Consider the following 60,948-nt stretch of genomic DNA (forward strand, 5'->3'; position numbering starts at 1 on the left):
TGCATATATTAACATGCATGCTGCACACAGACACATATACACACATGTTCCTGAAAGCAAATAGAGTGCACTCTTACACACACGTTGCCAAGATGTTATATCTCATTGTATTGATTTCTGCTGGGAATGGAAATCACTCGTCTACATTACAATGCTCTCACTTCCGTCTGTTTTTTTTTTTTTTCATACTGACGGCGCGTGTTGTTTCATTGTTCAAACTAAATGGAAACGAGTAGATGAAAAGCCAGATGAATGATGAAGATCACTGAGAATATCTGAAAAACAAAGGCTTTCATTAACCAGAAACAGAGCAAAAACACACAGAATGGGGAATTAAAGCACTGACAGAGAGGCTGCATTTAAAATACAATGGGTTTTGTGATGCATACAAATGATGGTGTTGATAATAGAAAATATGACCCACAGTAAATGTAATAAAAGAAAAGCATCCAGTAAAAAGATTCTGATAAGTGTAACCGATACACTACACTATTTTTAGGGATGGATGTGGAGTTCAGTTTAAAAACGTGTTTCTTTTGTAAAGCAACAAAGCAGAAAGACAAAGTGACAAAAAAGTGAAATAAAGATCGGAGATAAGGAGATCCATCCGAGTATTTATGGAGGAATTGTGGGATTGCATTGTGGTGAAATGTGTAACATCTCCATATTTTCCATATATCTCGCTGCCAGAGCCGAGAGAGTCTGGCCGAGGACCAACTGTGTCATGTAAATGAAGGCTGGTGGCCTGCTTACTGTAGTGTGTGATGGAGGCAGCAGAGAGAAAAGAGGAAGAGAGACAGAAGGATGAGAGGCAGAAAAAAAGATGGAAAAGAGAGGGAGAGAGAGAGAAAGATGGGAGTAGGGAAAGAGAGAGAAAGACCGAGGGTAGGAAGAGGAAAGGGGAGAGATTCATAGGGCTGATGTTGCTGCCATGGTAACCGGCGTCACCTTGGAGAGGAACTGAACAGAACCGCTCAGGGGAAAGACCCAGTGAACACACACACACATCAACAATCATGTATTCATTTATGTTTAATTGACACAGCCCTATTTTTGGACATTAAGTCTTTGTTGAATTATTTTTCTTGGAATTCATCGACTGTAGGTTCAGCGCAGTCCGAGTGCTGCCCCGCTGGCCATTGATGTCTAATTGATATGTCTGAGGCTGAGCCATGGAAATGCCTTATAGATGCATCTGCCTCCATGTTTCACTTCCACAGACTGTTCTGTTTTGCACTTTACACATTCAGAACGCCTTATATCAACCGCCTTCTGTTTCATTTGGATCACATTCACCATTTTATTAAAAATTCGTACCACCAAATATGAGTTTGTCAATAGATTGTGTGCAGTGCATGCCCTTGAAAAGCCTCTATATGGTACTGTAAGCCATACTGTATGCATTCCTGAATATGCATACTGCATATCCCCTGCTGTAGCTATGAGCAGGAGTTCCCATCCCCCCACATTTTACCCAGAGTGTAATGCGAGTCTGTTCAGCATATGCGTGAAAGATTCCCCCATTCTGTAATGTTATCCTCCATTCTATTCATTTTATGGGCATATAATTAGATGTTTGATTAGCTGTGCCTTCTATTAACTAAGTCTCATATTTCTCTCTTTCCCTTCCTCTTTTTTCCTTCTAATTGTAATGTCTTTGTGTGAGACAAAGATCACTCTCTGTGATGAGAAACCCTCTTTAGTCAATGCTATACGTAGTGCTATCCTATCACGCATCATATACTGCATACATGTAATTTGAAGGAAAATAAATGCATATTTGCTTAACATCTAGGGCTGTGAGTGGAGATTATCTTTATTATCGATTAATGTGTTGACTAGTTTTATGAACTAGCTAATATTTGAACCATTATGGTTCTAAAAATAATAATGTCACAATGATACAAAGAGAGAAAAACAGCAAAATATTACAGTATAGAAATGGAACCTGTGAATATTCTGCATTTTCACCTTGATAAATGACCCATCTGCCTTATCAAAATGTATTCCCTCTCTATCAACTCAACGATCAGCACTAAATCTATTATTCAACATCTCTTGTTCTGGTTGGATAGATAAATTGGGAAGGCCATCTACCTTGACTACAGTGAAGATCATAAAGGTATATCCAAGCCCTCTGTAGTATTTTGCAGTAGTTTCAAAGCACCAAATGCATTGCATATGCCATTTTGCTATTTATAGCACAGAATGTGCCAGAGAAATGTTCCAACAGATGCAATGGGTGTAACAAGGACATATAGCAAGAAGGGAAGGTGAAGACGGTGATGCTCCAGGACAGGCCTGAAATATGAGGCTGCTATATGGCTTTAAAGATATGAGGAGACAGGGCTTTATGGGAAAACAAGACTAAAAGTCTTTGGCTATGCTAGCAGCTCTAGAAGACTGTACATGTTAAAATCATAATGCTTGCATGCTTAAAAGATAATGCTAATATGGTGGTATTTAGCAGCTATAGGTCTAGAAATGGTTACAGATAATCCTGAATGTCTTCCAAATTCAATGGCATTTTATCCAACAGCTGAGGTATTATAGTCAAAAGACAAATAGCCACCTAATTTGGATACAATGGTCAAATTAAGGGGGTCTCCAAAGCCATTGGGATTACATTTCTTGACATCCATCTCATACTGTAGCTGTTTTGATATTTCAGTCTGGACCAAAGTAGTAGACCTACAAACAGATGGACATTGCACTAGAGCCATTCTGCTAGTATGGCTTGAAACTGGCATGGTGCACTGTCAGGGTACAATGTGGGAGCACACAGGTTTACGTCCAAAACACACTTTTTTTTAAATTGTCAGGAAATCTGTGTTGTGATGTTGCCAGCCTGCCAGCGTGATAGCTATGGTGACGGTTACTAACCTGGCTTTGTGCACTGTCAACAGAACTTAAAACAGCAGGAATAAGCTTCAACTGGCAACAGGGGACTCAGGTGATTAACAAAGTATCTATTGTCTTAAGTGTCACATTATTTGTTGTCTTTTTGGGAGTGTGGACAGATCACCTTTGTTCTTTTCCATCAATGGTTGAGATGGCAACAGAGTGGGCTGGTTTTTATCTCAGGCCGAGATGGTTTCATAAGTGGGAGTCACTTCCCCCTTTAATTTGATTCCTGGATTCCTGGCAGTGCCTCTGGTCAGTAATGTGTTGGTCCTACCTACACAGACACATCTATCATCTTAAATGTGATAATACAGGGTCAGCATCTGTTGACCATAATGCTTTGTGGAAAGTATTGTGATCCCTGGATAGGTATCTACACATCTCTGCTGCAATATCGATACCATTAAGGCATTTAAAGGCAGACATAAAGAGTCTAACAGCAGAGGCATCTTTTCTGTTGAATGTAAACCTCATTACTCCTCAAATAATCCTGTAAGGGTTGTGACCTTTATATTATAGATCCTGCAAAGCCAGGACATTTTGGAGATCAGAGTTTTCACCTGGCAGTGATGATATGTCAAATGATACAACTTTCAGCCGGATGTTCTCCTAATGCACAGTTCAAACTGTTCACTGCACAGGCATATCACATAACAGCTTGTACTATCTCCTGTCTGTGCTGAAACTACAGCTCAAGCACAGTTACACTTGAAAAACATGGACTATAGGTCTCAGACTTAAGGCTAAGGTTTGAAAAAATATACTATTTACAAAATGTTGGTATTAGCGATCAAATGTAAGCATTAGGCCTGTCACAGTATAAGATCTTAACTATGCGATTACTGTGTATTGCGTTATCTACACAAAATTAGATTTGTTGTTGTTGATGCTATTGCTATTTCTTTAACTGTGTTTATTTTTTTTGGTAAATGATTGTGTAGGGAGATGGAGAGAAAGACCATAGCTGTACAAAAGCGTACAAAAAAAAAGTTGAACCAATTGAAAGTGAAACGCCACCCAGACGGACTGATAAAAAAACGGAGAGCATAACATCTGCCAAAACAATATTAAAATATATATAATATTAACACAATATCAATATTTCAGCACTCTTTATACGCATATTGCAGATTATCCTTATTCTTTAAGGCATATTTTCTATTTTATTCAAATATGTTCTTTTCTGGTTGTCACCTTTCATATCCACTTTGTTTCATCCCTCCCTCTTTGCACCAGTTCCTCTCACATTTAAATGTATGCAGAATATGTTTGCAATTTGCAAAGACTGTGAAGTGGCTAATGAATGTGAGAGATGCTCTAGTTATCAAATAAATACCCTGAGAATAAAGAGTGGAGTTAGAGGAGAAGGATAAGAGGGTGGTATGAGAAGTGATAGGTGTGTTCGAATGGAGAGGACAGGAGAGGAGGATGGAAAAGTAAAAAAAAATGTGGGGGAGGCTGGGGGAGGTCAACAGAAGGAGAGGCAGATGCTCGTGCCTTGGATGCCTGTGCGCAAATAATTATCCTGATGAGATTCACCGAGAGCGGCACGAAATGCAGAGAAAGAGGAGGATTTGGGGAATACCTCACGACACAAAAGAAAAAAAAAGAGACAAAGGATGTTTCATTTTTTTTACAAAGATATTGCAGTAGAGTGCGTATATGTTGTATGTGGGTTATGCACCTACTGTTTCTCCTTCATCTGTCTTGCGTTGACTCCCTCCTCGTCATACATGGCGTGAGAAAGTGGAGCCTCCCTCTCATCTTTTAAAGATGCATGAAGCAGCAGCTGCAGAGAGTCATGGGGAGACTGTATAGGAGATAGAGAAAGAAGAAGCACTGAGCATCAACTCTATAAAAAACACATACAGCTCTTCATAAACTCTCAACCCTGCAGTTTCTGTCTGCTGAGAGAGATTCAAATGAAAATTAGTGCATAATCAATTTTTCCTGTCTCCCTCCTGCGTGATTAGATTGAGAGGCCAGCCTAGTATGGGTCAGTAATGTCTCTGCTTCAAGTCAAGCTGATATTAGGACCACTGTGTGCATCCTAATATCACGAGCCACCTCCTTTTTGAGATTCTGCCCGGCACAGTTGGATGGCGGCACATCAAAAAACAGAACCAACACCAGTCTCTTTCTTCATGCTCTGGTGAAAGAGCTTGATCTGTTTCTCACTGCAATACACTGCTTTTCTTGAGATTAAAAGAAAACACAGGTGTGAGAGTGCACACGACCACCTGTCTAGTTTTCTTTTTCACACAAACCCTTGAAATGCACACGCATTCAGTCAATCCTTTCATGTGATAGGTCTGTATCACACATGTTGGCATCTTGTACTCGTCTGTGGATGTATCAGAAGTATAGCATCGCATCATTTTTTACGCGAATGTAATCTTTTCAACCTAAAGATGAAGCAGATATAGTGTGAAGAAAAAGAAGACCTTAGTCCCCTTTCAGCCTTAGCAGGCATTTGACATTTAGTAAAGCAGGACAATACATTTTGGATAGGAGATGTCAAGATATGAAAATTAAATAATGTTGAAATGTATTTGGACAAGAGCAATTGTCTACAGGCATGCTAGCAGCTCGTGAGGCTTTGAGCAAATTGCTAACGCCAGCATGCTAACATGTTCACAATTAAAATCTAAGGCTCTTCCCCATCTTAATTTAGCGTGTTAGCATTCTAAACATTTGCTGATGAGTGTACAGTATACCTGAAGTACAGCCAAGGGTGATGGGAGGGTCATTGTGTTTTTAGCTCAGTATTATTCGTTTATTAAAGAAAGTATTAAACATATATCTTGTCCTGATGATGCTGCTATTTTATAAATTATTTTGAAGGATTACCATTTGTAAGGGAAACTTCTGTGTAGCAATGCAGTGGGAGTCACCGACTCAGGAAAGAGACACGGGAAGAGCAGGAGCTTTGATGTCAAACACTGATGGTTTATTTGGAGCTTCGGCCGGAGAATTCACATCACAAGTCACAGCAGCCACGATCTGACTGCACGGTAGAGTTGCCACGTCAATTCTGAAGAACTCTACCCCAGACCCATGTATTTAGCTAGTTCCAAGAGCATCATCATCATGCTGCATAACAAGATAAAATCATAACACCTCTATCAGCTGACGTCAACAGGCAGGAACAGGGAGACAAAACACTGAGAGCACAGCAGCCAAGGTTACGAGGTGCGTGTGCTCAGTCAGGACAGTTTGAAATGATAAACTGGGTCAAAGTTATGGGCCTTGGAAAATATTCCCCCAACACCAATGATTTTTAAATTCACCAGAATACTACTTTGAATATCTGTACAAAATGTAATGTAGTAATGATTTGTATAATCCAACTTTTAGATGTTAAGATCATTTAGATACATTAACCGTGTTTTAAAAGATTATGCATTTCTCTTTTTCAATTGCATAATTTGAGGTCAAATTGTATGCTTTTCAGGGAGAGACATTATTTCTGAATATACATGAATTGGACTTCCGTTGTGGCCAAATTATATGTATCTAAAAATATGTTTGCTACATACAGTACAAATGCTACTGTTACTAAGAGAAGAAGCAGGAGGTGTTGTACAATAGTGTTAGGATAAAATGAACATTTTGGGAATGCTGAATCCCAAGTCCCTCATTCTCTGTTCCCTCCCTTCTGCCTGCTGCTGCTGCTGATTTGTAGGTCATATGTGAGTATCAGGAATAAACCGAGTGAATGAGTGAAGGACTTTTACCCTCTAGTGGTGAGCCTTGGGAAAGGCCTGTCAAAAATGCATTTAGGGAAAGGAATATGAATGTCCAATTATCCCTGTTCAGTTGCGCATGGAGGCAGTGAGTGACCCAGTTGGAAATCAGTTTCAGATTTCCGAATTTCATTTTTATATTCACCAGAAAGTCTGAAACACTTAGAGAAGAATGAAAGGCTTATGTACGTCAACGTTTTCTTTTTTGGAGAGCATAAATCACCAAGTATGGTGTCACTATTCCACTCCGCTACTTGCAGCAGAATAAAAAAAACGAAATGAATCAGATGCAGCAGCTCTAGTTGCATTTTAGAAATGTCAGTGATGTTGAATTTTCAACTTTTTATGAAGCGCAATACATTGAAGGAATATGCTTTTTAAATGTACTTTAAAATGTTTACCACCCATGATTTTCAGAAATGCAGGCCTCTCTGTGCAGTAACTTGCGCTATAAATTATACAAATTTGGATTAAACTGGGAAATAATCCTGAATATTGTCTTTCTTACTGCTCGTTTGTCATGAGTATTTATGCTTCATTATAAATAATTCATCTTCTTAGACACACATAATGCTTGGTAAACAATCATGTCAAAAAGGTCAGTTGGTGAGTTAACCACCTTGAGACACACTTGAGAACCACAGTTCTCACACACACACACACACACACACACACACACACACACACACTCACACACACACACACACACACACACACACAATATGGTACACATTGCACCAGCCACACATTGTGGAAATCAGAGGGAAAATCACTGTTAAGCGCCAAGGGAAAATCCAGTTGGTTGAAATTCAGGTTTTCTTTTCCAGTGCCAATTAGCCTAAATTAATACATCTTCGTGATATCGCTGACAATTGAGCATCAATGATAATGCTCATCAACTGTGCCTAGTTGTGTTTATCACACTAAAACACAAACACATCCAAGCACAATCCCACATCACACTCATGCACACAATGACATATGTTTCGAAAAATTGTCAACGGGCTCAATATTTCACAGTTTTGCCTGTCCCTGTTCCAACAGAATAGCTGTGACAATGTATTTGGTAAACACAGTGCCTGAACAGAAAGAAAACATATTGAATATCTCTACGGTGTTCTGTATGCCATTACGGTTTCATGGTCACCCACTAAATAAAATAAACAGGGAAATCTCCCAGCATGTGAGTGTGTGGGTGTGAAAGCAGAGAGACTATAGATAGCGAGAGAAAGGGGAATATAAAAAGACAAAGAGAGGGGAGTCAGGGAGGGAATAGCTGGTATTTAAAATGAAGATGGCACATGGGATAGTTTTCCATTGCACCTCAGCTGGCTCTCATGAGATGGGAGTGACTTAACATTTCAAAGTCTCATGTGAAACAGACACACACATAGGCTCTGAAGAGATTCTCATTTGGCTGAGGAGAGAATGAAGGCTATCTCTTGAGGTGAAGGGAAGGGAAATAGAGTTCAGTCTCGAGTTTCACAATGATCAGGGAAACATTTATCTGCTGCAAATAATGCCACACAATTATACGTGGCTTAGTGAGGGATTTAATGTTACAACTGCAAACTCATTTCAACGTTAGGGCTTCTTTAGTGATTGCTTTGGTTTATATATTGTTATAAATCACACTGATTTATGCTGCAGAACATATTTAAAATTCATAGAAATCACCAAACCATTCTGTACCTATTTGCTTATTTATTGCTCCATACATAAAATATGACTGACCCGCTCTTTCCTTTCCTTCCATTTCCCCAATTCAATCTAAATTCTACCCAAATGGTGACATCCACATAGACTAGAGCTAACAGTGTGAACAGAGATTGGACACTATATTTAACCATGTAACCAACATGTGTGGACATCCCCCTGGTTATTTCTGATTTCATCATGTTGAGTTGTAGTATTTTTCAAATGTTATATGCCCATCCACTAATTGCCAACCAATTACAACTACTACTGTATAATGGAGAAAGTATGTAAAGTGACTCTACAAATAAATAAAAAAGAAGATTCCACAGGCTACATTTGGTCTGGGGCTGTTTCATGGTTTTGACAAGGCCCATTAGTTCCAGTCGATCGATGACGCCATGGCAAACAGAGATATTTTAGACAATAATCCAACTGTGGCAGCAGTTATATCGTGACAAAGCACCTGTGCACAAAGCATGATCAATACAGAAATTATTTCTAGACTTCAATGTGAAAGAACTTGAATGGCTTGCTCTAGCCCTAACATTAAAACCATTCAAACACAGTGGGGATGAAATGAAAGCTTTAGCGCAAATTCAATAAGGAAGACCTAACATGAGTCACTTACACGTCACTCTATTGCTCCCTTCCTCCCTCATTAAATACGAGGACGTCACCCCTCAGCAGCCAATTGCTGCACAGGCTAAATTCCTTAAATACCTGCTCTTCCTCCCTGTCAGTTGTCATTTCAGGTGACTACACGCAACCCGCCTCCACCCCTCTCGCCTCCCGTCTCCTCCAGGACAAAGCTAAACTTCCTTCTTCAGACCGGTCCCACTTACTTATCACCACCACCAGTGTCTAGACCCCGGGGATTTCATCGGAGCGGTTCTTTCCCTCCTGTTTTTTATCAACTTTGGTACTTAAAACAGATAAAGTAATTATCGTAGGTGACTTTAATATTCATGTTGACGATGATAAAAATAGCCTTACTGTTGCATTTAACTCTATATTAGATTCTGTTGGTTTTTGTCAGAGTGTAAATAAACCAACCCACTGCTATAATCACACTCTCGACCTTGTTCTGACTTATGGTATTGAAATTGAGCAACTATTAGTCGAACCGCATAATCCTGCTTTATCCGACCATTTCTTAGTAACTTTTGAAGTACTTTTACGAGACTACAAAGCATTAGTCAAAAGCTCCTGCAGCAGAAACCTATCTGTTAGTGCTATAGCCAAATTTAAGGAAGAGATTCCACCAATACTTAACTCGATAGCATGTCTGCATGTAAGGGAGGAAACGTATACAAAATGTACACCACCCCAAATTGATCATGTTGTTGATAGTGCTACAGATGCGCTGCGAATAAAATTAGACTCTGTTGCTCCTTTGAAAAAGAAGAAAATAAAACAACATAGATTAGCTCCATGGCATAATTCCGAAACCCGCAAAATAAAGCAAAAGTCGAGACAACTTGAAAGGATATGGCGTTCCACTAAACTTGAAGAATCTCGTTTAATTTGGCATATTACTCTCAATGAATATAAGAAAGCACTGCGTAAAGCGAGAGCAGCCTACTACTCTTCATTAATAGATGAGAATAAGAATAATGCAAGATTTCTTTTCAGCACTGTAGCCAGGCTGACAGAAAGCCACAGCTCGATTGAGCCTTCTATTCCCATAGCACTCAGTAGTAATGATTTTATGTGCTTTTTTAACGATAAAATTGTTACTCTTAGAAACAAAATTAATGACCTCTTGCCTTTGACCAGTATAGTGTTATCAACAGCTCCCGGAAACGTAAGTTCTAATATTACACTAGATAGTAAACTAGAATGCTTTTCAGCCATAAACCTTGAACAATTAAATTCAATGATTCTCTCTTCTAAACCATCAACGTGTATGTTAGACCCAATTCCAACTAAGCTGTTGAAGGAAGTTTTTCCATTAATTAGCACTTCTTTATTAAATATTATGAATATGTCTTTATTATCAGGCTATGTTCCACAATCATTCAAAGTAGCAGTGATAAAACCGCTTCTTAAAAAGCACAACCTCGATCCAGAGGTTTTAGCCAATTATAGACCTATTTCCAATCTTCCGTTCCTCTCAAAAATTCTTGAAAAAGCGGTCGCAAAACAGTTGTGTGATTACTTAAAAAACAATGATTTATTTGAAGATTTTCAGTCTGGCTTTAGAACACATCATAGCACAGAGACAGCTCTGGTTAAAGTCACAAATGACATTCTAATAGCCTCTGACAAGGGACGTGTCTCTATTCTTGTTTTGCTCGATCTCAGTGCTGCATTTGATACTATCGACCATGATATCTTATTGCAAAGACTAGAGCACTTAGTTGGCATACAGCGAACTGCTTTAGACTGGTTTAGGTCCTATCTATCTGAACGCTCTCAGTTTGTAAGTGTCAATGATGAATCTTCCACGCAAACCAAAGTTAGCCATGGAGTGCCACAGGGCTCAGTGCTCGGACCTATTTTGTTCACATTATATATGCTTCCGTTAGGCAATATTATAAGGAATCATTCTGTACATTTTCATTGTTATGCGGATGATACTCAACTATATTTATCAATCAAGCCTGATGAAATTAATCATCTAAATAAAATTCAAGACTGCCTTAAGGACTTAAAAACGTGGATGACCTTAAACTTTTTGATGTTAAACACGACCAAAACTGAAGTTATTGTACTTGGCCCGAAGAATCTTCGAAACAAATTATCTAAGGATATACTAACTATGGATGGCATTAATTTGGCCTCCAGTGAGACTGTATTTGATCAGGATTTATCCTTTAACGCCCACATAAAATCAATTTCAAGGACCGCCTACTTCCATCTACGTAACATTGCAAAAATCAGGCATATCTTGCCTCAAAACGATGCAGAGAAACTAGTCCATGCATTTGTTACTTCAAGGCTGGATTATTGTAACTCTTTATTATCAGGGTGTACCAAGAAGTCAGTCAAGTCACTTCAGCTGATTCAAAATGCTGCAGCTCGTGTACTAACCAGAGTTAGGAAAAGGGACCACATTACTCCTGTTCTGGCTGCCTTACACTGGCTCCCTATAGAACACAGGATAGAATTTAAAATTCTTCTTCTCGCCTACAAAGCCCTTAATGGACAGGCGCCATCTTACCTTAAAGAACTCATTATACCCTACTGTCCTACTAGGGCATTGCGTTCCAAGAATGCAGGGTTGTTGGTTGTTCCTAGAGTCTCTAAAAGTACAATGGGAGCCAGAGCCTTTTCTTATCAAGCTCCACATTTGTGGAATCAGCTTCCAGTTTGTGTTCGGGCGGCAGACACCCTATCTGTTTTTAAGAGTGCGCTTAAGACCTTCCTTTTTGATAAAGCTTATAGTTAGGGCTGATTAGATTCAGCCCCTAGTTTTGCTGATATAGGCTTAGTTTGTCGGGGGACATCTTACTTCTTCCTTCTCTCTGTCTATACCTGTGTACTCTCATGTTCCGATTAACCCAGCTTCCCCAAATGTCTTTCTTTTTGGTGTCTATATACGCCGGGTTCCGGAGTCATGGATGATCCTGCGCTCCTCTGTCCTGGATCACGAGCCCTGGATCTTGAGTCGTGGCTGTGGTCCTGGATCATAGGTCCTGGATGGATATCCTCGTGGATTCATCTTCCTATTATACACACATGCATTTCCAAACATTTGGACTACCTATGTTGCAAATGTATTATCTTTTCAATTTACACACGGCATCTATTGCACGTCTGTCCGTCCTGGGAGAGGGATCCCTCCTCTGTTGCTCTCCCTGAGGTTTCTCCCATTTTTCCCTTTAAACTGTGGGTTTTCTTCGGAAGTTTTTCCTTGTACGATGTGAGGGTCTAAGGACAGAGGGTGTCGTATTGTCATACTGATATTTTGTACAAACTGTAAAGTCCACTGAGACAAATGTAACATTTGTGATATTGGGCTATATAAATAAACATTGATTGATTGATTGATTGATTATCCTGCAAACCGGGGCCTAATCGTCAAACACCATTCCATTCTCCTTTTGTATTATCATGGCAATCATTTCATTCATATGACGTGTAAACAATAAATATGTATTCCTTACATCACGTCTGGTCTCTCCGGTTTGAACTGAAGTAATGGACATATTTTCCTAATCAGGGTTCTAGTCTTCCCAGAAGAGTAGGCTGTTCTGGCAGCTTATTTATGGCCATAGTTTTGGAATTAAATGTTGGGGTGAAAGACATAAAAGAGTAGTGGCATACAAGATACTGTATAAACATTCTAAAACATGTTCTGTTCAGGGACAGTATTTCCCAAATGCATTGTCACAGCTCTTATGTTGCAGGCAAAACTGTACAGTATTGAGCCAGTTGACAAAGCAAAACTACAATTTTAAGGGACTTGTGCGTCACTTAAATATTTTTGATATATTTTTGATATACTCTACCCCACTACAATTTATTTTATACCTTTAGTTACTAGAGTTGGAATAATGATGTGAAATATATTTAACACTTGTATTCACATCCCTGCAGCGTACAATTCAAATCAGCGTTTGAAACTGTAATGCATCAATAATTATAATCAAAACATAAATATAATTCTGAATAGGGCCAATCTGCTAAATTAGTACTTTTAGTACTTTAGTATATTTGTATGCTAATACGTTCGTACTTTTAACTTGTAACAAAGTATTCCTTAACTCTGGTACTTCTACTTTTACAATATCTTAGTTCTTCTTCCACCTAGTCTGACCTTAATGTACCTCCTTGCAGGGTCAAACTCGTGCAGATTTGTTGTGACAAATGGAAATGTTACACTGAAGGTTTTTTGACATCATTTCATGAACACATCCCCCTTTCACTCAATAGTATGAAGCTGCACTCTCAAGACCACTCCCACGACCCTAGTTGTTTTGCGTATTGTGTTGTGTACTTACTTACCATAGACTGTATAAAGTAACATATTATATCTTATATTATTAATATATATATAAATAATTCTGATAAAATGTTATTCCAGCGTCAATAAATTAGTGTTAATCCCAGTGTGTTTAGTGTACAACATCACATGTCATTTCACCTTCAATTCACGGTTTTCAAAACGTTAGCCACATGCTAATGCTAACCGGAAATGAAGAATCTTCAGAATAAAAGTGTTAAATTAATAGTTAGTGTGAACTTCCGGGTTTTTCAGAATAAAACTGCTTTAAATTAAAACCCTGTATTTAATTTAAATTACGTCATATCAACATTGAAACATTGAGGTTTGGGAGGGAGGAAGGAAGATTAGAATTAGGTAAAAAGGTAGGGAGTGGTTAGGGTTAGGATGGGGGGAAGGGAAGGGTTAGATTGCGTACTGCATTGAGGGGCTTCAGGCGTTCATGTGAACGTGCTCCGTCACGTGCCGCCGTGACGTGCTCCGTCGGACCTGTGTGTGCGGTTCTACAAGTGCAGTCCTGTGCTGTCTCCGACGCTGCAGCTTCATGCTACTCCTTTCACTTGCCTCCAAGGTTGCCAGGTTTGCCTCCCCACCACGCTCTCATCTCGGCTTTGGATCCGAACACGTGGAGAACAACCACGACTGCCACGACTCAGGTTAGAGAAACGTCTTAAGACCGAAGGTAAACTTTAACTTAAATGTGGCCACAATATTTTTAAAAGTTAGGATCGTTAAACTTCAAGCTCGACGTGTGTATGTTTTTTCTCAGATTGGAGAGGTTCGAACGCACATTCAAGATAACGCTTGCTACTAGCTAACATGTTAGCAAACATTACTTCACAGTTTCGAGGGGCAACAACTAAATAAACTAGTTGACGTTCAGTGAAACGTTTTATTTCACAGTTTCGTCTCAAAGATGTGCAAACGTTTATGACTGTCGCTTAGGAAGCATTTACTGAAAGTCTCGTGCAGTTGGCAGCTAAGTCACGCTAGCTAACGTTCACGTTCGTCGCTAGCTTGACTCTGCGTCCTTTTCCTTCGTTTGCGGAACTTTAAAATGCACGAATATTTGGCTAGAAACTGGTCCTTTTTTAAAAACTCAACTAATCTTTGCAAGTACGCTGGTTAATCATGTGGTTCAAATCTTTTAAAAAAATACTGTTTTTATTTGAGTGGTATGAGACAGACCAAAGCAACCAATTGTCATGACTAAAAGGCTGGAAACTATAAATCATTGCCCTACAAAAAAAACAAGGTGTAAAAAGTACGCGGATCTTGTACTTAAGTAGAAGTACCAGAGTGTAGGAATACTCTGTTACAAGTAAAAGTCCTGCAATCAAAATGTTACTCATGTGAAAGTCGAAACACTTTGTTATATCCCATGGAATGCTCTTAACACCCCGATAGCAATGAATAAATTAGATGCTTTGACAATAAATACATACAAATATTTTATCTGTGGAAGCCGTGGCGCTGTATAAAGCAAGACCAATTATCTGAGCCGGCCCGGGTCAGATAATTGGATGGCCTACCTGCCTGTCAGCCTTCCATCTCGTGCACAAACTTATCTCGTGCCCTCATTGGTCATGCGTGTGTTGGAGGAGGGGCTCTGTAAGGAAGTCTGAAGGAAGGGGCAGATTTGTTTCGGTTGTGTACTTTCAAATTCAAGCGCACTCGAGCTGGTTTCTCCATTTTCTTACCTACCCTACCTTAAAGTACCAAAAGTAAAAATACTCATTGAGCAGATCGATCCATTTCAGAACATTATATTATATGTTTTTAATATAGTAATTGATGTATTCATGTGTACATTAAACATTAAACAAACAAAAACTAACTAAAGGTATTACATAAATGTAATGGAGTAAAAGTACATTATGTGTCTCTGAATTATAGTGGAGTAGAAGTACAAAGTAGCAAACCATTTAAATGCTCAAGTAAAGTACAAGTACCACAAAATTGTACTTCAGTACAGTACTTGAGTAAATCTACTTAGTTACTTTACACCAGTGACATCCACTATCTATATTCTATAAAAAACTATCTTAACTAATCAATTGACTTCTTTATGATAAACAACCTGCAGGTTTAGTGCAATTGAGTCTTAAAACAACAGGACTCTTAATCTTGGGACATTTGTTAAATAAATAATTTTATTGATTATTGGGGCAAGGCTAAATATGAAACCATCACACTAACTTAATTTAAATGTTTGTACAGGTTGCTTCATAAGCATGGCAGATCAGGACTCACTTAAATACAATCCAAGGAGAGGGACTGCTAGTTTTCTGGCTCTCCAACCCCTTCGCATTCCTCGGGTCCAGCTGACAGACGAAGGACCCTTCTACAGCGATGCTGCTGGGCTGAGGTAATGGAAAATGTGACTGTGTTGTATTGTGTTTACACCAGAAAGGGCAAGCTTTATCTTTACTGTGATCAAACATATTTTTATTTAATTTTGAGTTGCAATGTAAATGTGATTCCATAATACATTCCTTTTGATTTACATACAATTGTTAATCTTTTCTTGTATCCTCCATACTCTTTTGAAGGACTAGCTGCCCCATTTACAATGTCAAATGTTGTTATTTGTTTATGTTACCATCTCAGGAAAGATCTACCTGCTTCCTTTGACCAAGTGAAAGAGGCATTACTTTATGAAGAAGGTGATGGACCAAAAAATAAGAATACTTCTCTTCCAAAACTCAACAATAAACTTCCTTTTGGCAACATCCTATCGGGAGATGAGGTAAATAAATAAAAATACTACTTTCCCATTATTAAAGTGGTGTTTTGTAGTAAAGACCATTTGTCAAACTTGGAGTTATTGTTCAGGCCTTCACCTGAGATATTCAATTCCGAAAGCAGAGATGCAATAAGCATCTGTCACATTCAGCCGGCAGTAGCCAATTTCCTGGATATGAAACACAATATGCAATTTTCTGCTTTCATGTGGAATTTGTCCTGCACATACAACTTGAAATTACAAAGGAATACAAATCCCTATTTTGCTTTATTTGAAAATATGACATCAGTGTAAAATCTCAACATCTGTGATAGTAAACAGCATATTATTTGACTGGCAAGTATCGCAGTTCTTGATATCATTTTCCAGCTAAATGGAGTGGTACAAAGCCATCTGCAGCCACTTTGTCTCTTAAGCCGGAAACAACAAAACATTCTCAACGTTAATCTCACATTTACATGGTCCTTTTTGTCTCATTATCTCTCCCTAACAGTCTGTTTACATGTGCTGACATTGATTTGACTACAGCTTTCTTTCCTAGAGAAACACTAGAGATGTAGGTTGTGGAGAAGAAATAGCAATGCCCTTTTTTTTTACCAGAATGATAATGTTTATTTTTTTCAGGATGAGTACTCGGATGATGACCATGCTGCCCTCTCTCTCCGTGGTTTGTCACCGGTCGGATGCCTGTACTCCGATGAAGAGCTCATCCTGGACCAGATCAAGGATCCTAATCCTGACGAGAGCACACGGACTGAAGGTGGATAGATGTGTCTGGTGCTCTTGTAGTCTTAAGGGCAGGAAATGGACTTTTGGATTTCCGCTCACTTATTTTGGTCAATGCTCTTCTATGTCCAGGTCACACAGTAGTGGAATAACTGCAGCCGTAGTCTGGACAGCAGAAGCAATTCACATCTTCCAACACAAACTGAGAATGATCTTCTCAGACCTCAATACCTCATGCTAGCACTACTGAGTAAAATAAAAATAAAAAGACGATTTGGACTCAATTGTCTGTAAAACATATGCAATAATGCATTCTCCATTTGCTGAACTCAACCTTACAGATGCAACATATTTAATTTGTTTTGCTAAATGGTTAAAAATATGTATTGGGTTGTCCCTTTGACAAGATTTTAAATGTCAGCGACTGAAACTAAGGACTATAGGTCTTACTGTCTGCTTACATTGTTATGCCCTGATTCTTGAAAAAATCAAAAAGGGTTTTAGAAAACTGCACTGAAAGGGTGGAGTCCAAAATATATTTATCTCTAAATACATAGCTGTCTTTTGTTTTTTCACTTTCTCCTAGTTTGGAAAACTGACTTGCACAAGAACCACATGTCAGCTTTAAGTGGTGAGATGTTTGACAACCTGCTGAAGATGTGTCCCGACTTCCATGGCTGTAAGAGCCACATGGCAGCATTTGTCTTGATAAGAGGTAAGCACCTTCAGTATGTTAGTAAAAAACTTTTCAGTCTGATCTTCCTAATACAGAACACTGATGTCACTTCTTTATGAACGGTTTGATTGGCTGCATCAGAATTGAGTCTCCATAGACATAGAAAACCTGACTTTAGGAAACTGTACAGTGTTATAAATGATCGTCAAAAACATTTCTGTTCAGTTCACTTCTTTATGGCAGGTTACTTCATTCTCAGAATAGCAACATCCCTGAATGAATCACCAAGCTTGCCAGTGCCAACCACGATTTTGACATTTTGATGGCAGAGAGCTGCCGTTAGTTATTTTTGCTTTTCTTATTCAAAGTCAGATTTTTATTTTATAACCTATGAATCTTCTGAGTCACCAGCTACGGTTTGAATGGAAACGGATGAGGAGGGTTTATGGATGTCATTTTAGTTTTGATCGCAGCTTTTTTTTATTGTTTAACATGTGTCATCCCTTCCTCACCTCGTAGTTGAATGCCATTTCACACATCATTGTCCATGTCAAAGAAAGAAAGTGTCATTTTTCTACAGAGGTGCTGGACACAGCAGGTCGTCCATGTGAGCATTACACGCTGGTGGCCTTAGGAGCCGGCCGTTCAAGCTGCAGCAAGTGGCTCTGCTACAACGGAACGATGGTCCATGACTGCCACGCCATCATCATCGCCAGAAGGGCTCTCAAAAGGTACGAAACAGCTTCGTTGACCACAGCACAGGCCATCATTTACAAGATCATAACTTAAGTATGTATAAATATTGCCTCTTTTATCTAGAGCAGGCAGCCCTGATCAGCACACTCACTGTTTTAAACCTTTGATGGTGCTTGCGTGGCTCAAAGTGAGAACCGTTTTTTCTGGCTTGTGTTCAGGTTTCTGTTCAAACAGCTTCTGCTGTTCTTTGATGCTGATCCAAAGGCTAAGGAGAACTGTGTTTTGGAGAGGAGTGAAGACAGCTACCAGCTTCAGCTGAAACCCAACACCAGTCTGCATCTCTACACCAATCAGTGTCCTGAAGGAGCGGCTAAGAACCTCTACTTCAAGTACTCTCTTATTCCCAACTTTGGGCTTTGTTGAAAGAAGTCTTTTGCAGTCAGTGTGTAAATTATCTTCGGATGATAGAAATCAAGAATCTCATCCAAGAAAAAAGCAATCTTTATTTTCATAAACCTATCAATACATTCGCTTAAAATTAGAACTAGAAATAATCTCTTTCAAGTTAAGTCATATATAACTTCTTGTTTTTTGTTATGTAATGCAGATGTATTATTTGGGGTGAACTAGTTAATATGGTTTACGTTTGTAAAGTGAATGGTTTCTGAAACACATCCGTCTTTCCTGATTAGGGCCCCTTCAAACGACATCTGGACCAGTAGGAAGCTGCAGTACCATTCCAAGGGCCTGCTGGTCCCGGTTGCCTACCTGGACCCGAGCCACTGGGGGGCCAAAGTGTGCTGCATGTCCGGCAGTGACAAGTTGTGCAGCTGGACCGTCACTGGGGTGCAGGGTTCACTACTGAGCCACTTCCTCCAGCCTGTCTACATCACTAGCACCGTACTAGGTAAAGAGCCTTAAAGGTATTCTATATTTCAGGAAATACGCCTCTTTAATTCTTGGCCTAGAGTTATATGAGAGCTTTCAAAGTCTGGTGTTTTACAGGTAGTTAAATTTCCAAAGCTGTTATAGACACTAAGTGAAATATGTGTGAAGCTGTAATTGTATGACAATTTGGAATGGTGACTTAAATCATGTTACATGGATTACTTTCCCCTGTGTGTTCAAATACAAATACTGAGCTTGTTTTGATTATTTAGGGGGCCAGAAGTTATTTTATGAAGAAGTGTCTAACATCACCAACATGCGACTGGGTGATGGTTGGGAGGACATTCTGCCGTCGTCCTACAAAAAGAAACACAACATCTTCTTCCTGTGTGGCGACTACGTGGGACCGGCTGTGATCTCCCCGAAGCACGACAGCCTCAGCGTCAACTGGTGCCTCGGGGACAAGGATGTTGAAGTTCTGGACAGCAGCGATGGCCGCATCGTTGATGGGTAGGATGCAGATTCAAATGTCACTAATTCTAAGAAGTAATGTGCATCAGGAATGTGAGTGTGAAGTCTTGTACTGTCCCTGCAGTGTGTCCTGACCTGACTAAAGCTTACCTCATTTAAACTGTGCAGCCACATCCAGGGACAGCGTAGAACTGCTGGCAGTGCCCGATGCTTTGTGTTTGTTGGACAGTCTCAGCGATGCCCGGGGCTTCTGCCATGTCTTGCCTTTTTAGAGCTGCAGACAAATGCTGATGTCCAGTAGCTAGAGTGTGACACAGACATGGCTCTCACTGGAGGCTGCGTTGTCCTTGGGCAGAGATTACAGCCCAAAATAGATCTGAGATCCTGCTTTGCGCTCGCAGTGATGCTGCATATTTCTGCTTCGGTGCCGCAGCCTGAACTAATAGTTTAAGGCGACACCATAGTTTAAACTGTCAGGATGAGCTCTGCACAATGTTCCAAACAATAAACTATAAATAGGCAAAGAAAAATAAGCTCCCTGAAAAAGAAGAAATTAAATTCAAGGGCAAGAATAAAGAGTGGAGGGGAAGGTGAAGAGCAATTGAAAGCATGGCAAGAACACATACTGTACTGAAAAATACTAAATATAGTGTGAAAATGAAAGAAGACACTGCTTCAGTCGTATGGGGCTTCTTCAATGTACTAATGTATAAGTAGCTTGCCAATTATTCCTATCATCTTTAGCAATAGATTTTCATCATTGAAGCAATGAATTGTTTCCTCAAAGTCTTTGCTTGCCCTAACATTTCTTGTCTACCTAGAAAGCATTATATAAAATCCTACAATTCAATGTCATCATTATAATTTAACTAAATGCAACATGTCAGCCTCAGCTAACGGCTAATGTTAACTAGCTCTCCTCCTGCATTACAAAGTAGCATCGTCAGGGAAATACCCCTTATCCCAGGTCCATGGCGTACGGTAGAAAAATAAATACTGCCCTTAGAAAACGTTGTTGTTCTTGCATACTTCCACTGTAAATAACATTTGTTAAGGTGAAAATCAAGAAATTGAGAAATACGTATAATAACAGAGCAAGTGAGCATACGACTGGAGCTTTACTTCACCATTTGTGAAAGAGTTTTTTTAAAGACATATTTGTTTATAGTTTTGACAATAAATTCAACCCCTATTTATTTGAATACATGAGAACGATGCATATTTTCATTAAAGATCAAATGCAAAGGTTTTTTTATAATTGCCAGTAAAATTGAAATCATATAGCTACAACACTATCTAAGATATTGCAGTATTAAAATCGGAGATAATATGCGTCTGGCAATGCGCAATATTTATTTTGTTCAACCCCCAACACCAAGTCCGACGATTTATTTTCTCAGCCGCTCCTCCGCAAGATGGCGTCGCGTGACGTCACAGTGGCCAAACAAACAAACCTTGGCTTTTCGCTCACAGCTGCTTCCGCCGATAGTACAACTTAGTTTCGTTATCATGTCTGATTCTGAGTAGACTATAGACTAGAAGCTTTAGGAATCCAAACTATAACATATAATAAGTACCCTGTATCAAGATTGATGCAAAACAAGTGACGTTTGACCTTTTTAGAGAGGTTTAGAAAAATAAAGTCCAGGCGGACTCACCACTGGGTAATTTGGGAACCATCACAACCAAACACAATGCTAACAGTGAGACTCTGAATTAGCCCTGAGCGAAAAATGCTAACCTATTACTGCACCGAAATCACTCCTAGCTCCCTTATTACTTATCCTAGCTCCACATCCAACACATTGTTTATGATCGTAAAAACACTGAATCTAACGGTGCCCACCTCTATAAGCACCCACTCGGCTGAAAGAAATGAAAGCATGGCGGAGGGCTTTTTTGATGCATAGGCCTAATGAAGTGGTTAGAAGAATGTTGGGTTTTCTAAGTGCTCACAGTCACTTTTAATTGCGCGGGGGGCATTTTTAATTGGGCCAGGAGGAATAATAGTGGATTAAATCCCTATCATAATGCATATTGTTCACACTTTTCCGTTATGAGTGGAGGAGCGATGAATGAGCTGCAGATAAACTACAATGCTAACAGTGAATTAGCCCCGAGCGAAAAATGCTAACCTATTACTGCACCGAAATCACTCCTAGCGCCCTTATTACTTATCCTAGCTCCACATCCAACTCATTGTTTATGATCGTAAAGACACAGAATCGAACGGTGCCCACCTCTATAAGCAATAAAACTGCAATTCCGTTATCTGCGTTATCTGCTGTGCTCCGTGCGCTTTTAAATCTAATCAAAAGTTGTTTACCTCAATTCTTTGGCGTTTCTGCATCGCCCGGCTCTTTCGTTCTTTCAGTGGTTTCTTGTGCTGAGATGTGGAGGGGACGGCTCCGGGTTTCAGCCTCCGACGTGCTATTAATGCTTCTCCACCAACAGACTTCATGATAGCAGGATCAACCTCGTATGCATCACACGCGAAGTGGTCAGAACACAACTTGCTCCATTTTGTCGGTTGCCATCCAACACGATTCACTAAAAAAATCCATTTTTTGCGGATGATTTGGTCTTTGGGAAATGCATGTAAAACTCTCCCAGATCCCGCACCGTTCGTACAACAAAAAGCACAACAATAACCCATGTTAATTCAGTTTTCTTTTCGAAAAACATGTGACCGAGACTGCCGAGTCGGGATATTTGGTCCAGAGACTGTTTGGCCACTATTACGTCACACGCGCGGAGGCTGCTGGGAATTACATGTCAGAAATTCAGACGGCTTTGGGTCGAGTTTTGGATCAATAAAAAGCTTTTTTTTGGGTGTATTATCTCGATTTAAATAAAATAAAAAATACAGGCAGTCTTAAAAACAACATTTCTATAAAAATGTAGCATATTTGGAAGCTTTGCATTTGATCTTTAAGTGGGTGGAGTATTCCTTCAAAATGATTTCAGGCACCCTGCACAGCCATCTGCTAAAGTCGGCTCCCATTGATGCTGTCATACCCGATACTAGGGATGGGAACGATTATTCGAAATTATTCAGGTATTCGAATATGAGTTATGAATATTTTTATTAATTTTTTTAAAAAAATTTTTGGGAGGGATGCCTAAGTTGATTACATATTATCAAATTGAATAATTCAATGTATATATATATATACGACAGTGCCATAGCTAAATGTGTTAGTTGATGTCTAAAGGTGTGTTTTTCTCCGCTCACCGGTCATTCACAGCGGGCAGAGCTGCAGGTGCTGATCTCTCTCTCTCTCTCGCGTCCGGTTATACTTCACTCGTGTTTATGTCCAAATCCATCAGATCTAGCTAGTGCTAGCCAATGATATGGCTGTTGCCCCTCCCTACATGCAGATCACGCAGACTCAAACCTCATCTTAGGCCCAAATGTGGCGCAAATGCGCTCCGCAGCCGTTGCGAGGTTCCGGCGCTAACAGTTCATGAGCGTGCTCCCCCGCCCCCTGTCAACACTCGCGACACATGAGTGGCCAGCCTAAACAACAATAAGCGCTGCTTGGCAACCGTGTGTGGCGGCAAAGTACAGACATTTTGACTGGAGAGATTTAGTTTTGCCGGTATTCAACATATTTTACCAGTCATAGTCCGGTAATTATTTACACTCTAAGAAGAGTCCTACACAACAGACATGGTGTCAAAAAGGAGTAATGTGTGGAAATATTTCGACCAGGTTAGTGAGTGCGGTGTAGAGGTCAAACTATGCCAAATTAAACTTATATATACATGCTATACCTTGCTATACCCGCAACCTCCGTTCCAGCTGAGAGGGTCTTCTCAACAGCTGGGCTGATTGTGAATCGCCTCAGCACATGAAAGCTGTAGGCCTATAGCTGTCAAACTGTGATCACCAGTTCAATACATTTTACAAATTCGACTTGGTTTCTACACTTATTTGAACATGTATTTATTTATTTCCAAAAATTATTATTTATTATAAAAAAAAAAAAAAAATTACCCAATTTTTTTTTTATAGGATATGTACATTTCGGTTAACCGTTTTTTGGGGGGGTCGAATATTCGAATATACATTTGCTTTCAAATTCCCATCCCTACCCGATACCAGCACAGAATGTATTCTTTCACTGAAAACACTTCTCACCACCGGTCTGCCCCCCCAGAGATTTCCCTAGGTTTCCCAGAGGAAATAGCTTAGCAGCAGTGGTAAGTGCTGCCTGCAGGAAACTCTTCCCTCAGTCAGCCAGACCACATTTAAGATTTTTGCTGTAACAGCATAGAAGAATTGTCTTGCACAACACTTTTTTATGTTCAGCACAGCTAAGCCCCTGAAGCGGAGACTGCGTCCTCCAAAATAGTGTTGGCGGTGGAAAACTTAGTTATGAGCAAGTCACTTAATGCAGTGCATGAACACACATTTAACATTTACAACTTTTGATCCTACGAGTGGATTCTTGATACAGCACCCACCTCTCATTAATGCTAATTACCTGGCGAGCTTTATTATGACTCATGGGTGAGGGAGTGTATGTGTGTGTGTGTTACGCATACTGCAAAGTCAACTTTACCGGTTAATATATTTGAAAGGGTTAATATATTTGAAATCTACTAATATACAATACAGTTCTCAAAACGATCAATACATGTATATAAGACAATCAATGCATCTAAAGGGAAGCATTCATTGAAATATACGTTTTTCCCAGTTCTCCTTCTGTGAGTGGACCCGACTTCTCCAGCAGACTTTGCAAGAGAGCGTTCTACAGTTACTTCCTCCTAGCTGCAGAGATCAGCGGGAAGAGCTACCTGCTGAATCTTCCCGTCTACCACAGCGTCAAGGTCAGCTATAAATGATTATACGATTACTACACATTCCACCCAGCAAGCCAGTGTAAATGTGGTGAATGTGAGGGAATTGTAACTTTGTTTCATTGTGGTTTTTAGACCGATGTGATGCATGATGATGTGAATGTTTGTTTTATAGATGGAAGCCGTCGCCTACCAGACTGTCAAAGATCTGGTCAAGGAGCGGTTTCTGAGTAACCATGCAGGTCCCTGGAATTCAAAAAAGCTGGTGGACTGCTTCAGCGTTTGAATGTGCTCCTGCTGAGAAACAGGCCACGCAAAAGTTCATGTTCCTCTTGAGATTTAGTTTACTTCTGTTTGCTGTGCTCTTCGTTCAATACCTTTTTTAACAGACATTTTTTAAAAAGTGTTGTTTTACATAACATATTTTAGTTTTCTGTTTGTGTAGGTGTTTGAAAAAAATAAACGAGACCCTACTGTTCTGCAACACAGTGAAGTATTTGTTAGTTTGAATGAGTTGTGAGTGGAAACACATGACTTATGGGAACAGTAAGCCACTCAAGTAGAATGGAGGAACATTATTACCCATTATCACATTTGTAGCCAAAATGTTTTACTGATTGACAAAAAGATGTTTTGAGTTGATAAAAATAAAAATAATTCTACCCATGCCTTGTTCTGTATGGAGTTGCTATCATGACAGGATTCATCACAATTTCATTCACTGTTTTATAATTTTACACATTTTTAATCACCGACTAAGAACCAAGGATATAGATCATAGTTTCAACCTCTTTAATGCTCCAATGTCCCCTAGTTTTTACTAACCTCTTGAGATAGATATTTAAGAGAAAGAAACAGTACTTCAATATCATTATCAAACGTAACTCTTGCACTCTGCAGTAAGTGAGATAACCTTCCTGGTGTCAAATAGTTGAAGAAGAAAATGGGTAAAAGATATGCAACTATATTTCCTTTTTGAAAGTCTCTAGTTGTATATCTTCATTCGTGTATTTTCTGACTGGTCATTTAATAGTACAAAGCATTCTGAAGCAATATTTGTTTATGTACTAACAACTCTGCTAGTCTTCAGATTCAAATGTTTTGTCAAACAATACAGAATGAATAACTGTTGCAAGTGTTTGGTTTGCAAGTGTTAAGGGAATGTAGTCCATAAAACAATCCAGGTAAAATAAATGACGTAAAAAAAGGCAAACCTTTATGGGAGTTTTATGTAGCAATGATTTCTGTTCTTTCCACTACTCTACTGATGAACTCCAATCAATGCCAGTGGTGTATTTAAACCGCATTGACTATTTTGGATCATCACATGTTTCACAAGGAAGGTGTCAGAATTTAAAGAACAAGATGGCAGCCACATTCAGAAATGGTAATCACCTCCTGAAGTGATTCGAGGAACAACTGCAGCATAATTATTTGGTTGAACTTGAAATACATATTAACTGGCACAAAGAGAGGCGGAGAAGGGACACAGGGAGACTTGCATCATCTTAAATTAAATGTTTTATTATTTTTTCAGACAAACCATGGTTCATTGTCACCATGGCTCCATCTCACCAGTTGCTTGGCAACCAACTCCTCATTGGAACTGATGCAACTACTCAGGACTTCATAATTACAGGCTCTTTATCAGTAGTTGGCAAAAACAAAAAGACAATAGGATTGCATGATAAAATGATCTAATGAAGCTGGATTACAAAGGAATTAATTTGATATCTGTAGCTTATGTTAAAAAACAAATGCATGTTAAAGCTGCTGTTTCGGTCAGTTTCTAGCATTTGCATGTGTCTGTGGTTCTTTGTGTTTTATCTATTTCCTTGCTGGCCAAGCAAGTGATTCCTCCAGCCAGGTGTTGGGTTCTCCCCCCTGGGGGAGGGCAGAGCTCCCGTATCAGAGGGGCTCTTCTGGGCACGAGGGAGAGCCAGGGAATTCACGAAAAGGCCTGCAAGGTAATTAAACCTCTGTGAACAATTTGAGATGTGAAAATCTGAAATGTTCTCAAATGTGGTTTGAGAATTCATGCCTGGGATTTGGGGGTTCAACTTAAATTGAGCTGACAGGTGGGGAAGGAAACCTTTAAAAAATAACAATGATGTCCTCTTAGGTCCCATTACAAAGGCTTCTGTGTAATTATTTAACGTCAGTGCAGTCTCATTAATGCATACAGTGACCTTCACTGTGATTCTGGCAGCCGAGGGACTGTGATTATGACTAAATCTGTGATCATCATCATTTCATATTCCCACAAGATGAATGAGAACTTTTAATTGTAACCTTAAATGTCTAACAAAAGAGGAGAATTAAGGCCTTCATTAAGAGTTTAATGACAAAAGATGATAATTGGGTTTTAAAGAAAAGTCATTATGGAATAAAATGGAAGCCAAACCCTCGGCTTATTATCTCTCTAAGCACATTTTCAGAAATGGCGTTTATTTTGTATTCAATTTATATCAGTGTTGAACTTAATGCATTGTTTATAATTATCTTTCAAGTCTACTAAAGTGAAAGCAGTGTTGTAAGACTGATAACTATGTGTTTAATAAGGATGTATGCTACTTTTGAATAACTAGGCCTCGTTTTCTCACCCAGGTTTGGTCTCTTGCAGGACGAGTCTCTCTGGCTGGAGTCGGAGGACGCTGATGTGCTCTCTGTGGAGCTGGACTTCACAGAATCCACTGATGGTACTGGCGCTTTTGGAGGATTTGATTTGGGCTTGGCCGTCACTCCCACTGATCCCGAGTTGCTGTAGTCTGGATGACAACACCAATAACAGGTCATTAAAGCCATGAGTTGCCTTTAGTGTAATTTATTAACCTAATAAGAGGAACTGTGCTTTCACAAACACAGTGACAGTACAATATTTCTTCAAGTCACCAAAAATGTAACTTGAGTGATGATCTTTCCTTCCTGCAGCGGTCAGACTATACAACCAGTTGACCCCCACCCACACACCACAACCCAGACTATATCACCCCTTGCTGCTGAATACCAACAAACTATGTGCAATATATAAATGCCGTTAATAACTGTGTAATATATACCTGGCTGCTAAATCCTTAGAACTGTTACAAGGTGTGAATTTTAAATTATGTAACTTTTTATTTTGTATTATATCATAACTTAGTACTTTTTTTGTGGCTCTTTTTCCTGCTGTAACTACGCAAATGTCCCCTCCGTGGGACTAATAAAGGTATTCTGATTCTGAATCAACATCAAGCTATGTTTGGCTGCCGTACCAGAATACTCATCAAGTCGAAAACGTCCAAAGCAGAGGTGAATCCTCCACTGTTTCCTGACATTTTCCTTCATCAGACAGTGGAATAGGAAGATGAAAAGTCCTGGAGAATACATAAAAGAAAGATAAGGTCATGAGCTTAGAAGGACAATATTGGATCTTTGGTGGCTCTTTTGGCCCTCAGCAGTTATTTGTAGTCTCGATCGAGCAAGCCATTTCTATCCCAGAAGTGAGAAGTTGAAAGGGTTTCTTTGTGTCACTCTCAGACATAAAAGAAAGCAATATAACAAAGGCCAGCCGAGGTAAAGGCAGTTGTGAAATAGTTGCATCATTCAGCCTCTGTTGAATGAACTTCTTTATTTTGTTGGTTTCTGTTTAACTGTGAACATGAGGAGGGATGTTGACGAAACCTGCGTACGTGTTTAGTAAACCTTCCTCTTCAACAATTTGTTAACCAACATGTCTTTCTATTCTTGTGCATTGGTCTTTACATGCTGCACATTTGCATATTTAGATATCATCCAGCATGGTTTTCATTGATTGTAGAACAATTGAAACCACAACCTTGCAGGGTGTTGAGTCCAGCGAAAAGGTAGAGCAGAACTACTCTGGCTGGTCCCACCGTGAAGAAGCCAACTGTCCAGGTGAGTCCCAGTAACAGAGTGATACTGGCCACGCCCTTCAGGTCGTGCATGAGTCCGCCGCGAATCCCAGCCGGCCTGTTGACTCGCATGTGACGAATCTGGATCAGAACCACGACAAAAACCTAAAAGGAGATTCAAAGGAAGATCTAGTTAAATACAGGAAAACAATAGACTACATAGGCAAGTGCCCTCAAAAAGGGAAAGAAAAAAGGGAATTAGGAGAATACTGTGATACATTTACCATTTAAGATGGGGGCATAGGCCATTCTTTAAGTAGTATGAGCATCTTGACAACAGTTCGGCAAATGTTATAGCTATTTACCGCAATGTTGAAGAGAAAGACCAGTGCGGCATAAGCAACCACGGACACGTAAAATGTCAGATCGTCCTGGAGCCAACAGCTGAGGGATGGAAACAAGTAGGAACGATTTAGAGGCTATCAAACCGCTAATTCAAGTTTTGATATCAATTTCAGTTTTTAGTTTGACTTTATTAAGACCAGCTTGATATGTCACTTGTATGTGGATCAAAAGGATTAAAAAATGTTTTGCAATATTTCTTTAACTGTTGGTGACAATAATACAAACATATAATCTTAATAATGTATACTCTTGTTTCATAATTGAGAAAATCCAGTCAAGTTTGAAGTTTGCTTGACACAAGATTTAAAAATTCTGTCTATTTCAGTCTTACTGCTGATTGAAACCCCTGTGTTTCAAATATGCCTCAGGACATACAGGATAAACTCACAAGTTGTCTAGAGTTGGCTTCAGGCTTTGTTGACCGTGTGTGTAGAGGTCACTGCCGTAGGCCTCTCTGTTCACGATAAGCACCAGGATGCAGATAACCAGAGGAATGCCTGGAGGGACAATTTAAATGCAGTTATAGCAAATAATAATTTTGGTTGTCACAATGGCCAGCAACAAAATGTTATGTCAGTCAGGTGAACAAACGACTCACCCCACCCCAGAGAGCAGAACTTTAGGATGTAAGAGGGCACGTAGACGTTGAAGACTTTGACGAATGCAAAGTACATGTTAAGGGCCTCTAACCCCATCCAGGTGAATGACGCCAGGAGGAAGTAATGCATTGTGGATGCTACAGCCACGCAGAGGCCGTACAGACCCCAGGAGGACAGCCACGAGTTGACCAGAAACACCAGGTTCAAGCCCAGCAGCGCCAGGGAGAGGTGGATCAGGATCTGAGAGGGGTAGTCCCGACGAAGCTTCCTGAGACGGAGATAAGCAGAGAAAACGAAAGGTAAGACAGAGAAACATCACAACATTTAAGTGGTTATTTGATTATGCTTAAATTATATTATTGTTATTCATTTAGGACACATGGTTGGTTATTATTTTCTCTTTATTTATGCTACACACTACACAAAGTTTAAACAAAAATCTAGTAGGAACAAGCTGATAGTTTTTATCCCTCCTTACAATCAAACAGACAAACCAAGTTGCAAACATGACCTCCCTAGTGGAGGTTTTAACAAGGTTTGAGTCTCACTCGAAAGCTGTGTAGGTGAGAACAGTGATTCCCAAAAACACTGAGGAGACTCCACATCCAACGTAAGTGATGATGGTGAGGATCTGCTCATTAGCCGGGTCCAACGGAGTCCTGGAGACGTCCTACACACACACAAACACAACAAGGCTTTATGAGCAAGAGTGTATTTATTTGTCTCGTGTCACAAATAACTAACAGTTACTGCTTTTGTGTCTAATACAAAGTATGTGACGTGAACAACTCTCAAATGATTAGCTTACTAAAGCACTAGAATGTGAAAAATGGTTGCGAAAATATGAATTAGTGTGAATTGCTGTCACAATAGGAGTTGTATCCATGATATGTTTGCAGTTTTACAGTACATTTGTCAGCATTTATAGCTTTCACAATAGATTAATTGCATTTGATTATTTCAAAGTTATATGCTCAAGGTTGTGATAAATTACAATGCCATTTGCCTTTTTGTGAAAGTAGTCTAGAACAGGAAGCATGTCCTACAATGACTTTGTCTAATCAAAAATAATCTGGGTCAAACTTTACTTGACAGTAGTTAATTTGTATTGTGCTTTGAGCGCCCTCTGCTGGTCAAATCTGAGTCTAACCACTTACCCCTTCTCTAAGACTACATCTATTAATACTGCTACCATTACCAAAACTCATAAGCATGCTAAAGTCACTGTGGAGCCAACGTTTATTCAGGAAAGAAATATAATAAACGCATACCAGAAGAACTCCGAAGTGTGTGAGATGATCACACAGGCACGTTGTGTACCGAGAGCTGCTGTTTTCTTTCCTGCAGCCGTCATCATCCCAGCCTCCGTGTCCATCTATGTGATGACACAGACATTCAGTACCACACAGTCCATCCAGAAAGTGCAGTGAGGATTTAAATCAGGACCTACTGTTTTTATTGAAGTTCCAGTACACGCACTGCACGTCCCTGTGAAGCTTCAACAGAGATGGGAATGAAATGGTTTTGTTAATCAAATGTGTTCAATCACTACATAAACAGCAGTGGTAACTCTGTATCAGATTTGATTTGTATAGCCTTGTTTTTAGTGGGCCGTTGATCCTACTGTGTTGGGTATTAGATGGTAGAGCATGACTTCCACGTCTTCATCCAGGTCTTTGATTGGAGTGCTGGCGTTGGTCACACTGGCTGATACCACAAAGGTGTTGAGGACGTGCCCCTGTTGGCTGTTCTGAAGAAAAGAATGAAATGTGTATGCAAGTTGGATTGTTTAATATATAACAGTCTACCCAGTATATTTGAAACATTGAGGGTTTCAAATAAATGTTTTATTGGAATTGTATGTGTTATATTTAATTTTATATTATTATTTATTACCTTGAAGAGCATTGGGATGCCGAAGAACTGAAACTTGACTCTGGGTGGGCTCTGGGTGGAGCTGTTCTCTGGGAAGCTGTGCTGCAGGACGGACGGCAGGGAGATGAAAGCCACTGTTTGGTTGAAGGGATAGCTGTTGATGAAGATCTACACAGAAATAATAAAAAAAACGTTTAATGCTCTTTTAAGCTCAGACACAGCCAGCCTTCATAAGAAAAACAACAGTCAAAGCAATTACTGACTATGGCTGGGCTTCATCATTTGAATTATACTTTCATGAAGGGTATATTCATTCAAATCAAGAGATTGATCCGTTTACATATACCTTATAGTTTTGTTCTATTGAATGGATTCTGGAAATCAGTTGGCTTTACCAATCCATATATAGAGGACATTTGTAGGTGGTGTTGTCACTTTACTAACCTCAGGCTTTTTGCCTGCGCGGTCAGATGACACTCCGAAAGTTAAACTGCTGAACTCTCCAGGAACTACATCCACCACTGAGATAGCAATGGAGGGGGCAGTCAGGGTGGAGGAGCCCTCGTAGCCCATCATCCTGTCTCCCACTGCCTCAGTGATGTTGAGGATCCTGAGGAGGAAACAGTAAGGAAACTGATTAGACGTCAAACAGAAAATCTGAGCCAGTCCCTTCAGTTTTCCCTCCTTACATGTTAGTAAAAGGCACCAGGTTGCTGTCAGACTCCAGTATGTTAGAGATGATGTTGATGAGAGCTTGGCCCAGGCATGGTGTGACCCTGCTGAGGTTCACAATGTCCTCCAGCTTGTTGAGGACTGTGGCCACCTCCTGGTAGTTCAGTGTGGAGTGGTCGCTCAATAAATCCTTAATCATCTCCACCACCTCCAGTGCATTTTCTGCAGATGAGTGATACAACATGTGGTGTTTTTACTTTAAAAAAATCCTGGTATTTACACTGATTGGTTGTTATGGGGATTTAAATGTACAAAACAGGTATGAACTTAGCAACATTGACTATTTTTGCATGCCAGCAACACTCAACAAAATGTGCCAACATGACAGTATCCCTGGTGTCACTGCCATCTGGTAAATGGCATATTCTGTTTGGATGTTCCCTTTTAGACCTTATTCCTAGTGTCGTTTTCTCCGCTTAAGACATCATATTAATTGGAATATTACCAATAATATTTCTGGAATACCTATTTTAATTAGCCGCATAAAGAACTTTGTATCTCTTTTGGAATAAGGACAAGAAAAAATGAATATTTTCTGCAAATAAACCAAGTCACTAACATTCCTCTAATACATCTGTTTTTAGGCAACTAAATACAGTATGTGATTATGGATTTTTTGGATCTTTGGCATTACATTTTGAACCATACATTTGAGATTGAATGTGTATAAGCTGACCGATAGAACATGAGACAGGCAAATAAGTAAAAAGTGTCCCACAGACCAGCAGTGACTTCAACATGATTCAGATCAGGGATGGTCTCCACCACCAGACCACAGTCCTCCAGGTCTGAGACCAGCCAGTGAGTACTGAGGCACAGTTTGCTGTCAGACAAACAGGTGGAGAGAGGGCTTTAAAAAAACACTTTTCAAACAAATGTTATGGTGCTTTTTTCTATATATGTTCTAGAATATATCCATATTTGCATAAAACAGATTTTAGATAGCTGGGAGGTTGTTGATCCTGGAAATTATACATCGATTAACTCGGTCATTAGTAACACCCACCTGCTGATTAATGATTTTACAGCCTAGCCTCTTACAGCTTATGAGCAGCCATTAATAGACATTGTCAACAAACAGAAAGGGCCCTAAACACAGTGAGAGGCAGATAAAAAGATATACCAACGGATGTAATCAATGGTGAAATAGGCCTGCAGTCACTCATGGGTTAGAGTCATGTGGACAAAGCAAACCAGCTAAACACATTTAGCCTTTTCTCAGCGTGCCTGCATGATAACAATGACAATTAGTCAGAGACCAAAGATGTCTTTCCTTTGCTTTTATTGTACTACCAACAGTGCTGTAACAACATTAAATACATTTTAAATGAAACCAAATAGACAGAAGCCGCCAAAGGAGCATATCGTCACCTCTGATCATAACTGGTAATGGCTTGGTATCAGAGATGAATCAACTGTCTTAGCGCTCACCATTGTCGTCTGGCGTGGCTTAGAGGGTTTTTTGGGCACGGCTGAGATGCATCTTTTCCTCCTGGAGTGTCGGGCCACACAAACAGGCCTTTCATCGTCAGGTAGGTTTCTGCGTTGCACTTAGTTATCACTACAACAGAGAGACAGAAAAAGAGAAGGAGAGGATAGTCTTTTCTTCTAGAATGTATTAACGATTGTGTTTAGTAATTGTATTCCTCTTTTAAACGATATGCTCTGTAACCTTTACTGAACCTCACTCACATATGCGGCTTATCTGTATGTCCTCAGTTACTATGGAGATCAATCCGTTGTTGTAGGGCGTCAGCAGTAGGTGTCGTATCTGCGTTTCTGTTTCCTGTGTGTCCAACTGCGACATCATGACCAAAACCTGGAAAATACAGCTCTCTCTGCAGACAGTAGAAGTTAAATGTGTTATGCAAAACGCTCTTTTGGTCCTATTATGATTTATCATGTAGTAAAACATTCCAGGTACATTTGGTGTATAAATCCTTAAAATTCATTGAAAATCTAAATTGAACCACACAAATTAGGATGCAGGGTGAGAAAGAAAGCACCGATACAGTTTAGTGATTAACTCATTGTATATCTTCCACCACATTTACTGTATTCCTTTTCCTTTGGTTTAATTTGTCCAAAATCTAGGTGAAATTGTGGAGAGCCTCAATATCCATACCTTGAAATGCTGGGCCCAAACATCTGGAAAAGAATACACATATTTACACAGCTTTAAAAACAAATGGCAGTTCAAGACAGAACATACAATGGTTACACAAATGTTAATAATTGCATATTCGTTAAATAAATTCCACCCCGCGTAGTACCAATTGTAAAATCAGGCTTCAAATCCTGTGAAATGTATTCATCTTGCTATATTTGTTCTCATTTATCTCATTGTCTCATTGTGTTTTTCTAAATTGATACCTTTTTAGGATAGAGAAAACTATTTCAAATATCAAGTTTGCCTACCAGCATATTTCTGTAGTTCTTATGTAGAAATAGTCTCAAAAATCATGCAAAAGATGCCATATTATATACATATACAAGTTTTAATTGTGACTAGATCTTTTTATGGTTACTTACTTTGTTAGCAGTGGATTGCAGTTTATCTTGATGCCTAAAAGTGAAATCAGTGTTTTACATTTTTCTGGAATAGGATGTTGAGTTAATGTTCTGGCAGCTACTGTACATCCCATACTGTACCTTTGAGTTTTGGGGAGCAGCTGAAGGTCAAGCACCATCATCATGTCATCTGGTAGACTGGAGTTAAGCTGTGGACAGTCAAATGTCACATTAACAACTAATCAATATTACTCAGACCTGAAGAACTTTTTTATCATCAGACCTACCCAGGTGGAAACTGTCTGTCCTGGGTCAGAGTCTCCTGTTAGGGAAATATTCATCTTAACCTCAAAATACAGCTCTGCAGAGGAGATCCAAACAAAATAAACAATTAGGTATCCTGTAGGGTACAACTAATAAAATAATATAATAATCCACACACAACTGATAATCTGACTGACCAGAGACATTTGCCGGGGTCATTGTATTCAAGGTTGTGACTGGAGCCGCAGTGGTAGGGACACTTGTGGGGTTGCTAGTGGTTTTAATGGATGTTGTGGTTTTAAATGTGGTGGTTGTGACTGAGGATTCTGTTACCTCTCCAGGAGGACTGGTGGTAACAGCGGAGAAACTTTCTAGAAACAGAGGAATGATAATTGTGAACCAGAAGGACTTAATCTGCAAAAAATCCACATGGGAGAGTGTGATTTCCTACCAACAGGTGTGGTGTGTATGCTGTCGCAATCAGCCTGCAGCTGGAGTTTCTCATTGGGGTCGTAGTAGATGTCCCTCAGTTCTGTGGGGATCATATTTTTCACGGTTGCCACGTTCAAGCTGGGGATAACGTTGATATGAACCAGGCAGTCAAACCTGCAGGGGAGACATCGAGGGTTTATACTGTCCTCTGCTGCGGTGGTTAACCTATTTTAGGCTTTAAATCCCTTGAAATTAAGCAATGTCCATATGTTAAGGCCTTAGTTTGGACGTAATTCACAAGCAGTTTAACCAATGAGTGTTTTTATTTTACTCATTGCAAGTACTGATTACTTTCTGCCTTGATTTACCATTTTACTTCTCTTTAGTGTATTCTGCCTCACTGTACAAGATTCAGACCAGCAGATTTATTGAAATACAAATGTGATTAATTAAAAGTTTTAAGAAGCTATGGCAATTTAGATGAACTTAAAAGAAACATAATTACAATAATATGTTACGTTGCAGATAGATATATCGTATAATTAATGGAACACTATGTGATCTATAATTATATCCTGCCCCCTATAGTTGACATTCTTAATGCCAAACCATTATCCGATTATATAATATTTAAAAAATAAATCATTGTGTGAAACAGTAACCCTGGACCATGTTACCTTTTTAAAGAGGGAGACCACCGCACCTGAAGAATAAAAGACATAGATTTCAAAGGTTTACTAAATATCACCACTGAGAAAATTCCTATATGCTTAGAGCCTAAGTGATAATGGAGTTTGGAGGGTAATACAAGTATCATAGTTTTTAAATTACTTAATAACAATTTATTGGCCAATATTGCCTCATAGTGAAAATATGTGATTTGTTATGTTTGGCGATATTAATCAAATTGAACTGAGAATTGGTCAACAAACCATCACTAGCACAGAGTGTCCGCGGGGTCTTAAAAAGTATTAAAAGTTGATAAATCAATTTAGTGAAAATGAATGCCATTAAAAAGTATTAAACGGCATTTTCCAAGGTATTACATTTTGTAGTTTGTTTTCAATAAGTATATAAATGGTCCAAAGAGGTTGTATTCTACAGTCTGCCTGAATGTAATCATGGCGTAGGTGTGTAGTGGGATTCTGTGTCGTTTATTTATGGCATCCCGTTGGGTTTGACGTCATCTGAACAGGACATCGCACGCTCACTGCTTGATAGCGCGAAGGTCCGTTTACGACGGTTGTTAAACAACATCGTTATGGGGAAATGCAAGTTTGCGTCCAAATGGTTGGAAGATAAGGAGGAAGGACAATCAATACTGAATAGTAAATGTGAGGTAAAGTGTGTCGCCAATGTAAGTGGCGATGAGGTCTTAAAATGTATGGAGAGGGTCTTAAAAAAGGTCTTAAAGGGTATTACATTTGACTTCAGGATTCCTGCATATACCCTATAGCACCACCAAAGAGCACATACAGTGTTCTAATGCATTTATCAATGTGTAGGCTTTAATGTGCTTCTTACCAGCTTGTTTTCATTCACAAAGCTGTTGTTTTTCCTGGATCTGCAAAAAAGATCACAAACACTCCCATTGGTTCCACCTCTCCGTCGTATACTATAAAATAGGGTTTAATTGACGGGACACAACATGACATTCGTAGATATTTTATTACAAAATACACTGAGAAAACTCCAATCTTCTCATACCTGGGTACTTCGAACACGGACACTCTGTTTAGGAAGAAGGTGCTCGGCAGAACCGTTCTGAGCTGCAGGAACAACAACACCAAAGCAACAGTGAGAATAAACAGTAATAATAATGTTAATAGTAAATCATCCGGAATATCTGTAGGTCAGGTAGTAAAATATTTCTTTGAGGTTCCTCCATTGTTTCTTTACCCAGGTATGTGCGATGTCTCTGGCCGTGTAGAGCTCTGTGTTGTTTTTCCCATCGGAGCGTATGATGAGAAACATCAGTCTCACTTCGTACACGGACCATTCTGCCAAAGAGAATACAAAACACCATTATGTAAATGTCAGTCAAGAAAAAGTAAAGGAGAAACAGTAACTATTAAAACATATGCACAAGAGAATTATGAATATCAAGTATGGTTAAGAATTCTTAGCATCATTATATTTTCAGTAAATCCTGAAAGTATTTTAATTTCTGATTGTTCCAGTTGAATTACAACTTCTGAAGCAGAACTCAAGGCTGCAATAAATCGTTTATACTGAAACAATTTATGCAGAACTACTTCTTCCCGTTATTGATAGTATCAACGGTATAAACGTTCCTGATATAACCTCTGTATTCAAATGAGTCAGATATTTATCTTTAGTCTGTAGATTGTCTTTGTTACCCTTTTTTAATGCGGTGTTCGTGACTGATCCTACTCAACTTAATTAATACTTTAATAAAATGAAAATGGAGATTTGTGTAATTCTGACAGGTTAATAGCTTTTTCTAACCAAATAATTATAATCGGTGATTTACAAAAAAAAGGTTATTTAGTTAAAAAAGGTTAATGAATATCAGCATTTCAGGACTCGGAGGTTGAAAATGAGTGCAGGTTCCTGCCTAGCAGAGTGAAAATAACAACGTATGACAGCTGTATGATTAATGCTTCTGATTTTAGTGTTATTGATCACAGAATGGCTTCAATATTTACTTAACTGACAAAGAGACAGGGGGTCAATATTTAATCTGAGGGCTGAGGACACACTGTAAACCAAAGACAGCCACGGTTGGACGAAGCTGTAAAACGCTTGATGAAACTGACAGGTGATTTACTGCATTAAAGTGAACCACTGTCTGTTGTAAACACTGTGGGACGCACCCAGGGGCGAAAATATCAATTTTGTTGTGACTTAACGTAGGGTTGATATAATTTCACACAAAACTGAAGAAACATATTTTAGTTAAAGTAGAGGACTCACCACACTCCAGGCTGGAATTTGAAAACACATCACAGACCGGGGTGTCCCAGTTGTCTCTCACCCACTTCACAACGTCCCCCTCTGTGCATCTCAGTGATGTCACATCCTGTTCGCTGCGTTCTCGCCCCCATAGCCGAAACAGAGATAATTTGCCCACCAGAGCTGGAAATGTAATACCGTTGACCACGCTGCGGGACGCACCGAGAGTAAGTGTCCCATTGGGGGACAGTTTGCGGGAAAGGGAGGGAGTATCTACATCGTGAGAGAGGAGAAGAAAACAGAGTAAAATAACGCTTTTTTGGGCATCTAGCGTCCTGTCATGTAGGGTTGATAGAACACACTTGATGAAACTCTGTATACTGGCCGAAATCACTTGATTGGATATTAGAGTGTTAAAAAAGGGAAATCGGATATGAACCATTGGCCTAAACTATCTGTCAATGACTGTCCTTGAGGTTATATTGAGCTTTTAGACGTATCCTATATCTGACATTGGAATTATAATTCCTCAGTTATTCTAAATACTCTCATTTAAGCGTTTTGAAATTTAAGTTCCTCTTTTGAATGTTTGAATGGTGCTTGGAAATTCCAAAATGCGGCTAAAAGTCGATTTAGGGTGGGGTGAAAGTTTGAATAAAAGAAGCAGCATTATTACAATTCAAGTCATATTGTGGGCTGTTTATTTTTTCCCTTAGTGGCCTAAAGTATTTTTTAACAGTTTGAGCATGACAGTTTTAGATAGCTGGGGTAAGCCAAGTGCATTCAAACAATAGTAATATGAACAGCTTAGTTGAGAGGGAAAGAGACGGTATTGGATTGGTATCGGCTGATCAAGGTTGTTACATTACATTACATTACATTTAGCTGACGCTTTTATCCAAAGCGACTTACAATAAGTACATTCGACCAGGAAGACACAACCTTGAAGAAAACAGAATCATATAAGTACATCAGGTTTCATAGAGCCAAACATTTCAAGTGCTACTCAACTGGCTTTAGGTAAGCCAGTCCTTTATTAGTATAAAAGTGCTTCGTTAATAGTTCTAACGCTCGAAGTGGTTGTGTATCGTTAATGAATATGCTGTGTCAAGCCCTCCTTCCTTGTAACCCAGTTGTTTAATACTAAACCCACCTGTTCTGATTCTCTCCTGATGGCCATCAATGTACAGGGCCAGTCTGCCTTTATGTTTCCAGGTCAGGCACATTGAGTACCATCGTGACCTACAAAGGTTGATACTACGCGTAGTCGACCACTCAGATCCAAACAACCAGACCAATAAGCGACGCTCCTTCATCGCTAAGCCCAGCTCTGTCTGGACCTCAGGATGACTGTACATGAAGGCGGTCCATGAAGAGGCGGCCTCTTCGGTCTAGATATGGTCGTTAAAAGATAATATGTTATTCTAATAACGTGTAATCTTCTAAATGTGCCCCTCCAAAGGTAGGGTTGGGAATTGAAACTCGGTTCCAGATGAGAACCGATAAGAAAATGCCGGGTACCAGGTACCCATACAAAATACACAATTTTGGTTCTGCTTAACGATTCCTAAACGCGGTAGACCCTGTATTCCACCGGGTCCGTGGCAAAAATATGCTGACAAAGACTATGTAACATTTGTAAACATATATTTTGTTTATTATATGACAAATATGCAAGACAATAAATGGCAAAGATATGTAGAAAATAAACGTATTTAAGACACGTTGATAACAAACGTAACGTGGGAGAAAATACGTTTCTGGCTAAACGTAATGGAGAATGTAGTTTAGTTCTGTGGGAACGTAAAAGAAGTGACGAATTAATGAAAAATCCAGGATTCGACATCACTACCATCAAAATACGGAGCGAAAAGTTTAACCACAAGAATCAAGACTATATGGGCTACCACTGAGCGACTCACAGTCTGTAAATTACCATTAAAAAAACCAAAAAAAAACCTGGACGTTTAGTTTTCGTTTTAAGGTCTTAACGTTTCATTTACAAATGCGCGTTCCCATGATGGTGGTGCATAATTTGACACAACACCGGCACCGCCCTTAATTTTTTTTAACCGACATCATGTAAATTGCGCTGACAGGCGGCAGAGGTCCACAGTTGCCCCGCAGCGAGGCTCCCCCCGCCCTCCGGTAGACAGTTCACGAGCTCAGTCACTTCATAACACCAAAGATGGGTCGCGGTGAACGCTCTAACGTGAGGCTCCACTACACTAAAAAAGAAAAAGACAAGGCACAGTGTAATGCCTGTTAATAGCTTGCCAAAGGCATAGCTGAGTTAAAATAAAGCACAGCTATTCTGCAATACATTTGTATTGCATGTATATTTTTGTATTTGTAAAAATGTCAGTTAAAGCTTAAAAGAATAAAGATATTTTTGTTATCTAAACGTTTGACCTCTTTCTTTTACAATTTTGGAATCGAAACGGGGAATCGATAAGAACCGGAATCGATAAGCAGAACCGTAATCGGAATCGATCAATTTAAAACGATACCCATCCCTACTCAAAGGTGTACCGTAGCAATGTAATTAGACTTATTTCATCGTCAGTACCTCAAAGTTTAGGTTCAGGCAGACGGTGAGCTCCTGCAGGGGGGGGATGGAGACCTGAGGCTTTAGTGTCCAGTTGCTGCACACGGTTGTGAATTGAACCACCTCCCCCCATAGACTGAGCCCAGAGACTGACAGAAAGGGAGAAAACACAGTGAATCATTAACGTGCAGCACATGAGATCTGTAGAGCAGCTGTGACGGTTTAAGTGTTTTATCTCTGAGGCGGCTTTTTGCCAGGCAGCTGTTTTTGATAAGAAAGAAGATGGGTAGAAAGACAATATATTTGGTTCTGCTGCATTGTTTTTGATCAGTACTGTTTCAAAATATCAATTTGACATTGTTATACCAGTGCAAAGTTAAATCAGTACTGTTGATCTGTACACAGCTACTGTAGATAGATTTTAATGAAACCTTGGAGTTTAAAGTCGGTATATATATTAACCCTGCAACAAACTATTATTTAAAAAAACAAGTAAGTGATTTGGTTGCTTTTATGATTTATTTCTTAATAATATAGGTTAAAATATATTAAAAAGCATTTTGCAGAGCCTACTTATTTGTGATTATTTTCATTTTACATTAATCTGCCAATTATTTTCTAAAAAAAGTGATTAATCTTGAAATACTAAAAAGAAAAGTAGCAGTAAAAATGTCCATCCCAGTTTCTCAAAGTCCAAGCTGGTATCTTTTTAATGTATTGTCCTGTCAGACCTAAACCCATAGAAACTAAAGTAAACAGCGAGTGTTTAACGTTTGCTTTAACTTCTCACATTGGCTTCAAGCTTTTGGCCTTTCATACATGCACTATATGACCCTATATAGAAGTACATAGTTTGACTACTGTTTGCTTTAGATATTCCAGACATATTTACAATCGACACAGTGACTTTCGCACGGATGCACATGTTTAGTTTACTGAGTTTAGAGTGAGACACGGTCTTCTATCGCTGAAACAAGTCAAATTATTTCAATTGTCATTTCATTTAATCGTTTATTTAGCAGGGACATTAATGAACATGATTTTAGCTTGGAGCTAATTTCCATCCGCAGTCCCTCACATAAAACATTTAAGAACATGACAATTATACACATGGCAAAAACAAATACATGATGTGCAAAAAGTGCAAAAGAGCAAGAGCAGCATACACAAGTATTTACCACATGGCAGTACAATCTAGCAGCAACGACATATAAAGTGCAAGAGAAGATACAAGAGCTACTTAAAGTGCAAGAGGAGATACCCCTGTATTAAAGTGCATTTAGCGGTGATCTGTTTGTTTCTCAACCATTCTTTGAGTTGACCTTTAAAACTGTTGAGAGTGGGACAGTCCCGTATCTCAGTTGGGAGGCTATTCCAAAAGAGCTGCCTTTAATGGAGAGGACATTTTGTCCAAAAGTGGTCCGTCTACGGTGGACCTCACAGTCTCCTCTGGTTTCTGACCTCGTGCAGCGTCCAGTGTTTTTTGTGGATGAATTCCCCTAAGGGAGGGGGGGGGGGGGGGGGGCAGTCCATGTATCGTCTTATTCTTGTATAACCATATTTAAAATTATTATTAAATCTATTGTGATCCTCCCCGCCAATCTTTAGAAGTTTTAATCAATACATTACAAAATATTTATCATTTTGCAAGTATATCAAATTAAAATGTTACAATTTAGAGACATTCAAAAATGTTGTTGTATTTGTATTTTATGGGCGTGAATGCAGTTTATTTTCTATCATTTATCAAGTCAAATCTATTTAAAACATTGACCTACCTTGCTCCACAGTGTTCAGCAGAGACAGAGTGATAAACACATTCAGGAATCTTTGAAGGAAAGGCATCACAAATCTAGAAAGAAAAGAGGTTTTAACCCAATCAGTATTTTTCTTATATCTTAGTATTTTTGCATATTACGTGAATAAAGCAAGTTAAAAATTTTTTTGACATATTTAACACTGTGCTCATTAATAATTCTACTACTTTTTGAGATTTCAAGTTTACATTTTCAAGATTTCCTCACCTAAACATTTAAAAAGTGCAATACACTTGTCTTAAAACAATGTTCAAGCCTAGAGACAAATTAATTAAGTACTTACCTGCATCAATGAAATAGCCCTGAGAGCAAAGGAGATCTCTAAATCCTGTTCCAGACTCTGGAGATGTAGCAGAGATTATACACGCTGCTTCAAAGCAGACGGATGAAGCACAAACCTGTCTCTGCAAACAAGGAGGGTGTGTGTGGAGTGAGAGCAGTGTATTGATGCTGTGATTGGTCCACTTGTGTTATTATGTGGGTCTGTACCTGTGTGCAGGTGAGAGAGCTAGAGGGAAGGAGATGGTTATGGACATATTGAATGAATATCTTACCAATTAAAAAATGTACTCATACAGAGACACCGTGACTTTTGACAGACATGCACTGCTTTGTGTCAACAACTTATAAGTGGTGGTACATGTTGATGTTTCGGTGTGTGCTATGTTCACTATCTGTGTTAAATGAGTGACATTAAGAATGCTATCAGTCTTTCAAAGATTTTTTGTAAACTATAATTAGTTTCTGTCCGAACGCTTTTAGAAAAAAGGTCATAAAGTCAGCTTTATCCATAGAGCATATTTCATTATGAAGAAACTCGATGAGATCTACATTTAAAAGAGAAAAGAAAGGGGGAAAAGAACAGAGGCATAACAACACAGTATATTTGCACACACACTCACACACACTCACACTCACACACACACACACACACACACACACACACACACACACACACACACACACACACACACACACACACACACACACACACACACACTCACTAACAGAAGGCATGGTGCTACACTTCCTTTTTTACATGGGTTAATAATATTTAACCAGTGGATTTTCCAGTTCCCATTTTTAGCCCACACCCACCCAGAGTATTGCCCTTCCAAACACCCCTTCACCCCCAACCCCAGATCAAACATCACACTTAACCACTGGGCTCCTGAGGCACTGCACGGATTATGTTGAAAGTATGTGATGTCTCCAAACGCTGAGACTTTACTCTGGTTGTGTCTTCCTTATTGTTGATACACAGAGGAGTTTTCTTTGTTTCGGGTGCAGCCGGCAATCTAGATTCTCCTCCTTTACTGCTTTCACATTCCCAGACTATGTGTAAGAAAAATCTAATTTGTTCAGATTTGGCAGAAAGAGCAGAAGAGTTGGCAACAGCTTAAGTATTTCCTCTGGTTTTCTATATGTTGAAATGAAATCAGTTTGGCTTTGTGGAATAGAGGAAAATATTAATTGTTGTTTGCGCAGAGGTCAAATCGTATATAACTATATACAGTTATCCTATAAATGGATATTTGAGATTGGCATAAAAGTCCTTTCATCTTTATCTTGAGTACATTAGTTGTAACATGGTCATCCTGGCAAAATAATGTGTGAAATGTTTAGCGGTTTGTTGTAGAGTTTTTTTAGAAAGTTTATTTCATTTTAGCAACATAACAAGGCATACAATTAGAATATATGTTCCAATTTCATACTTATATTTCCTCTTTCCTTGAAGGGAGAATAGTTAGAAAAGTGCATACACGTTTATTTTATTCAAACACACAATAAGCATAGCAATGCATTGTAAATGAGCAATTACAAATATAGAAATTATTTTTGATTATTTAAAACCACTTTGATCATAGGAAAATATCACATTTTTGACATTATCAAAAGCAGGTGTTTTTGTGCTTAAAAAATATGAAGAATACATTAAAAAAGCTTTAAAAATCACGTTACCATCTAGCTTTATGCTAATAGGCTAGCATACACTGTGTTGAGGGAACATACACAAGTTCAACCATCAGCTTAGATAAAAAACTAAACATATTTCTTAAGACCGGCAGACTCAAATACAGCATCATGAGATCTACTTTGAAGATCTCAGGTAAGTTAGGAATGTATCTGCTGCTAATTTACTTTAGCTGCAGGTGGCTAATCATGTATTAGCATGCAGCAAACAATCAACAATGGATACAAATCACAATTTGTCCCAACGTTTCTGTCATAATCTGCCAAAAGGTCACTTTAATAATAAACATAATATTGAAATGGGGACTCTGGCCTTAATGTAAAAATAAAGAAATATAAAAGGACTTAATAAACCACGGTTAGACAAAGACAGCGTTCTCCAGCTCTACTTTTCGCTGCAGTCGGCGCAGAGGATGTCTCCCCCCTTGGCCACGAAGCGCTTGTTGGACAGACTGAGGGAGCACCTCTTACAGTTGAAGCAGTATTCGTGCCAGGAGCTGCCCTCGTAGTTCACCACGTTCACTCCTTTACCAAACCCTGAGAGAGGGGACAGTCAGAGATTAGTACAACCATAGAATATTATTATGCATCTCTGGCAACAAAGGTTTTTCGTTTGGTCTAAAGTACCAATGAACATGATATCTTAGGAAAATATCTTAGGTCATATCTTCAAACGTCTAGTTGGACTAAAGGATTACATTATAAAATGTTGAAGGTCATAGGTCCTCTTAAACACAACATGTATTATGGCCATAATTTAAGATTTTAAAGAATAAAATGATGGCTTTTCGGAAAGACATGGATGTAACCTGAAACATGACTGGTTGTCGGAGGCATACAAGCTGTAATCGTAGTTCATCTATATTTTATTTAACTGAAACATAATCCTCAGTTTCAGTCACCTGTGATGGGGTTTTGGCAGCCGCTGCATTTCTTTGCCACGGAGGTCTTGTAGCAGTCCACACAGAACACCTGGTCCTGGTGGTTGGTGAAACTGGTCCCTGCTAGGGGCTTGGAGCAGGAGCTGCACACGAAACAGTGGCTGTGCCACGGCTGGTCCTGGTAGTTCACTCCTCCAGAGGTTATAGCCTGGAGACGGAGGAAAGAGAAGTGCTACATGTATGAATAGTGAACGTTAATGTTTGTATTTTGTTTTTAAGAGTAATAGTAAAACCTTTTTGCAGCAGACGCAGTGTTTGGCAAACTTCTTGTCATGGCAGGGGCTGCAGTAAACGTCAGTTCCCTTGGAGAGGAAACTTAGCGATCCTATTGGTCGTTTACAGTTGAAACAGGTGAAACACTCATCGTGCCATGAGTTCCCTTTGTACTCCACGCTCTCTGTGCCTGCAGGAGATCACAGAAGAGTGAGTGCTAATGCAGAGAAACAGGTAGTAAGAAAGTACCTTCACTGCAGTAAGAAAAGGGATATCAGTACAGGATTCTTTCCGTTAAAATGTAGTTTTTTTACAGTTTATTAATGGCCAGTGACCCAAAAATTCTCCCACACAGTATTCTGAATTTATCAACGTCTTACCGGGCAGTAAGGCTTTATAGCAGCCGTGGCAGCGTGGCGCGTCCTCTCTGGAGCAGCACTTCCCGCACATGATGCGGTCGTCTTTAGTGCTGAAGGGCTCCTTGGCCAGAGGCTTGTAACACTTAGCACAGCGGAAACACTCCTCATGCCAGTACCGGCCCTTATGGCTGAGCTCCTGATGGAGGAAGGAAGGTTGATGAGATGTTTGTGGAGGGTGAGAAAAGGCAGGGCTGATGTTCACGCATAGAACACCCCAAACTGATAACACACACCTTTGATTCCACAGGGATGGGTCGACGGCACTCGGCGCAGGAGTTGGCGCAGAACTTGGTGTGGCAGCGGATGCACACCGGCCGGCCCTCGTTGCGGACGAACCTCTTCCCCCCGAGGTCCTCCCGACAGTAGAAACAGTTTGAGCTCTCTGCCATCGTCACTCCGGGGGAGACTCACAACTACAATACACCAAGAAGAGAGGGAAGGTCAAATACAGCTTACCATAAAGTCCTCATGAGAAATCAAGTTAGAAATAATGACATTTTATAGCTGTACTTTTTCAAGCTTGATTTCTCAAATTAACCGTTACATCTTTCTCACAACCTAGTAGCCAAATTGAAAAAACGCTACTTAAAAGCACCACAAAGGGGCGCTGTTGGTACACTTATATGGGCTGAAGGGAAAGCAATAGGTTTCCAAAGAATTGATATTAATTGCATGCTAATGAGATGATTTAATTTCAGTCTCTGACACAAGAAATCTGCACCACTGAATATTGGTTTTGTGTAAAAGAACATCCACCAGGTGTACATGTCTGTGATTCTGTGTGTAATTATGTGCAAAGCAGTAACACAAGAGTGTGTATGTACTCTGTGAGATATGGTCCTCCTCATACATATTTGCTCTGCCTTATAATACAAATAAAATGGGCAATAAAGCTCGATAGCTGATTTGAGAGGCAGACATAAAACCAACAACACAAGCTTGAATCCTGCAATCGAATGATCAAATAAAAAATCCTATTTCATGTTTTGCATTTGACAAACATACCTGTAAAAGCAACAGACAAATTGTTAAGTGTATTACAATAACACTTGAGTATTTTCCTTTTTATGCTTTTGACTTTATTTTAATATTAGAGATTATTATTTTTTATTTGATTGTCAGCTCAACCTAAACAAGATTTTACATTCAAATGCTGATTAGGCAATACTGTAAGAGTATATGTAAAACTGTAGCATTTTTGCATAATGAGCTCTTTTGATTCTAAACATTTGTACTCACTTGTAATGCAGTATGTTTGTACGCAGTGCCATTGTTAGTTTTGCTCAAATGAAGGATCTGAATATAAATTGTTCCTAAGTCATTTAATTATAACTCTCCTCAGCATCTTTATGTAACTGATTTCTCACACAAGATAAAAATCAGCGTCCCTAAAATACAACACTCATTAACTTCCTAAACATAGAACCAAAATCACCACGTTGATCACCAAAACAGCTTTGATTGCAGGGTTTGGATTCCAAATTGTAAATAAAACATGATGGCAAAATCACGACGACACAAACACACAGAAACGTGGAGAGAGAGATGGCTGTGTGTGTTCACTCTGTTATTTCCCACATCAAGTTCATGCTGGCTGACCGCAAGGAATTCTCCTAAACTGTGTGTGTGTGTGTGTGTGTGTGTGTGTGTGTGTGTGTGTGTGTGTGTGTGTGTGTGTGTGTGTGTCCGCATTGTGAGGTGTACACATGAAGGAATGCCTGGTATGACAAATGTGGTGAGATCTTGGACGTTGACAACTCCTTGACAGAACCTACATGCGCACACACTTCTTACACGGACCACTCCCTAGCAGACCAAGGAAACCACAAACTATAGCGTTCACCTCCGGGTTGGAGCAGCATGTCGGCTCACATTCAGGAGGAAGTTCTGGTTTTGGCACAGGACCAACGTTACCACAAGTTTAGGCTGCGTTCACCGGCGGTCAAATTACCACGTTTTCTTGTGACTTTTCTTAAACTATCAGCAAAGATCACAGATGGGTGATTCTTATTTAAAGGGGGAAGCTAACAGATAAGAGTTTGAAGATGCTTAATAGTGGTCTTCATCGGTCACAGGTGGAGAGAGGCAGTTGTAGTTCATGTAAAATGATCGATGCGTCAAATATTTGCACTTGAGCTGAGTCTTTTTGTTTATAAATATAGAAAGCGTATATAAAGGCTATACGTTAAAAATAGTTTGGGTTTAAGTGAAGATGTGGGTCGAGTGAAATGAAGAGTCATGACCTTCATGTGTGCACCAGCAGTCTCTCCTTTTTTGGACTCTACCAACTATTATACAACAAACTGTATGTTGTGGCCAACATTCACTGTCTGAGAGCTCTTTTTCCAGTTTTGTAGTATCATTAAAAACAAATGACTGGACATGGATCACTTATGGAAAAAGATAAAAATACAGTAAATCATTTATAATAGGACTAAACCAGACATGCTAGCAAACCAACACACTCTAACCAGGGTCAATAAATGTGTTTTAATTCAACCATTTTAAGGATATATATTTCAAATGTATATGCCAGAATTGTATTCAGTACTTAAACTGTGATACTTAAACTCTCCAACCCAATCAAATAACTTTAACAGATAATATGCAAATAGCATTTTAATTTAGTATATAGCATATAGCAAGAGTCATAACCAGTCAGACTGCTGTTTGACAGAGAAATGTGGCTGAGGTTAAAGGTGCTACTTTTAATAATGTTGATCAAATAACTTCCTTTGTGTTCCTGTCTCCTCAACAGATAATAATACATGTACAAAGTGACCCCATGTGGAGTGGACATACATCTTCCTTTCAGTAACCTGCTAATTCATAACTTATTAAAAGAAAAAACCAGCAGCAGGATTATTTGTTAACTGGGAGAGGCTACTCATACATCTTCTCTAGAGGACAGCGAGACAAAGACAGGTATTTACCTGTTATCTTATATTTCCTGCCTCTCCCTAAACAAACAAGAATTCATGTATAATTGTAGTTCCTTGTCTTTTTAGAAACTGCACTGGCAAACATGGTGGAGATCCTGAATCCACGGCTAGATGAAGCAACATGTAGCTCTAGGGCTGTGGAGCTGGCAATAATAAAGCTTGGCTACCAGCATCGTGAATACCTTATCTGATGAGAGGCTAACAATGGCTGACAGGAAGTGAGCCAGTATCCACAGGTTTGGAGGAAAATAAATCCGGTTTCACTGACGTCAGGCGTCTCTGAGGACACTGTTGCTGCATGTCTTTAATTTGTTTCCCTGCCATAAATATTCTCGCTGTGTCACGGCACAACAGCACATATATTATGTTCTTGTATCCTAGCTGCAAATGCAAAACACAGTTTGATCCCTATGGAAGCAGTTAAGGTGAATTCCGCAGACCTTTATATATATTTCTATCTTCAGAAATGTTCTGCTTTTGGCAATTGGTCCGAGGTTGTATTGTACCTCCCCACTTTATTCCCCCGACTTGATTTGGTGTCACAAAAATTGACGGATGTATATCGTTGAGATCCAAATGTAAGTCAAGTTCGACTGATGGATCGAGTTTGAGCAAGAGAGCCTGGAAGCTAGAGGTTGGGAAGTGGGGCCTGATGTGGGGGACCAGTTAGTATATACAAGTATATTGTCTTTTACAAATTCACTTCACTTAAGGAACTTAAAAAAGGCATTATTTGTGGCGAATACTTTATTATATAGTATGTGTTTGCCTAGAGGTATGCAGTCTGCAGTCACATGATTTAAAAGACTTTAAATACAAAGGGTCATTTAGTTTTGAAATCTTATTACTTCTGCTCTCCACTTCTGTTAAAGTTTCAGACACCTCAACAATTGCAGCAGCATGTGGAGGTCTGTGGTGTAAAAATAAAACAGAGAGGTGACATCATGCCTTGTGAAAAAAAGAGGACACATACACACATTTTGAACACATGGTGCTGAGAAAAAGACAAAGAAGTGAAGTTAAACAGATAGAGCTAGAGACTGTCTGGGGCTAGACAAACTAATATAAAACGGTGTGTATTTATTCGACTGTCTTCTTGTACCCACCATCTGTGTATGTCCATACACGTGTGTGTGAGTTGGCATGAGCTTATCGCTAAAGAATGTAGCGGAAAACTGAGAAACAGGAAGTCTCCATCAGACGGCTAAGGTGGCACAATTCAGCCACACACACACACACACACACACACAATGAGCTCTCCACTGTAGTGGCTAATAACTGTGTTTACATTAACATCTGATTAACGCCACACGTACAATAAACCTTGTTTATTTGACATAACTTCAGTGTGTGCTGCAGGTGTGACCTCTTCTTCTATGCAGACTTGTCCTTTGAAAACTCTTTAATCATTGACCTGTGTGGCAGCCGGTAGAGCATTCCTCCTAATGGGACTTCCTGATGCTCTAAAAATAGATTAAAGGCTGGAATGTACAACATATTCCTCTTAAACATATCTTCATCCTTAGCTGTGTTTATGATTATAAATTCCTCTTTAAATTGTATGCTTTTCCTCTACAATTGTTTGATTTGTAGATGTATGTTTTAAATTAATTAATAAATGTGTTGGTTATTACTGGTCATTGTCTAAATGTCAAGTTGTTGTCGTTGGGAAAGAAAGGACCTTTAAGTGGTGCAAGTCTAAAGTTTTGTGGTTGCTACTTATTGAATGATTGTGTTAAGACATCTTGTTGCTTTAAAGGCTTGTACTTGTAATCTACCCAGGACATGAGCTGTACGCTTTTATCCCAACACATTTGAGGCTGATTCATTTTCTGTCCATTGGCTTATCGATGTTGTAGCTCAAAAGTATATTAACTATTTTGTGCACCTTCAAATTAGCCTAAAACTGATCAAATCATCAGCTGATTAAATAGTATTTTCTTGTTTTTCAGAATGGGCAGCAGGAAGCGGTTAACTAAATTAAGAAGTCTGCAGCGATGTTCCTCTATATTACAATCCATTGTAGGAGACAAGGAGATACATCAACGTCTGAATCAACAAAAGCCTCAAAAGACCAGAATGCATTGCATTACTAAAACCCGTGAGTAAGATAATGCTGCCCTCATTCACAGTTTAACTAGTCTGCCGTGTGTCCATTATAGAGTATATTTCTATATCTGCTACCAGAGACAGAATCCAACCCTTTTCTCTCCCCCTTTCCTGTCTACCTTGAGCTATACTCACATAAAGGCAAAAAATACCAAGATCTATTAATATATCTTAAAATGTGGCTTAAAACTGGATACAATTTGTTTTTATGCTTTTGTTAGACAACCTCAATGCTGACCTTGCCATTACAGACGACCAAATGAAACCGATCATTTCCAGGAAAAAATGATCTGGGTTCGAAACTGGTTAGAAACATTTGGGATAATGAAACAAAATACATTACATAAACTAATCGTTTTCAGACCTTTTTATGCAGAAATGTTACATATTATATATTTTAAAGATCACTGTATCTCCCGATCATGGTCCAACTGCAGAACTGTTGCACTGAGAACATTCCCACCCTGATTCCAGTCATACCATCTCAAAAATAAATATACAATATCAGAATTTGAAACTCTACATCAGTCTACAAAGAAAGATAATGTTTTCTTTGGCTCCGATGGGGCACATTCCAGACGGTGGAATAAAGCCGATACAACAAATCTGAGTCGTGTAGAGCGAGGTCGAAGAAACCCCACATGTCCCAGTACTGCAGGACGGACATGATGGTTTTTACCAGAAGCTGCTGTTAGCTGCCTTTCTAACTTTGTCTGTTCTGTTTCCCTCTCTCTGCATCAGTGACACACTCCTTCTGTTTCTCGTCTCATTCAGTAACTGAGATGTCTTTCAGAACAGAGCAGCTGAGAAACCCTTCAGCAGCAGCAATGTATGACCAATTACCATTTCCGTGAATATCTATGACATTTGATGTGTGCAAGGGAAATCCCCCACATTGGCACCAAATCAGTCCTGTTGGAGCACTACTAAATGTCCAATGTATAACGGGACATTTAAGCCCTCAGTGCTGCCTTAAGGGCTTGTTTGCTTCCAAAATATCCCTTTATAAATCTCCAGCCATTTTGTAACCATTCTCCCAGATTGAAACCTCGACATAAATGACCACACCAAAGCCGTACTTTACGAGAACCATTTATGCCAAACATGACGATTTCTGTCTAAAAATAATATATAAAATATAACCCTCCCTTCAGGGGACCAAACATTAGATCATTTACCCTCAGTTTAACTGTTAGACCACAGGGCTGAATGAGCTCACAGATGGGTGCCAAATTAAGGGAAAAACCAACATAATTAAGTTTCTTAGTAAAGTGTTGGAGTATACAGACAACTATTTTTAAAAGCCTCTTTAACTCAACTAAAGAGATGTAACGTCACTCAAGATTTTACCATATTTGGTGTCTTAGAAAGTGCTGATGACAAGAAACATCGCTAAAAGGACGCCCAACAGCCAAATCGACCTATTAGGCAAATTGAATAAGGTCAGGCGAAGAGAACACAAGAGCCCTGTTTAATATTTGACAGCCAGCCTACACTTTCACACCGCATCTGTATCCCAAAATGCAACATCCTTCCTGATCTTTTTTAATGCTCAGCTGCAACAATACATACAGTTCAGTCTTTCTTTGTTCCTTCTTTTTTTACCATGTACCTTTTAAACTCCCAACTTTTGCTGAATTATCTGGTCTCATTGGTAAATCCAAATGTTCTTCCTGCCAGTTAAGTCTTGGCTACCTTCCCTGTCATCTTTAGAAACCGATATCATACAGACCCTGACAATTTGAAAAATTGTTGCCCCCAATTTACATTTCCTGCCTTAAATTCCTTAGAAATAACAGTTGCAATTCAGGTACTCAGTGAAGACCATAAGGTATCAAATCCTCACAACTTGAGTCCAATATGGAAACGTCTGTGTAAAATAAGTTACATCATTATTTTAAATCATTTTAACAGTTTTTTGTGAGAGTTAGATCATCATGTGCATGAAATATGAAGCTACAATCAGAAGCTAAAGACTGGGAACAATGGGAAACAGCTTGCTTTGCTCTGTAATAAATATAAGATAAGATAACGAAACACTGAAGCTCACTCATTTACATGTTTTATCTTGTTTGCTTACGCCATTGAAAAACCAAAGTGTACAAACTAAAAGTTATGATCCTACCAGTTGCAACAAGACTTCAAGAAGTCACTCCTGCAGGCCAAGAAAACGTGTTTTCACACTTTGTTTATTGGGACGGATTTATCTATTCTAATGAAACGGGTTATAAACGGGTATAAAACGGGTTATAAACGGGTATAACGGGTTAATTGTAAATGAGGTTTGTTGACAAATAAAGAACCTTGAACCTTGAGACAGAGCCTGTGTCTTCCTGCTTACAATATGTATGCTAAGCTAAGCTACCAAACTATTAATTTAAATCTTAAACATATCTAATATGTAGCCATTTAATTGATGTTGCACCTGCCGTCCCCTTTACTCTTAGACATCCTTGATGTCTTTGACGGCACAAGAACATGTTACTAGCTTTGCCTCCTTCCTTTTACATATTATAAAGAAACACAATGCCTTTTCGTCCTTCTATTTCACAACCACTGATTAAAATCAGCAAACCCAAACATATCACAACAGGTTTGAATTGCCACCGGTTAAAGATAACACACTGCCAAGTTTCTAAGTCAGTCAAAATCTATTTCACCATCATGTTGTCAGTTTGTCAGATTATTAAAACTGCAGATATCCATTAAAAACTCTACTAAAAAATGTTTAGTTGACCATTGGGGATCGATAACAAATGTTTTAAAAACATGTCCGAATCCCATTTACATTATATCTTATTAAAGTCACAACAGGCGAAACACAACAGGGAGTTCCTATGACATAAATTCAGACAAATGCATAAAGTTTTACGAGCCAGTGATGTATTTTATGGGACTGAGCTCATGGTAATTTCTTTAACATGCAGGCACCAGCTTTCAATCAGTAAAAACTCCCTATGGCTTTTGTCTGTGAGTGTGTGTGTCTGTGAGTGTGTGAGGCAGCAAAAGGTCAGTCCCACAAATGGTTCTTGGCTTACTTACTGTCTGAGTTAGTTTTTGCGCATGCTGTTCAGAATGACTGTACCTCCAAATCACAGTAGGAATCTGCAACATTTAGTCGCCTATACATTAAAAAAGTTTACTTCAGTTGCAACATCTGTGACATGAGATTTCCTTCTGAAAAGTTAGAGGAACATCTCTCCTTCCTCCTTCAGTCTTGTTTTTTCAATCCAACAGATGCATTCTTTTTGTATATAAATCTATGAATAAGCAGGTGTTTCTTCCTATTTGTAAAGGTTATGTTGCATAATCTGCTCTGTAACTCCCTGCATGAAAGGGAGAAAGAGTTCAGTTGCACATCTGGATCCTGAACTTGCCTCACAAGAGCTTGCAATATAATGATAACTGGTGGAACCAACACTGGAGCCATATGCATCACTTACATGTATATAAACGCACACACATACAGGACAATGAAAATAGCAGTACAGGCATTTTAATTGACCTCTGATGCATTTTTGAGCCTCAGCGGTTCCATCACTGGGTGAAAAAAAGGAGAATTCCTAACTGGAAACAGATTTCAGGAGCAGCCCAGGCTTCCATAAGTCAGCATGTAACTGTAGCTCTCACATACACATGTACAGAGACAGCCAACGCCCCAGACAGACTTTAAGACTTGTTTCCTCTCCGGATATCAAAACGCTGCTTTGCAAGTGTAATGTGTATGAAATGACAAGATGTGAGACAGAGGAAGAGAGTTGCATGCTACTGAGTCCTGACTGTACATTTGTTAGTTGGACATACTGTAAAGGTGATTACAATCAATGGTCACATATTTACAGTGGGCTAATAGAATATATAAGTGAGACTAGTGCAACAGTTTCATCAAGCGTAATAAAACCTGCGCGTGCAAATTATTAAAAACAGTCCTGCATGAAGTTATTTCTGTAAAAACAAGTTTTAAAAAATAAAGTAAACAGACAGTGTACAGTAAAAAAGTAACAGCGGTGCTTATCAGCCAGCTTACCGGGTTCAGGGTGATGACTGCGGGGCTCTGGAAGCAGACAGCGGGACGCTTCAACGAGACCCTCACACGTTTTTAAGTACTGCCATCTGCATCAAGCGCGACACAAGAATCAGCACTCAGACCGGAAATAACAGGTTGTACCTTGAAAATAAAAGAGTAACTACGGTGTTCTAGCGGAGTGAATACATTTTCAAAATAAAGGTTGAGATTATGTTGAAACCAAGCGGCAAACTCTGGGGAACAACAGGTGTTGTGTCACATTATGCCTCCCCGTCATGAAATGCCCCCCTTGTCACGGGAACGCGCATTTCTAAATTACACGTTTACACCTCTAAATGACACGTTTACACCATAGGTTTACACCTTAAAACGATGTTTAAAACGAAAAGTAAACGTTCAGGGTTTTTATTAATGGTAATTTTCAGACTGTGAGTTGTTTAGTGGTAGCTCATAGTCTTGATTCTTCTGGTTTAACTTTTCGCTCCGTATTTGAGGTGTCGAAATTCATTCGTCACTTCCTTTTCAGTTTTTGTTTTTTTAAATCTTTTTTTTATCATTATTGTTACGTCCTGTCTGTATAAACGTGCTTTAAAATGTATTGTTTAATTTTACTTCAAGTAGGGAATGAGTCCTTACCCCAAGTGAAGGAGTTAAAGTATCTCGGGGTCTTGTTCTCGAGTGAGGGAACAATGGAGCGTGAGATGGGCCGGAGAATCGGAGCAGCGGGAGCGGTACTGCAGTCGCTTTACCGCACCGTTGTGACGAAAAGGGAGCTGAGCCAGAAGGCAAAGCTCTCTGTCTACCGGGCCATTTTCGTTCCTACCCTCACCTATGGTCATGAAGGATGGGTCATGACCGAAAGAACGAGATCGCGGATACAAGCGGCCGAGATGGGTTTTATCCGCAGGGTGGCTGGTGTCTCCCTTAGGGATAAGGTGAGAAGTTCGGTCATCAGGGAGGGACTCGGAGTTGAGCCGCTCCTCCTTCGCGTCGAAAGGAGCCAGTTGAGGTGGTTCGGGCACCTAGTTAGGATGCCACCTGGGCGCCTCCCTAGGGAGGTGTTCCAGGCACGTCCAGCTGGGAAGAGACCAAGGGGTAGACCTAGGACCAGGTGGAGGGATTATATCTCTTCGCTGGCCTGGGAGCGCCTTGGGATCCCCCAGTCAGAGCTGGTTGATGTCGCCAGGGAAAATAAAGTTTGGGGCTCTCTGCTGGAACTGCTACCCCCGCGACCCGACCACGGATAAGCGGGAGAAGATGGATGGATGGATGGATGGAATTTTACATAGTTGTCATCTAATAATCAAAATATATGTTTACAAATGTTACATAGTCTTTGTCAGCATATTATTATACGCTATGCATACAAAATAAAAGTGTGACATTCATGAAACTTGCTCTATATATTGGTACCAGTCCTAGAATCATACCCTGAATAATGCTTGAGGGTGGGATTAATAGAAACCCCTTTGGGGGGGGGGGGGGGGGGGGGGGGGCATTTTATGACAGGCCTGTCCATCACAATATGCCCCCCCTTGCTATCTTACAAAATAAAAGTGTGACATTCATGAAACTTGCTCCATGTATTGGTACCAGTCCTAGAACCATACCCTGAAAAATGCTTGAGGGTGGGATTCATAGAAACCTCTTTTGGGGGGGGGGGCATTTTATGACAGGCCTGGCCATCACAATAGTTGCATTGGTTGAAATGATAGTGGACAGTTAATGATGGTTCCTTCGGGGCATTATGTGCATCCAGGGCACAAGTACGGTTGATCCACTGGAGGCCTTTGTACACATTGGTGGTGGTACCACTGCTGACAAATGTCACAGCAAATCTGAGAAAACAATAAATACTTGTCATGTAAGGTATGCATTATGGGATTTTTTTATGATAATAGAATATCTCTAATGTATTTCCCACTAACATTCTAACCATTCCTTCAATTATCGAAATCTTTAAAAAAAAAACATAAATGTTGTGTTATGAGAAAGAAAGAAATGTTCAACAAAAATGTATGGAAAAACAAGCAAAACATTCATCCTTTATCAGTTAATGCTGAATATGCCAAATATATTAGCAATTACCAACGCAAATGTTATGTTGATAAAGTCTGGAAACATATTTCTGCTAATTTTCTTTATTTGTAATGTGCAATAGGAAATTACCCAATGTTCTTCATCCTGCTCCTCCATCCCGCAGTAAAAGCAAAGCCTGCTTAGATCATCTGTTGAGACAAAACGTAATCAATATCTTCAGATAAACCACATTGCAGATTTGGGGTCAAGGTGACCCATTCCAATTTTTGACTAAAAGGTCAATTATATAAGGACACATTTGTTGTGGTCTTTTATTATTTTGTGTGAAGAAAAGGCAAAACACACACAAACACATAGATTTTCTAAATTATTAAATCTGAGCACAGAGGAGCCATCTGCTCCTTCTTTCACTCTCTCCTTACCCTCTGTAGAATGGGAACCTGCACAATGTCATTACAAAACATCCAAAAACTTCTTTCGCACTGTACGCATCAATTTAAGTTTGGTTCTCATGGTTCTTTTGTTGTTCATCACATGTATTAGCTTTACAGCTTTGATTATAATAAGTTCAAGGTCAAAATTAACTGAGGATATCAGTTAAAAGTAATACACATCAACGAGCACATTGAAAGGAGAAAGATGGGGAAATCTCACATCTTAAATAAACCGCAGAATTGAAAGGGTGTGTTAGAGTGTGACGTGTGTAACCTATATGAAATTGCAGTTGAAGATGCCTGCCTGCGATGCTTCATATGTTATCTGTTTGGAGTTGAGATACACAATATACTGTATGTAGTGACTATTTACCCTAATCTATACTTAAGCTACTGTGTTGCTTTTAAAACCCTGATAATGTCCCTGGTCAACAGTACCAATGGTCCAAGCAGTGATACAATACAACAATTTGCATGGCACATTATTAATATACTAGGTTATTGATGCATACTTATGAGATACAATTAATAAAAGTAACTACATGAAGTCATTGACAATGTTGAGAAAAGGTAACAAACCAGATTCTCTGAGGAGAGAAGTAGCAATGTCCAGCCTCAGCTCGTGCACTGCCTTCTGGGAGCTTTCAAACTCAATTGCCTCCCCCAGTAAAATCTTCTCTGCAAACTGAAGAGAACCTTGATTAGTATATGGACTGCATGGTCTATGATTTTACCCTCAAATGGAATACAGACAAATGACCCAACAGATTTAAAGAATGACATGTTGTATATGTGTAGTTTGACACAATTCAATAAATCTTTGATCAAGATGTATAAAAGCAAGTCAAGATATTCAGTCTAATGCTACGGTGGCCCTGAAGTGCAAGACACCACAGCATTTCAGAAAACACTACAGCATTTCACAAAACGCCACAGCATTTCAGAAAACACAACAGCATTTCACAACACACCACAGCATTTCACAAAACGCCACAGAATTTCACAAAACACAACAGCATTTCACAACACACCACAGCATTTCACAAAACGCCACAGCATTTCAGAAACACAACAGCATTTCACAACACACCACAGCATTTCAGAAACACAACAGCATTTCACAACACACCACAGCATTTCAGAAAACACCACAGCAGTTCACATTGGACGGAAAGGGTATTCCTTTTAGGGAAAACACTTCTTGTTTGTGATTGGACAGAGCCAGCCAGAGAAGCACTGCTGTGATTGGTTGTTTTTGCTGCCAGTCAAGAAATGACGCTTCGTGATTGGTCAACACCCGACACGAAATATGTCCCAACACATTAGACGTTAGCACACACTCAGAGCTCACAGCTCCTCATATCTGTTCAGAAACTGGACACAAGTTAAACAAGTACAAACCACAGACTGTCTGTGTCATGGCGAATACAGTCGCTGCTTTATTTATGTCTGTATGACGTTGTTGTGAGTGTGGACGGAGCAGCAACAGGTTAGTTTAGCCTGATGGGTCCGATTCCATTCAGAAAATACGCATTTTAAAAGCTTTTCGCCTGCCGTCTTATCTGCAGACTTGTCAAAGCGTTAATTCATGGTTTTTACTAACCGTTATCAGTATGTAGTTACTTCGGCATCACTTTGAAACGTGTATTACAATTAAATCACGGTCAAATATGTTCATTTTGTTGTAGTTGGTATCTCCCATAGTATTTACATGGAGATACGCCCCGCCCCTCTCCAGCGCCTCTTGTTTGAATGACAGGAGCAAACACAGCTGACAGCCGCGGTGAAACTCGAGCGATTAGAGCGATGCGAATATTGTGTGGTCTACCATAGTATTTACATGGAGATAAGCCCCTTAAAAACCATGAATTAATAAAGCATTCATTCTGTGTTTACTCCTGTCATTCAAACAAGACGCTGGAGAGGGGGCGGGCCGTATCTCCATGTAAATCCTATCGGAATCGGATCGATCAGACTAACTAACCTGTTGCTGTTCCGTCCACACTCACAACAACGTCATACAGACATAAATAAAGCAGCGACTGTATTCGAAATGACAGACAGTCTGTGTTTTGTATATGTTTAACTTTTGTCCAGTTTCTGAACAGATTCTTTCACACACAGTGACGTCACAGCTACCCACAATGCAACGCGCGCCATATATTTTTTTATAAAGACGCCATTTTTCTGGAGGTGCAAAAATCCTGGAGATGCTAATATAAACAGCTAGCTAATGTAGCCAGGCAGAGCGCACTCGTTTTTTTCTTCTGAATTAACGACCGAAGAAATCGCTGCATGTCTTCGGATTACATCTCTGGACTTGAGGGATGTGCTCTAGGTCGTTACCAGCGTAAACTAGAGCTGTGTGGGTTGTTGGATGTACAATGTATGGAATTACGACCCTCAAAAGTGGCCTTCGGTCGATTTTGGCAGCATCTACGTCTATCTTCTAGAAACACCAGGTGAATACCTCACTTGTCACAATAATATTATCATGCCAATGCATATATGTGGTATTTTAGAGTTGACTATATTGATTAAGGCAATCGACTGTGATATTCTGTATGCACCTCGTGTGAAATGGTTGATACCGGAAGTACGGTGTCGCCCTCGGCCCAAAACCCGTATGTGTGTGTGAAAGAATATGAGGAGCTGTGAGCTCTGAGTGTGTGCTAACAGCTAACGGCTCGGCTGATGTGTTGGGCCAATCACGCAGCGTCATTTCTTGACTGGCAGCAAAAACAACCAATCACAGCAGTGCTTCTATGGCTGGCTCTGTCCAATCACAAACAAGAAGTGTTCTCCCTAAGGAATACCCTTTCCGTCCAATGTGAAATGCTGTGGTGTTTTCTGAAATGCTGTGGTGTCTTGCACTTCAGGGCCACCGTAAATTGCTACTGAATTTGAGTTTGAGAGTAATGTTTGGCTAAATGCATTTCACACTCACTTTTAAGGCCAGGACACCACAGGATGTGCTGTCTTGTTGGCGATTATGGGGGAGGGTGCTGCATGTCCACCTTGACACCTTGCAGCCTTTCATCCTCATAAAGGCTCTACAGTATGTAGATAGTACATGTGTCAAGATGCAGCACATCATTGTCAAAAAACTCATACAACACTGGAACTAGTACACTGTATCAAATATACCTTGTAGACTGTAGGCACACCCTCATTTTGCCTTTCCCTTCTCCAAATGGATCCAAGAAGAGGGTTTTCTTCTCATGGGGGTACATTACCTTTTATTATTCACATGGAAACACAACATGCATTAGGCAGGAACATACATTACGCAGGTACGATGTAGGGTATTGTTTAGATGTTATCAATAATAAGTGACAGCATGTATGTGTGGCCCGGTTATCTTGCAAATTACTAATTATATATGGTGTATACAGCACTATAGATACAGATTGGAGCTTAAAATATGCTCCTATTCTCACCACCAACATCCAGTGATGGTTCTCGTTCACAATTCCCACGATGACTGTGTGCCATTGGATCAACCTGAGAGTAGTTGCAAAAGTATTACATTCCTGTTGAAAAATGCACATTTGCAACATTTACAAATGCAAAGTCATTCCAATCATG

General features: G+C 39.5%; 4 protein-coding genes across 5 annotated transcripts; 1 reads left to right on the top strand and 3 right to left on the bottom strand.

Moving 5' to 3' along the window:
- The first annotated feature begins 13,719 nt into the window (after positions 1–13,719).
- Positions 13,720–24,974, top strand: adad2 (adenosine deaminase domain containing 2). Of its 2 annotated transcripts, none has more exons than XM_034206468.1 (11): positions 13,720–13,952; positions 15,517–15,664; positions 15,907–16,045; positions 16,667–16,802; positions 17,355–17,483; positions 18,025–18,175; positions 18,359–18,529; positions 18,833–19,047; positions 19,301–19,538; positions 24,206–24,338; positions 24,484–24,974. In XM_034206468.1, exons 1-11 carry the CDS (start codon positions 13,841–13,843, stop codon positions 24,592–24,594), a joined length of 1,683 nt encoding a protein of 560 aa, XP_034062359.1. In that variant the 5' UTR covers positions 13,720–13,840; the 3' UTR covers positions 24,595–24,974. The 2 variants fall into 2 exon arrangements, with proteins under 2 accessions (XP_034062359.1, XP_034062360.1); XM_034206469.1 differs by having other exon boundaries at positions 13,740–13,978.
- A 966-nt stretch (positions 24,975–25,940) lies between these two features.
- LOC117540157 (adhesion G-protein coupled receptor G4) lies at positions 25,941–33,580 on the bottom strand. Its single transcript, XM_034206687.1, has 17 exons — positions 33,466–33,580; positions 33,205–33,334; positions 32,496–32,596; positions 31,731–31,935; positions 31,486–31,651; positions 31,063–31,209; positions 30,791–30,916; positions 30,617–30,662; positions 30,438–30,541; positions 29,715–29,836; positions 29,166–29,434; positions 28,956–29,064; positions 28,528–28,606; positions 28,126–28,327; positions 27,563–27,664; positions 26,912–27,076; positions 25,941–26,268 (listed from the first exon to the last, which is right to left on the bottom strand). Exons 1-17 carry the CDS (start codon positions 33,578–33,580, stop codon positions 26,132–26,134), a joined length of 2,325 nt encoding a protein of 774 aa, XP_034062578.1. The 3' UTR covers positions 25,941–26,131.
- Positions 33,581–43,890: 10,310 nt separating this feature from the next.
- Positions 43,891–55,064, bottom strand: LOC117540035 (four and a half LIM domains protein 1-like). Its single transcript, XM_034206451.1, has 6 exons — positions 54,887–55,064; positions 46,042–46,221; positions 45,770–45,944; positions 45,410–45,579; positions 45,138–45,324; positions 43,891–44,772 (listed from the first exon to the last, which is right to left on the bottom strand). Exons 2-6 carry the CDS (start codon positions 46,195–46,197, stop codon positions 44,621–44,623), a joined length of 840 nt encoding a protein of 279 aa, XP_034062342.1. The 5' UTR covers positions 46,198–46,221; positions 54,887–55,064; the 3' UTR covers positions 43,891–44,620.
- A 1,535-nt stretch (positions 55,065–56,599) lies between these two features.
- Positions 56,600–60,545, bottom strand: LOC117540050 (PHD finger protein Alfin1-like). Its single transcript, XM_034206471.1, has 5 exons — positions 60,508–60,545; positions 60,308–60,413; positions 57,940–58,045; positions 57,056–57,114; positions 56,600–56,724 (listed from the first exon to the last, which is right to left on the bottom strand). Exons 1-5 carry the CDS (start codon positions 60,531–60,533, stop codon positions 56,632–56,634), a joined length of 390 nt encoding a protein of 129 aa, XP_034062362.1. The 5' UTR covers positions 60,534–60,545; the 3' UTR covers positions 56,600–56,631.
- Between the last annotated feature and the right edge of the window lie 403 nt (positions 60,546–60,948).

Source organism: Gymnodraco acuticeps, unplaced genomic scaffold (genome assembly GCF_902827175.1).
Source record: "Gymnodraco acuticeps unplaced genomic scaffold, fGymAcu1.1, whole genome shotgun sequence".
Lineage (NCBI taxonomy): Eukaryota > Metazoa > Chordata > Actinopteri > Perciformes > Bathydraconidae > Gymnodraco > Gymnodraco acuticeps.

Coding starts and splice junctions, on each gene's coding strand:
- LOC117540157 (XM_034206687.1), bottom strand. CDS start 33,580: ATGTCGCAGTTGGACACACAGGAAACAGAAACGCAGATACGACACCTA. Junction 29,065..29,165: donor GTTCTGCTCTCTGGGGTGGG/GTGAGTCGTTTG, acceptor TTGTCCCTCCAG/GCATTCCTCTGGTTATCTGC. Junction 27,665..28,125: donor TGGACTCAACACCCTGCAAG/GTTGTGGTTTCA, acceptor TGTATTCTCCAG/GACTTTTCATCTTCCTATTC.
- LOC117540035 (XM_034206451.1), bottom strand. CDS start 46,197: ATGGCAGAGAGCTCAAACTGTTTCTACTGTCGGGAGGACCTCGGGGGG. Junction 45,945..46,041: donor CCATCCCTGTGGAATCAAAG/GTGTGTGTTATC, acceptor TTCCTCCATCAG/GAGCTCAGCCATAAGGGCCG. Junction 45,325..45,409: donor ACTGCGTCTGCTGCAAAAAG/GTTTTACTATTA, acceptor CTCCGTCTCCAG/GCTATAACCTCTGGAGGAGT.
- LOC117540050 (XM_034206471.1), bottom strand. CDS start 60,533: ATGAGGGTGTGCCTACAGTCTACAAG. Junction 60,414..60,507: donor GTGTGCCTACAGTCTACAAG/GTATATTTGATA, acceptor TACATACTGTAG/AGCCTTTATGAGGATGAAAG. Junction 56,725..57,055: donor AGCAGGATGAAGAACATTGG/GTAATTTCCTAT, acceptor TTGTTTTCTCAG/ATTTGCTGTGACATTTGTCA.
- adad2 (XM_034206468.1), top strand. CDS start 13,841: ATGCTACTCCTTTCACTTGCCTCCAAGGTTGCCAGGTTTGCCTCCCCA. Junction 17,484..18,024: donor AGCATTTGTCTTGATAAGAG/GTAAGCACCTTC, acceptor ATTTTTCTACAG/AGGTGCTGGACACAGCAGGT. Junction 18,176..18,358: donor GCCAGAAGGGCTCTCAAAAG/GTACGAAACAGC, acceptor GCTTGTGTTCAG/GTTTCTGTTCAAACAGCTTC.